Below are 60948 nucleotides of genomic sequence, written 5' to 3'. Positions count from 1 at the left end.
GCGCTCTCCTTGTTCGGCCTGTGAGTTTAGGTGGACGGCCTTGTCTTGGTAGGTTTACAGTTGTGCCATACTCCTTCCAATTCTAAATGATCGCTTGAACAGTGCTCCGTGGGATGTTCAAGGCTTGGGAAATCTTTTTGTAGCCTAAGCCTGCTTTAAATTTCTCAATAACTTTATCCCTGACCTGTCTGGTGTGTTCTTTGGACTTCATGGTGTTGTTGCTCCCAATATTCTCTTAGACAACCTCTGAGGCCGTCACAGAGCAGCTGTATTTGTACTGACATTAGATTACACACAGGTGCACTCTATTTAGTCAATAGCACTCATCAGGCAATGTCTATGGACAACTGACTGCACTCAGACCAAAGGGGGCTGAATAATTACGCACACCCCACTTTGCAGTTATTTATTTGTAAAAAATGTTTGGAATCATGTCTGATTTTCATTCCACTTCTCACGTGTACACCACTCTGTATTGGTCTTTCACGTGGAATTCCAATAAAATTGATTCATGTTTGTGGCTGTAATGTAAGAAAATGTGGGAAAGTTCAAGGGGCCCGAATACTTTTGCAAGCCACTGTAAGTGTACACATTAGTTTTTGACTTCTAGTGAAAATTGTTTTCTATACAAATAACTCTCTCACTGAACTAACACAGCCAGTCCCTCAACGTGTTTGTACTCTCCTCTCATATTGGCTTCATATTAAATAATTTTTTGCTTTTTTAAAGAACTTATTTTAACATTGCACTCAACAACAAATAAATCCTCTCTAATAAAAACAGTAACTTCAAGGGCCAAATTGCATTTTATTTCTTCAACTCGATATACAAGAAGATGTGATGTGGGCCGCAAGTGGCTGCAAGTTTGAGACCCCTGCTATAGGTGAACAATAATGTTGGAACTAAATTTCAGTGTATCCATCAAAAAGATGGTTCAAGAAACTGAGAGATTCTTGAAAAGACAATTTAATGAAATATAATGAAATATATGTACTTGCTTTAAATCTAGTGAATACAGTGAAAGATAGATTTGGTCAAATGCCTGAAAAATGAGCACAGAGTCAAATGCTAGAGGCCTGTACTGTCTTATTCAACAGAGTGTGCCATGGTCTGTGCTACTGTCTCTCTTTCCCAGCCCACCCACTGTGTTCCCACCATGCTGAGTGAATAGACTCAGCCATTACTGTGCTTCTTCTGTGCTGTCTGCAGGGTAAAATGAGACAATACTCAAGATTGTCAACCAGGGGGCCTAAATCATTTACACAGCATGGAGCAAGTGTGCTGAAATGAGGCTGCTGATAACTCTGTCCTGCAGGAGCAGCAGGTGGTACTGTAACTGGAAGAGAAAAGTGACAGATAAGCCCATTACGGTGACAAATAGTGTGTTTATGCTCAAGTAAAACTGTTTAAATTTGTGTCTTAAATGTTCCCCAGTTGCTGATCAAAAGGAGATATCAAACATCTTTGGATGGGGCTGCCAGGAGTTTTCATTTCAGTATAACCTGCTGTACTGTCCTAGAAAGGCAGCAACGAATAATAGAGAAACACAGATATTACATTTTAAAAGATTTGCACAAGCTTTAATGATTATTTAAATACTTTAAACACAATACAAAAAACCCATAAACTGTTCTTTTTGCAGCTTTAAAACTTGTTGAAGCTGGTTCTGGTCTTTGTACTCCCGTTCATAACTGGGGCTCAAATATGTGTTTTAACAGTGCACATCTTATCTATGTATTGTACTGTGCACAGGTCTTAAGCCACCCCTCATTTCTTTATATTTTGTTGGCAAAACTATAAAAAATTCAAACAGATGCAGCAGTCTGCTGATTTTTTTTTTCTAATGAGCTTGAAGGTCAATCTTTGACATAAACATCTTTATTTTTCAACACAGTTAGGCTGTGTTGAGCAAATTGTCTTGAAATGTCATTAAACAGTCTTCAAGAATAGTTCTCCAGTCTTTAAAAAGGACAAAAGCTGTTCCAAAGCTCTTCTTCAGATGTTGGCTGCCCTTTGTTCCATTCTCTATCAAGATGATCCCACACTGCTTCAGTAAAGTTGAGGTCCAGGCTCTGGTGAAGCCAATGTATGATACTATTCCATTCAGGCGTTAAAATTAGCTGGGATGATCTCAAATAGCATTCTGGCACCATCAATTAATGACTAGTTACATCTAATAAGCAGACTACTTTTAAATTAGTTTATTTTTTATTTTGGTGCAGTCTTTTTCAATATGAATAAATGACAACCCATTGCCTACTTACACCATCATCACAACCCCTTTTTCTTCTCATGCATTCATGTTACAGATATCACAATTCTCAGCATCTAGTTAGCATTAGAAGCAAACATATACAGAGTAGTGGTTCTTTAATCAGCAGGTAATTTCAAATGCAACATGACGTAACACGTTGTGCAGTTCATCGTAAAGCGTCTGTGGCACCTAAAGGTACAGTTGGTGAATTCCAGAAAGAAAGAAAGAAAATGCTAAAACAGGAAAATTAGAGGTTATGTGTTAAAAAAGTAAACATTTTACGTCAAAATGTACATATTGAATGATGTTTTCATCTTAAAAATCGTATTATAGTAGTTAATAACTCAAAGATTTCTTTCATCGGGCTTTGTGACTCAGCCTTACTATTTTTTTCATAACTAGATTTCGTGTTTCTTTTGTCAAAAATTGACTTCCATACATCTCACGAAGCAGTTACGTTTCCTTTAAACGCCCCACATTCAGGTGGACCGTAAACCTCACACGGGGCGGTGCTGCGTTCATTGCCCCCTCCCCCCCTCAAACCACGAGGCTCGAGTGTTGACAGGCGAATAACCGCCCATTGGCACCTAGCTTTCATCCGCCTGATCCACCTCACCGAAAGACAAAGCCCCCTCTCTCCGTCCCTAGTAAATGTGAACGCCAACCGGTAAAACCACCGTCTGAAGTAGCTCTTTAATACAACTACACCGTTGTAGTTGTATTGTACAAAGTTAACATTCTGGGCCGAAATCTGGCTTTCAAAGGACTAGGGCCGGACGGGAATTCCGCCCTCCTGGCAGTCCTCAGCACGGAGCTTGCCCCGCAGACCCCGCCTTCTCTTAATTTGTCAACAAAGGGGTTTGACAAGCTCGCCGAAGCCCTGCCCCATGTTGCCATAAAAGGATGATTTGGCCATACACGGCCAACAATCAGACCGTGGGTAACCTTTTCCGTTCCCCATCCCGTTCATATGGTGCGTTGACTTCCTCCGTCGCCGTTAAAGCGGAGCTATCATGGCGGAGCGCGTACAGCAGCCCCCAGCCAAGCGGCTCTGCTGTAGACCGGGCTACGGCTCAACATGTAGACAAGGCCAGCGGGCCGCGGGGGCGCCGTGCGGCAGCTCGGGAGCCACCCAGGGCGAATCGAGCAGAACCCAGAGTCCGGAGACCCTCCTGGACATCGCGGCGAGGAAAGTCGCTGAGAAGTGGCCGTTTCAGAGGGTAGAGGAGCGTTTCGAGCGGATCCCGGAGCCCGTCCAGAGACGGATCGTGTACTGGTCTTTCCCGAGGAGCGAGCGTGAGATCTGCATGTATTCGTCGTTCAACACTGGCGGGGAGGAGATCGGAAGTAGCGGGGAGAGCGGCGACGAGACGCGGCTGCCTTTCCGACGGGGCATCGCTCTGCTGGAGAGCGGCTGCGTGGACAACGTACTCCAAGTCGGTGAGTGATGTGGCGATACTGGGCTCTACGGACAAAAATGAAACAACCGGACAATTTCAGTCGAGAACAGAAAGAACAAGAGGAGAAATTTAATGTCGGTGCGCGAGAATGTGTCGATTAACACGAGGAGGTAAAGTGACAGGGTTTGACAACAAAGGGCGACAGACTCGCGGAGAGGCTACAATGGGGCTTTAAATCTGCTGGGTGCATGAATGGGAATGTGTGACTGAGGCATTTAAATCCTGTTTAGCTCGGGGCTAGTTTGAATGTGAAAAAAAAGCCTTAAAATACAGACTACGCTGAAAATAAAACAAAAGAGGATTTTCCCCCACATCACACCTCAGCAGCGTCAGAATGAACTGCGAAACTTTGTCATATTAATGACAAATAAAACGATTTTACTGTCCTCCGGCTGGCTTGGATCACTTAGTGACTGCGTTGACGTGACTCGGGGAAGAAGCATTTAGTTGCGTTAGAGCTTTATTTTTTCTGTATCACATATCATGAGAAAGGAGCCTGTTCAAATACCGTCTGACCTTTAAAATCTGTTTTAAAAGATTACATAAAACTATTGAGTAATAAGGGAAGTGTTCAGCTGGGTTGGGTCCCAACTGACACACATTACATTTGAATGAGTTGTTCTTTGTAGCACAATTGATATGCTGTTGAATAATAATGATAGTTGAGCATGCATTGTGGCTTTGACAGCCTGCATACAGTTTGATCAGCATTGTGTAGCAGTGAGAAGCTGATAAACACGACCTGCTGCACTGGAAAGGAGACAAGTATGCACTATTGATGTCTTATATTTAGATCTAGAGGAATGACGGGAAGGTTTTAGAGTTCTGTTTTTTTTAAAAGGCAAGAAAAAAAGTGTATATATATACATTTTTTTCTTTTTTATGAAAAGAAGCTGAGAATTACCGTACGTGATCTTGTTTATAACCCATTGAGAGCTAGTGAAACAGGAACAGACACCTGTGTGCTTGTGCTTGAGAACTTTAGTCCACCAGCAGCATGAATCAGTGCTTGATTTAGTGTCATTTTTCCCCTCTCTGAAGAGGTTCTTTGAGATTTTAATTACCCAGCACACATATCAAATGCCCAGCATTTCCATTGTGAGTTTGGCACTTTGTTCCTATTTACATGTTCATTTGTGTCTTTCAAGCGTCCTGTTGCCAGCAAAAGAAGAGCAAACAAAAGCATCTTTTCACTCCCTTGTTAAGTAGAAGAGGTTTGGAAAGAGAAAGTATACTGGCACGGAGATTCTTCTTAAATGGGCCATGATTCACACCAGTCTACAGCCAGTTTAGGTTGTGTCTTTGTGCATATCTGAAGATCTCACTTTAATGAAGACAGCCCTCCGTTTGGTCAGCGGGGAAGCTGTGACCGTGCTACAGTTTGTCACCTGTGAGTTCATGAATCTCTGAGGGCTGTAATCCCATTACTCCATGTGCTTAATTTGAATTGTAATGGAATCTGAGTGCTTGCATGATCCATCCCTCGCCTACCCCCCCCCCCCCCCCCCCCCCCCCCCTCCACCGTCAAATGCAGGCGGTTCATGTGGGCATTGTGTATTTGTGAATACGCACTCACAACACATTCCCCTGCCAAAACAAGAGGCCTATGTTCCCAGATATTGGGAAATGTTTCTGCAGGAATGAAACTGAATCTGGGCTCGATGTGCATTCTTACAAAGAGGAATAACAGTAGTCCGCACATCCCAAACGCTCACACACACACAGGGAGGCTTTCTTGGCTGATTGCACCCCAGCTTGGAATTTGCTGGAAAAATAGAGCCAAGAAGTGATAAATAAAAGATGTAATCTCCCCACATGTGGGCTGCACCGGAGGAGGAAGGTTTTCTTGCAGCAGACCTTGAGGAAATGAATTGGCACACATGCGCTGCGGAGCCTCACGCTCCACAACAGACCTGCACTGTTAATCTGAGCAAAGATCAACTTAGACATTTTTTTCTTGACAGTGTAGCTTCTCAGGTGTAGACCTGATGACTGCTTTATTACCTTTTTGTAGTCTATATCGTAGTTTGTGGTCATTTTATTGAACTGCTCCAGATGACCTGTTGAGCTACAACACAGTTATCTTCTGTTACAAATTGTAAATTACAGTTTAAATTATTATCTATGTGAAAGTTATCAGTGATGAAAAATGCCCCTAATTTGGCTTTTCAAAAACCAAGTAACAGATATTCTGATATGTTGGGGTTAGGTTTAGGGTCAATGTTTCAGGTTACTGTTTAGGATTAGATTTATGGTTACGGTTTAGGTTTGAGGGTTGAGTAGGTTTAGGTAGGGTTTGAAGGCTAGTTGTTAGAAGTAGGCTAGGAGGGTCAGGGTCTAATTCAGTTTGCGGTCAAAAGTCAGAAATGCATCCTGTGTGAAGAAACTACAATTTGTTCAAAGAGTCGTTATGGAACAAGAAAATAGACGCAGAAAGGGAACAGAAAGTAGAAGACATTAGAAGTAGTATTGTTGGGTAAACGTTGTGAATACCCGTTGTTCGACACAACCAGCCAAAATTGTGCCAATATGTAGTCTACACCCCGTCATTGGTCTGTTGTACTAGCTTTGATTTGATTGGTGAAATCCCTCATCGTTAGAGGCTGTAGGCACCTTTTCCAGGAACACAAAGCAGGTTCAGAGGGAGGGTGATGTTGCTAATGACCATCAATTCTCTTTTAATTGGTTTTGATGTAAAATTAATCAGACTCACGAGTTGATATAATAATTTTGTGATAGCTTCAATTGCATTGTCAGCACTGAATGTTGCCAAAGCAGCAAAACAACCGAGAACTGCCACAGCTGCTGTAATGCTGTTGTTGTTGTTGCGTTAGCCTTTGCTGATCAAGTTTATGATGCTAATAGCAATGCTTGAGAAGGTAACACTGCTTATTCTATTGCTACTTGTTGTCTTCTTCAAGTTTAACCAGTTAGCATTGTCACATCCAGTAGTTCTTCATGCTCGGAGGTACCCACTGCAAAGTGGAGCCCTGAAAATGCCCCCAATAGTAGTGTCTACATGCCAACATTGTAAAGCGAGCTTGCGGATATTGTATGCTAACGTTTTATAATTAGAACTAAACATAAAGGGCGACCGTGGCTCAGGGGGTTGGGAAGCGTATCTGTAACCGGAAGGTCGCCGGTTCGATCCCGGGGCTCTCTGTCCTGGTCGTTGTGTCCTTGGGCAAGACACTTTACCCTACTTGCCTACTGGTGTTGGCCAGAGGGGCCGATGGCGTGATATGGCAGCCTCGCTTCTGTCAGTCTGCCCCAGGGCAGCTGTGGCTACAACCGTAGCTTGCCTCCACCAGTGTGTGAATGTGAGAGTGAATGAATAGTGGCATTGTAAAGCGCTTTGGGTGCCTTGAAAAGCGCTATATAAATCCAATCCATTATTATTATAAAGAAATGCTGAAAGTATTTTTCATGGGTTTTGTAGTTAATAATTTGGTTTAAAAGTCCAAATTAATAGATTACCTTGTGATGGTATTAGATCAAGTTGAAGGCTCAGCAGATTTATTTATAGATCATCCTATAGGGGAAAAATATAATATGAGTACCCTGACAGAGGGATCAGGGGACCAAATCACTGGGGCTCTACCTGTGAACTGCTGATATCTGTAGAACCTCCTTCCTAGCATTTCTCAATAACACTTCCTTGATGTTGAAATGGAGACAAGATTTCAGTCTCGTGGTCAGTATTGAAGGGACTAATTGCTTATTTATGAAAGTGTATAAATAATAATGGCTGCTAAATAATAATAATGGCTGCTGCCTCCTGCACCCTGAGGTTTTTGCTGTAAACATGACGTAGAGCATTTTATTGACATCAGTTCACAGAGTGCAAGTCTGAGCTGAAGTATAGGCTGCAGTGCGTCTGCACTGAGCATGGTTATTTTAGGGAGTAGAAAAAATATCACAGCTGTGAACAGCATCACATTTACCTGGGCAGGGAGACACATCTATATGTATATGTGTATGTGAAATTCTACGTATGGCGGGAAAACGTGCTGTAATGTGTTTGGTACCTGCGTTTCCCAGTTATTAGCTTGCATTTAAGCTGCTTGAACTTTTCAGGTCAGGTTCATAACTTACACTGAACTTAGACTTTAGAAGCACTTCTCTCTTTCCCTCATCCTTTGTTGATTTACTTCTATCTGCTTCAACTACACTGGGTCAGAGGTCTTTGAAATATTGACGCTGTTGGTATTCAATACTTGTTGTTTATGGGAAAATGCAAATCCCTCCCCCCTCTTTCTTCTTCTTGCTTGTCTGCTCAGCCTGGAATGAAAGAAAATTGAGAGTTAGCTTTATAAATAAAGATGATTCTGATTAATGTTTAAGCTGCTCATGGTCAGAAAACAACAAATAAATGTCCTGCACAGTGCCATGCTGTTTTTTTTTTTCTTTTTTTCATTTAAAAAGTCAAACGATGCACATGAGAGAAAAAATGCAATACTTGCTATAAAATGTAACCACTACATACTGTGTGTTTGAGCTAGCTAATATCATTCTACAAGCAGATGTACACTTTCATAATGCAGAAGCTTGTAAATAATCTTTAGTTAACCACTTTTCCCTGCATAATAAATGACATGTTCCACTTATTACTGAGATACAAGAGTGTTGATGTTGAGAAGAACAGGATCTTAGTTAACTTATCTCATAACTGATTAATAATCTTTCAAGCAAAAAATGGCAAAAGTCGTTTAGGTTTTGGACTTTTGAAGATGTCACCCTGGCTTCTGGAAAACTGGCATTTTCCACCATTTCCTGACATTTTTGTCAACATTACTGTCATTTTGTACACTGAAGTGCAGAATTTGAGACTCAGCCCTCAAGTCTGTCACTGGCTTGTTGCTTCATAGTCATGAGGGTTGATAGGCAGTGATGACTGCCAGCATGTCCACCAGGCTTGTGTGAGCGCTTGTAGTTTTCCTCACATTTCATCATGTGATATTCAGGCAGCTCTGTTTCTGAGCTCAGATGTTGGGTAAGGTTTGAGTCTGCAGGCAGCATTAACACTCGACTATCACTGGTGCACTTCTGTAATCACTGGAGCCGGCTGAAGTCCAGCCCAAGATTTGCCTGTTCTAGTTCAGCGGTCTTCTGAGGAGGTGCAGCTTCCTGCTGATGGTCAGTGGTGATAGAAGTGCCCAGGTCCTTCAGATGAAGTACAGGCAGCTCACACTACCCCTCTAAGCCACAGTTCAAAGAAATAGTCCTTTTATATACTTGCCTCTTGTTTCTCCCCTTTCCCCCCCTCCTTTTTGTAATTTCAGTGCTTCTTCTTTTTGTGCTTTGTGCATTTGTAAGCAGGTGCAGAAATATTGCAGCCACTTCTGTATTCTGAACCCTTTTGAAAGTGAAATTACACAGCTATTATCAGTGGAGTGATGCATCAGGCGGTAGAGGTGGATACAGCTAGGTACAGATCCTGAACCTCTGTAGTCCAGTGGTTCCAAACCTATTCCTAACCTTTGTATTTTTAAGGTTAAAAATCCAGCGTGCTCTCATAAATGAAAGCACTGCTTTTTCTTCACATACACATACACACATATGCAGATGCTTACATGAAGCCTCGGGCCTTTCTCGTGTTCACTCATTACTGGATCTCATCTGCAATTTTATGAAGAATCAATGAATTGGGGCACACCTAGTGAATGATGCAAAGCCTTGTAAGTATGCCAAGGGACAACCACACTCAGCCTTTTAGCTTGTTGATCAGCATTAATAGTCTGTGCATAGGACCTCAATATGCTTCTTCTCTGCAAGATCAATTTTTATTGGAGCAACATTGGGCGCATGCTGTGAAAGCAGCCATTGGCAAAACTTGCCATTTTGAAAAATGGTTTTACAGCATAGTGAGCCTACCTGCGTGAGATTAAAAAACAAAGCGTCGAGCAGTGGGTGTTGATATCCTACAGCAGAGTTGGTTTCAGTGGGGTTGTTGTTGCTGGTTGAAGACTTGGAGTAGTGCCCAGGTATTTTTCAGGTCATTCCTGTTTCCACATGGATGGCAGAAGCTCAGCTGATGCAGAGTTTTGTTTGGCTTGTTCTTTTAGTACTGTATTTTTCCCATTTATCAGTAACTGCCAGTGAAGAGAAAGCACATCTTTTTTTTTTTTCCCTACGGAAGAGCTATATCTTTAAAAAAAAAAAAGAAAATAATCACAAATTTGTAGCTCAGCTGAGTGTTGGAAGTTTTAAGCTAACATTACTGAAACAGGAGGAAACAGTGCATTTCTTGGAGATGTACAGTTGGTGTTTCAGTAAGTTTTGGAATAGCTGGATGGGATTGAATTTGCTTTGGGTTTCTCTCATAAACTGTATATAAAGGATGGACTTGCTTCCAAGTCTGAAAAATGAAGCCAAGGAAATATCTTAAACTTGCATTTCAGCAGGAGGGAACTCCTCTGGTTCCAAAAGGAAAACACCCAGTTTTACTAAGGGAAAATAGCCATTTAGTCCCTTGATGTCAGTAAAAACTTAACTATTATTCAGAACAAGATGGTGGTGGTGAAAATACTCAGTGGGAGTCCCAGAAATTTGATTCTGTTTATATGGACGAGAGAACGACCGAAGAAGTTACTTGGATGAGAGACGAAAACCTTTCTCCCACTGAAAACACAGCATCCAGATGAACAGAATCAGCTTTCTGGGATTTCCTTCCCTGGATGATTGAGCATACATCAAGACACCCGGTGGAAGCTTTTTAGCTAATGGGTGACGTCATGGTGGAGACCATCTTTTATATACAGCCTATAGTTGCTAAGATTTTTGAACAACATTGCATCTTAACAAGCTGTAAGTACATGCTAAATTTTAGAGATTTTCGGGGGACTTTTCAAAACAGATATTGATATAAACAAAAAAACCTCACTCCATGTCCGTAGGTATGTAATATAAATATGTTGGTATGTAGGTAATTCTGCAAATGTCTTACTATGGCTAGTTTAGTGTTTCTGATCTGTATTCCTCTGCCGCATCCCTTCGTCATTAACCTTCAGCTTGTCAGAGAGGAGAGGCGGCAGAGAAGAGCAGCGGATGGAGGAGGGGAGTAACTAGTTTACCTCCGCCTGACTCGATTGGCTCAATAAATCCTGTTTTGTTCTCATTGTCATTCTTGTAGCCCAACATGTTCACCTGTCCATATCATGCCCCTGCTGCTGCTGCTAGTGTTTCATTAGGAATTCATCTGCTGATTATTGTAGTGATTTATCATTCGCTCCATAAAGTGTCAGTAAATAGTGAAAAATGCCCATCACAATTTTCCCCTAGGGTCCAAAGCGACATCTTCATATTCCTCCTTTTGTCTGACTACAGTTGTGAAATTCATAATTTATTTACGGTAGTCATAGTTATATTTTATTCCAATTTAGAGCGTCAGTGATTGATGTTTAGTCCCATTCATATTTATAATAATGTATTTTTAATAAATCAATTTATTTAGAGAAAAAAGGTTCAATTAACATTTATTTGGCCAAACTTCACAAATGTGTAGCTTTGTTATCTTTGTCTAGCAAACAAAGCTAAAGTGAGTCTGAAGGGTTTCCGATATTTTATTTTATTTGTTATTAAAAAATTGTCTTCTTAATAAACAAAATAATCAGTCGATTAAGAAAATGATTAGCTGGATTAGTCTTTTGTTATTTGCAGTTCTATCATGTGAGACAAAAAAATTCAGGACACTGTTAAGAAGTAGCTAATCTGTCTTTTCTTTTGTTTGCTTGGGAAATAGATTTCGTTATCAATTAGCTAATTGTTTGAGCTGTAGAACAGCCTCTGCCTTCCACAGTCTGTAGTGGTGTCTTTTCTTGGCATGTCTGGGGAGTGCTATTCAACCTCACACTGTCTCAGCAAGTCAAAGCCTGCCATTGCTACAGCTGTATGGGAACATGGGGCACCAGTGTGAAGTGGTCCCTGAAGACGATGGCCCTTTGGCTCACTGCATATCTGCAAACAGAGCACTTTAGTTAACAGGTGAAGTGCTTGGAGCATTTCAAACTCAGGATTTTCTGAGGTCATCACAGCAAAACAGTCTTTCCTGTTGTCATAAAGAGGACGCCAAGGGGCTCGTGATCACTGTTGCAGACCAAAGAGAAGCTTTTGTCTTTGTAGAGCAGGCGACTAACCTCTCACAGCCTCAGCGCTGATCAGAGACTGCTTATGAGCAATGGTTACCTTTTAATGGGAACTTAAAGCTATCATCAATCAGAGGCTGTTACCTTAGCTCACAACCAGAGCATGCTTAATGAAGACTGATGCTCCTTTCCTCTACCTATACAATATATCCTTTTGTAGCCTTGGAGTTATTTTGTGCACTTATCTGGACAAAGACATGTGCATTTGATTTGATTTGACTTGATTTTTTTTTAAGCAGTAAAAGATTCCCCAGCAATAATGTCCTGGTTCACATGGAGGTGAGGTAATGTAACTGACCCAGTATCTGTGTTGGCGTACGGAGGTGCTACAACTGTCAGAGAGACTGCTAATGCTTCATTTTTAATTCATAAGGTATAAACCTATTGGAGTTGTACTGAAAAGGGAAATGATGGGATCATTGTATATTTGTCAAATTAATTAGCAAATTCCTATGTAATTGCTGTAATTGTTCATTTAATCTCTCCAGGTGTTACACTACTTTATTTAAGCACAGCATCTTTAGTGCAGGATATCAAAATGACGTTTTATTTTGTAAATTATGGATGATTAGAGAGATGGCCTCGCAATAATAAAACTAATAATGATGAGAGTAATTACTACTGCAAATACTTTGACTTGAAATTAACAAAATTACTAGTATGACTGAGTATTTTTCTCTTTAGCAAACAGAATAGACTTAATAAAAGTAACACCCTAGTTCACTGGTGGTGGCACACATGTAGATCCCACTGGTGCAAAGCTAACATGTGTCATACCTGTCAGTGTTTAATAAACTCAGAGGAAAGACTCCTACAAAAAAAGGTGATTAGAAACACTTGATACACAAATGTTATGGAAGATTAGAGCAGGTCTCTTCTCATTAGTAGCCATTAAATGTCCACCCGGAATCTTGAAGCTCAGTTTCGGCATTGTTTCCAAAATTATATTCAAAATATGCCCTGTGTGCAATGTAAAAGCATGCAGATTAGCTGGATTATCATTGTGGTGACGGGGTGGATTCAAATTTAAGTATCGGTGTGCGTCTTTGCTGCGTTTGAACCTGCTCTGCTAGATAACGATTCTACCATCTGCTCTCATTATCTATATGTCTGTGCATGTTTGACTCTGGGAGAAAAGTTGTCAAAGTGTTTGCTTAGTCAAATTTGCAAAGTACCCAGACTGTGTGTGAAATAACGTAAAACCATTGACTGCTGTACCCATGACTATTTACTTCCTGTCTTTGCTCTGGATCTCCCGCCTACTTTCAGTTTATTATTCCGCCTCTTTGCATGCTCCACCTTGGCACTTTTGTCTGCATCTGTAATAACAAGCAAATGATCTTGTTCTCCTGGTCCAACTGTCATCTCGGGCTTTTCCCCAAGCTTCATCGCAGCTCCCAAGTTTCACTGACTCATATATACGAGAGCCATGGAGCTTTAAAAGTACGTCATGTTGAAACTTGGACAAGTAGAACCAGGTTTTAAGGCTCGTCCTGAAACTATTTGTCTGAGGACTTGAGCTTATTGTTGATCTAATGTGAAAATATTTCCTGATGAAAAAACATTGAACGAACAGTTTACTTTTCAACCATAAATACCAATCATTATGAAGATTGGCTGCCTATTGTTTGGATGGTGCAGTGTTTGCTGGACCAGACCAGCTATGTGAACTCTGTACTTTGTGCTGAAGGAAATTGTTATGTGTTGTATGCTGTTTTCTAAAACCAGCATACAACAAAAACAAAACCAGTAGAAGCTGAAATATCTCATATGTCAGTTTCAAACATACAGACTCTTACATATTCTTTACGCTCTCAGGTGTCTTTCATAGAGTCGTTTACTGGGAGCCATTTTTCTGTATTGCCTTTTTCAAATGTTCTTGTATTGTTACTTGAATTAGGGATGGGAGAACTAAATCATATTCTCAGATTCTTAATTAGGAAATGTATTTTCCTAAACTCTTTCTTGTTTTATACCATGTGGCTGTAGCTCAGGTGGCAGAGCAGGTCAGCCACTAATCAGAAGGTCGGTGGTTCGATCCCAGGCTGCCTCCTGGCTGCATGCCAAATATCCTTGGGCAAGATACTAACCCCATGTTTGCCTACTGGTGGTGGTCAGAGGGCCCGGTGGCGCCAGTGTCCGGCAGCCTCGCCTCTGTCAGTGCGCCCCAGGGCAGCTGTGGCTACAATGTAGCTGCCATCACCAGTGTGTGAATGGGTGGATGACTGAATGTAGTGTGAAGCACTTTGGGGTCCTTAGGGACTAGAAAAGCGCTACATTTTATACCATTTCTACTTCAATTTTTTTAAGTTAAAATCATTTAATACAGTATCTGGCATTTTTATATTCTTGTATGTTATGATAGTTTAATCAATTGACTTTTAAACTATTGGTTACAGTTAAATCAAAGACAACCCAATTATTTTCAGCTTGTATGACTTCATTCATTCATTTATATCTTTCACAGTAATACATTAAAATACATTTTATATAAAGAAATAACATTTTTCTCTTTTATGTTGTCTCGTCAAAGTAATATTCTACTGATGATCCTCAATTGCATTATAGAAGAAGTCAGTCAAAGCCATTTAAAAACACTGACTAAGAAGCTAAAAGGGAATTGATTTAAGATGCAGATTCTAAAACCAGCTTTAGGTGGTCTTTAGTATTTTTCACTTTCACTTTTTGTTTTTAATTTAGGAGAGAAACTCTTGAGTCTTTTTGTCCATCCATGCCCTAATATTACATAGTATATTTTTCTTTCTGTTAGACCATCAAATTGTAGAAAAGCAGTTTGTACTGCATGTTTTCTGTCAAACATGACAACTATAAAGGAGTGACTGGGTGTTCATACAACCGTTAAAGTGGTGCTCTACATGAGACTGCTCTTTTATGTGTAGAAACACCTGCGCGTGCGTTTAAGTGATAGCAATATGATGAAACTGTAATAATTTGAATGAACCTGTCTAGCAGTTGCTTTAATTGCTTATACAACTTCACCTCAGGGATGACACAAGTTCTCACAAGCCCTGCTAAGTCATCCAGTGTTTATTTCTGCACAAACTGGGTATGCCTGGCATGCGTCTACAAGTTGAGTCATTGTTTTCATCTGTTAAAGATGAGTAATGTCAGTACTTGCGATGGAAACGGGATGCACTTGAAAACCGCATCGACTGGGCTTTAATGCAGTTTAAAGCAGGGAGCGGCGGCAGAGCAGGGAGGGAGGGCTGATTAGATGAATGTGTGCAACTGCACGCTGGAGAAGTGTTCCAATTCCCTCTAAAGTAAAATCACAGAAGTATTATCAACAAAATGCACTCAGAGTCCTGAAGAAAAATTACATCATTAATTCTGATACAGTTATTGATATTTGAAGATGACCAAACTTCTTCTTTTATACTTCTTTGGTGCTACAAGATTTTCTTATTTACCTAAATTCACGCTCTTGTGTTTTCCCCTTACTTATCTATCTTTTCCTTTCTTTCTTCTTCCTTTCAACCCCGTCTGTTTTTTTTTTTTTTTGTTTTTTTTAATTGACCAGAAGGAAATGTATTAATTAGTGAGGTTTGGACACACTCTTTGATTGCACTCTAGAACTTTATTACTAGTTCTTTTAGATACAGTAGTTTGGTTTTTCCTCGGAGTGAACACTCATTGGTCCTTGAACCTACCCTAACTCTGTATTTTGGATAAAGGCAAAACAGAACTTTTTTTTTCAAAATTTATTTAGGGGGTAGGTTGAAATACTTTTGATGTGTTACAAAAATTACATACAGTATGATTGCTCAGGTTTACAGCTAGAGTTTGTGGCTGTGACTGATGACGTCTTATATCTCAGGGTTAAAAGTCTTGGGTTTTTTTATTTGTGTGTTTTTTGTTGTTGTTGTTGTTGTTGTTTTTTTTTAAGCAGCTGTTCCAAACCCCAACGATTGATTTTAGAACCTGGAAATGACAATTTTCTGCCGTTCTGTTCTTGCCAAATGACCTAAAAAATCAATTGATTGCCAAAACACTTGCCATTTGAGTCTGTTTCCGATTAACGGTTTAACTAACCATAGCCACTAACCAAAGATGTAGCAATGGAATAAAAGGAAATGACGTGGAGTAGAATTGCAAAAGAAAACATTCTCATGTAAAACACTTCATTGTGTTAAAGGAGAGTGAGTTAGTACTGGTTTAAGCAGTCAGTGAGCAGCAAGGCTGCTCCAGCTGGTGACTGAGATGCAGAAAGAGGAGGTGTTCAGACAGATAGCAGAGGAACGGCGAGACAACAGAAACCAAAATACCTGCAGAGTGATCAGTTGGACAGTAGCTCGTTGTGATTATAGTGTTGTTTATTTTACAGTCCATTCACACCTGCTCTTTAAGCACACACATATTCTCGCTCCAGAAATGTTGAGCAAGCCGTATTGTGTGTTTAACCCAAACAGAAATGAGGCTGAGGGTGTGTAACTCTGGTTTGATGCGCTGCCATGATAAGGTGTGACCCGCATCCTGTTTTGACAGTGAGGGGCCCCTCCTCTGCCGTGACGCTGTAGGAAAGCATTCTTTTCCTCCTGGAGGCATGCCGTTTGTGACGTTACACTATGACAGTTAAACAGTTGGTCTGAGACAAAGGCAAGAGCAGGGCATGTCGTCAGGCTAACAGTTCAACACACATGTTGCATTCGATCGGTTTTAGATTGAGTGTTGATTTATTTATATATGAACAAGTAGAGCATGAACCACTGCTTTAAGAGCACAGCCTGGTTTGCCATTCTGTCTTTTGACGGGCCTTTAAATTGCACAACAACAACAACACATACACCAGTGTGTACTTATATTAAAAACACAGATCAGAATCTCCAATAAGGAAAGAAATAAACGCTTGAAACATTGACGTCAACAGTATACATAGAGCGTATATATGATGCACAGCATGCTTACATACCAGTGTCTCAATGCAATGTTTTTTTTAGAAACTTCTACACTTCTAGTGTGTGTGTGTGTGTGTGTGTGTGTGTGTCAGTTCTTTTTTTTTTTTTTCCCACTGAGAATAGTTCAAGCAAACTCAGAGGACATCTGCATCAGCTGAACAGCATTTAAAGAACACAACTGTCATAATGATTCAGAAACTCTGAGTCATCATTTACTTGAACACACAGTATAAGGGAACTGTGCCCTTTTAGTTCTCTCTTTTTGATGTCTCCGGGTTTACTTTGGTAGAAATGTATGCAAACACAGTGTGTGAATAAGTGAGATATGAAAATACGCTTACTGGAAAGGGTTGGCGCAGCCACATTTGGTTTGGTTTAGTCACTTATATCGTTCATGTGATGCCGCTTCAGTGATGCTCTTTTGACTTGCAAGATGCAAATGTTAGTAAAACTCAAGAAGTCTTAGTTGCGTACATTCTAAAAGAAACACCTGACAAAGGCAAGATCTGTTTTAAATTTACTGCCATATATACACACAGCCTGTATTGCTGTCGTTAGGCTTTTTGTAACCTCAAGGATATCAACTGGTGTTAGTGCCGAGGTCAATGGTCACAGTGCTTCCTGAAAAGAAAACCTTGTTTGCTGGTGCTGCAGAATCTGGCAGACTAGATTTGCACATATACTTTAAGGTTTTTTTGTTGGGGTTTTTTGTGGACATGTTAGACTTTTGGTTTAGTTCACCCTTTAAAGCTTTGCACCACCCACATATTTCATTTTCACCGTAGCGAGTAGAAAGAGTCATTATTGGTGTAGTGGTGTATTTAAAGATGACAGTCGGCAATCTCCCCTGCTCCCCCAATGATGACTTTTAACACCTCAGCATATATCAATAAAGATGTGGTTTGATGGCCATTAGAATAGTTTTCGGGATTTTCTGAGGGTAGCTGCATGGGCAGAGACCACCCTCGCTAACTTGTGACGCAAACCACAACATTCTGTTCTATAAGTGCGCCTGAAGTGTGACACAAAGAGCTAATTTCCGAGCATTCCTTATAGAAGGATTATTTTTGTATGAGTCAGTTTCTTCTGTTCTAATGATGCTTTGAAATGCTTTTTTTGGCTTTATTTGAGTGGGAAATGTGAGGGATAATTCTGTATTTGTTTTAAATGTTTCAGCTGGTTATAGGGTGCACCTGGTGATAGTACTTTATTTATAAATAGAAGTAATGATAGTTTCAATATCATAGCGTACTAACAACAGCAGGGAAATTCCTGGATATAAAAAAACAATGTTTCCAGTGTTTTGGGTTTTAAAAAAAAAAAAAAAGTATTTTCTTTATTTGTGTTTGGGCAAAGGAAAGTGGAACGGAGCATATTATTATTATTTTTCCAAAACTGACAAACAACTGGCTGTTGACAAGTTGTTCAGCGTAAAACTAGAACACCTCATGAATTTTCTTAGCTCTCATGAAGTCCTTATAAGACCTTATAAGCAGCAACTTAGGCCTCAGTCTCAGTCACACAGGCGTGGACACCGTTTGGCGACTTGGCAGCATCAAACCGTCTAGGACAAATTTGTATTCCCCAACCACTTGGTGGGTGGTTGATGGAGGTTGCTGGCTATTGCCACGGGAAATTGGTTGCAAAGAGGTTTTGGTCGGAACTAAAATGATAGTTTAATTTTTGATATCAAAAGGTTATTTCTCTCCGGGCCGCGGTGGAACTTGAAAAGTCGCAGCAACCAGCACATTTCAAAAGGTGCAACTTTCAATTTGAAGGCTAATGTTCTTCATTTCCAGTTTGGATCACACTTTCACACTTGTCACAGTTTCACTACTGCTTGGTGAATAGTTTGTGACTGTTTGGAAACAAGTAGGTGTCTTCTATTTGGCTGTGGACTGTGGTAACCTGCTAGTGACCAGAACAGTCACAAGCAGGTCTTTGGTACAGCACCATATATCTCTTTGCGAACAATTTCATGCTCGTAACAGCCCCCGACCTCCAGCAACCACCAACAATCACTTCCCAGCTGGTCCCAGATTACACACATTTTACTGGTGAACTGTGGTTACCAGCAAGTTGATTTCACATCAACTTTCAGTGACTGGTGGTTACCAGATGGTCCCTGACAGGTCTCTAGGCTTGTGTAACTGAGGTTGAAGAACGCCATGAGTGCCGTTGAAGGTCGTGGGAAAAGAGCTATATTTTTCCCCCAAAATAAACCAATCACAACCAAATTTGAGTCCTCTATGTAACAACTTTCCTAACAACTGTGTAAGAAAAATAAGAATAATGTAAGTATTGTAACTTTTAGATATACTTCTGAGCCTCGTACTTTAACGGAGCACTAAAATTTCATGCTTCATCTTGCTATTCTTCTACCCCTCTCTACCCCTCTCCACAAGACACTTTTTCATTACTAAGGCATTGCTTACACATGTAGTGTATATGTATTGTCGTCTTTTCCCCCCCCTTTATTTTCCACTTTATTTTCTTTTGCAGTGACGGAGACAATAATCTCAGGAGATGGTGTGTACTGATACAGTTAAGGAAAATGGTGACATTAAAGAGAAATGAAAATGCAGAAACAGCTGGAGTTGCACCAGCACAGTCCCACCGGAGCAAAAAAAATATTCAACTTAACTCTAAGTTAACTTTATCCGCTCAGTCTGAGCTGCCTCCTCTTTCCACATTGACTTTTTTTCTTGGTTATTTTTGGTCATTGTCGTGGTGCATGTGGTCAAAGATACAATGTTAATATTTTAGAGGACTGAGCGTTCCTCGGTAACTGTACAGCAGGTCATCTGCTAATCGGAAGGCTGGTTGTTCGAGCCCTGGCTGCTGCTGTCTCCATACCAAATATCCTTGGGCAAGATACTAACCCCAAGTTGCTCTCCGATGCACCCGTCAGCGTATGAATGTGTGTGAATGTTAGACAGAAAGCACTTACATAGAAAAAGCATCGCAAAAAGTGCTTGTATGAACGGGTGAATGAGGCAAGTTGTGTAAAGCCCTTTGAGTGCAGCACATGTGTATGAATATGTTGCGGCCAGTTAATGTATTGGGGTGGCATCTGAATCTCTATATGTATATTTGATCTTCTGCCAGTTTTATGTCAGTTTAACTTGGCATTAAGACTGCAAAGACGGTGAAGCCAACCTAAAAGGAGGCTAATAATAATAGTGATAATAATAATATCCCTATTATGTTTAAAAGGAAAGTGTAACATTCTGTAATATAAGTAGCTTTTAGAGTTAGATGAAAAATGTGATCCTAGTTAATGAAACACACAAGGGGTAAATGGCTAGCCTTACTGGATGCTGTCATGCTACATTAAAAAATAATATAACAAATAGCCTAACATTTCATAGACATTATGTCTGTGAAGGTTCTCAGTCATCCAGGTCATCGTAGTCAAAGGAGCTTGCAAAGAAAAGCGTCTGGACTTCTTTAAGTTGCTTGAAGACGTTTCACCTCTCATCCGAGAAGCTTCTTCAGTTCTGAGACCTTTTTGTTAGACCTTAGACCTTTTTGTTTTTAACTTAACCTACAGTAGGAGCAGTGCTGTTTATTGCAACATTAGGTTTTACCTTCTTCTTTTTAAATTTAGCGTTGCTGAACAATACCAGCTATAAGATACCTGTATGTTACAGAAATGCATAAAATCCTTATCTTATAGCTAATTTTGTAGATGACTTAGGAAAGAGTTAACTTTGTCGGAAAGAAATAAGCCAGGAAATGTCCAAAACAGGAAATAATCCTGTACTTATGCCATGTTAAAAATCCAACTTTGTGTTAAACTGCATCCAGTTTCTGCTACCCATGCCCTGGTTTCTTCTTCATATTTAGCATACACACATAAAAGAAGTATTGATCTTCTTATCTAGCTCCCAGCTCTCAGTGTCCCAAAGTGTCAAACAAGTCCTCTCAGGTACACGGTTCACATAATATTCACTAATCACATCTTGGAAAACAAGATGTGATCAGCTACAATCAGATCAACATGTAAGCAAACACTAAAAGCTTGCATTTGATTTTATTTATGTCTTTATGGGATTCCTGAGCTCATTAGTGGCAGCAACGCTGCTCTGCAAGGATCTCTGTGGAGACCGTGCAGTATCTCAGGGGTGGGGACAAATGGATTTGGAGAGAAGAAGCTCTGGCTGCCTTGCTGATGGTCCTCAGAGGCTAAACAAATGACTTTTGCAGAGCACATCGGGAACAGACACCACTCAAACAAATGCTTTTAAATGGGGAAAGATGGGGAGGCAAAGATCCTCTTCTGTCCCTTTAGAAGCTTGTTTTCAAACCTCTCATGGCCATTATTTTTCATCTTAGCAGAGGCACACTTACTTTTAAAATGCTGGAGAAACTGTATGTTTGTCTGTCCATGATCCTCCATGGAGGAGCTAGTTTAATCAGGGAGTGAAACACTGGAGGTTGTTTTCTGAAGTATTTTCAACTCACAGCACCATGTGCCCTGTACTCTGTGTGACTTTAGACATTTATACTGTGTAAGAAGAGTCTCTAAAATAAACAAACACCAGAACTAATCGAATTGATTTAACACTGTTTAAGATTTAACTTGTAGCATTATCAGGAAAATCAGCTTCGAGTATCAAAAGTAGAGGTACTCATTACGAGTTGATTGGCTAGAAGTAGGCCTTGAAAAATCACTATTTGAAGGAAACCTAGGAACCTTTGGATTATTAACTATAACTACATGGTAATATTTTTAGTTTGTAACATCGATCAAAGGTCATTTTGTTTAAAATAAAGGATAAGGGTAGTGATGGTATCAGGATTAATGACTGCGGGTAAGTTGAGATGTTGTGTAATATATACAACAGTTTAATTCAGGGCCAACGCAAAATGGGTTGGCCCTGAATTAAACTTTTCTTTACAGAGAAGCAAGTTTCACTGAGAAGAAAGGGTGCTGTCAATTCACATGTGACAAAGTGGTAAAACAGGGTGGACCATTTATATGGATACACCGTAATAACATGGGAATGGTTGGTGATATTAAAGTCCTGTTTGTGGCACATTAGTATATGTGAGGGGGCAAACTCCTCAAGATGGGTGGTGACCATGGTGGCCATTTAGAAGTCGGCCATCTTGGATACAACTTTTGTTTTTTCAATAGGAAGAGGGCCATGTGACACATCAAACTTATCCGGTTGTTCAGTCTGACGTCACTAGCCATGTCTGGGTCTAAACTCCGCTGCAGGTCCATATATCAAACGATCACTATGGCATTACTGAGAGTTGAAAAACTGTCTAAAGTCTTTCATCTTTAATAAAATGATCAGCGTTCTGCTCTACCAGGTGTAACAATTGAGTTTAACATCCAGGCATCCATGAAAACGGAATTTATGACATTTAACGGAGTTAGAAGTTAGCAGGGAGTTAGCTCGCCAGCTTCTATCTAAATACAATATAGCATGTCCTGACTGCCGGGTTTTGGAAACAAATTAAAACGTACAGCTCTGTTATCACTTCCAGCATAAATGAAGACAGAAAACTAAACAGCAGTGACGTTTGTAGGGTTACTGAAGTTGGGCTAGCTGGTATATAATGATGTGCTACGTGACCGCTAGCGACACAGCTATGTTAGCATAATATAAACAAGCTAACTTTTTTTCCACTCGATAAAAGTTAACGTGAGTGTTCTCGGTGGTCAGAAACAAATGTAATCGCATGGCAGGATGCTGTAAAAGGACCAAACTTCAGCCAGGAGAACAACTGAGATAATCCATCCACAATACGAGGTTAGTCATTCATATACTGCTGCATGGGCTGGGCTGTAGTTACATCCTAAGGTTTTAAAAACTGACCTTAAATAAATGATTAGCGGTAATAAAGGGAGGTCAACAGTGATCACTGACTGTTTTAGGAGCTTTTTGAGATCAAATAGAAGAAAATACATAACATTAAACATGTTAACAACACAAAAGCCATATTAAACGCAGACTACTTTAGACCCGGAAGTAGGATTCGTCGCGTCATCACTGAACAACCGGATTGGTAATGTCACAAGAAAAACAATGGTGTGCTTGGTTTCAACATAACTTTATTCTTTCATGAGTTATTGACAAGTTTCTGACCACTTATAAAATGTGTTCAATGGTTTGCCCATTGTGTTGGATTGTCAATGCAACCCTCTTCTCCCACTCTTCACACACTGATAGATACAAATGAAAAATGCCAGCACAAATAGAAATGCCAGCACAGGCATCCAGTGTCCGTAGTTTCAGGTGCTGCACATCTCGTATCTTCACACCATAGACAATTGCCTTCAGATGACCCCAAAGATAAAAGTCTAAGGGGGTCAGATCGGGAGACCTTGGGGCCATTCAACTGGCCCACAGCGACCAATCCACTTTCCAGGAAACTGTTCATCTAGGAATGCTCGGACTTGGCACCCATAATGTGGTGGTGCACCATCTTGCTGGAAAAACTCAGGAAACGTGCCAGCTTCAGTGCACAAAGAGGGAAACACATAATCATGTCGCAATTTCAAATATCCAGTAACCTTGAGGTTTCCATTGATGAAGAATGGACCCACTATCGTTGTACCCCATATACCACACCAAACCATCACTTTTGTTGTTCTAACAGTCTTGGAGGGATCCATCCAATGTGGGTTAGTGTCAGACCAATAGCGGTGGTTTTGTTGGTTAACTTCACCATTCACATAAAAGTTTGCCTCATCACTGAACAAAATCTTCTGTGTGAACTGAGGGCCCTGTTCCAATTTTTGTTTTGCTCATTCTGCAAATTTTGTGCGCCGATCTGGGTCATCCTTGTTGAGATGCTGCAGTAGCTGGAGTTTTGTAAGGGTGCCATTTGTGAGTAGCTAATATCCGCCGAAGGGATGTTCGACTAATGCCACTCTCCAGTGACATGTGGCGAGTGCTACGCTGTGGGCTCATGCTACGCTGTGGGCTCTTGCTACGCTGTGGGCTCTTGCTGACTGAAGCGAGGACAGCCACTGATGTTTCTTCATTAGTGACAGTTTTCTTGCGTCCACATTTTGGCAAATCCAACACTGAACCAGTTTCACAAAACTTAGCAAGCAGTTTGCTAACTGTAGCATGGGAGATGGGTGGTCTCGTAGGGTGTCTTGCATTGAAATCTGCTGCAATGACCCGGTTACTGCGTTCACCAGATATCAACACAATTTCGATCTGCTCCTCACGTGTTAACCTCTTCGACATGTCAATGGCTGTGAACAAAGAGAAACTTGTAAATAACTCATGAAAGAATAAAGTTACGTTGAAACCAAGCACACCATTGTTTTTCTTGTGACATTACCAATAAGTTTGATGTGTCACATGGCCCTCTTCCTATTGAAAAAAAAAAAACAAAAGTTGTATCCAAGATGGCCGACTTCTAAATGGCCACCATGGTCACCACCCATCTTGAGGAGTTTGCCCCCTCACATATACTAATGTGCCACAAACAGGACTTTAATATCACCAACCATTCCCATGTTATTACGGAGTATCCATATAAATGGCCCACCCTGTACATATCGGCTGCAAAGTGGCTTGTAGAAGCATAACAAATACGGACAGGCTGAAACAGCTTAAGTAGCACGCTCTATTTAAGATAGTGAGTTTGCTAAGTAGAAGAGTATCAGCTGATGGGACCCGATATTGGATCTACTGATCTCAGGATTTTCGTGGATCTTTGCTAAGTCTGGTCTGAAGTAACACTGTGCTTGATTTATCAGATTTGAAAAGATTTTAATCTACAAAAAACAATATTCTGCAGTTATTCTAGATATCAATATGTATCTTTTTTTCAGTGTTTGGATCTTTTAAAGTCCAAACAATTAATTTAATAATAGAGAAATCATTTACACTCTAATCAAAATAATAATATAGTCTTTTGCAATTCAAGACTTGGAAAAATGCTTGACTGCTATGTGTGACACCTGCTCTCATAGTCCTCAAATTGCATTACATGAAGGCAGTAAGGAGTGCAGCATCTCTAAGTGCTTTGATAGTTATGTTCTTAATCGATTCATCTGCTGCCGCTGCTATTAGAGTGGTATGTCGCTGTTAAAAGGCTGGTCTCTCTATCCTTTCACTGCCAGATTAAGTAATTCCAACTGCAGTGGTTCTTTCAAAACCATAAGAGTTTTTTCCCCATCCTTGCTACAGGCCAGACAGGCCTCATTGGAGCCTGAATCGCAGCAGTTAAACTCAAATATCAGCCTCTTTTTATTGCATGGTGAAATGGGCTTCCATGGTGTTTGCTGGAGTTGTTGTTTTTGGGTTGTTTTCTAATTTTTATTTTTTCGGAGTGATGAGACCGTATGCAGTTTCTCATGCATGGTGAAGGTGGCCTCTTGTTTTTCTGAGAGTGCTGAGGAATTTCTGTCTGCTCAGTCAGAGGAGGACTCATTCAGCTGTGTAGTATTTCATCGCAGTTTGCTATTTCTAGAGTTCTGTTTCAAAAGCAGGACATTGGATACAAGGAAGGAGATCACTGTCTTTGGCTATAGTCTTGTTTTTACTTTTACTTACTTTTACTAATTACTTTTAGTCACTGTAGGGCTGTGAGAACTGGCACCAGGTATGACATTTATCGGCTAGCGTGTGAGGTTCACGGTGTGAGGAAGGAGCTTTTGGTGTTCACTTAAGAGGAACACAGATTGACCTAGTTAACTCAAATCCTCATTGACCTTATTTCAGGTTTGCCTCCATCAGCTCCTTTCAAGCCCCTTTTTCTAGCAGGTTAACTTATTGACAGTGGCTAACCCAGTCACAGGGGGTGGGGGCAGTGTACTCTTAGTGACACAGCCAGTCTTAGTGGGGAGGATTGTTTCAAGAAGGCCTCCTGGCATAAAGATTTTGCCAAATTAAAAACATGAATCATCAAGAATGAGATTTCCATACCGGATTGTCTAGGCCTGGGTTTACAACCTCTGCCTCCAGTTTTGTTGGCCAATGGGGTGCCAGTGGAAACTGTGCTCCTATTGGCCACAGACTAATGAAGAGGACAAGGGGGAAAGGCATGTTCAAAGACCGTTAAAGAGAAGGAAAAGGACTTCAAATGTAAGGGCTGTGGTGGTAAAGGGAAAGAGATGTTTGTTATGATGGAGAGAAGGATTTGGGAGTGCTAGGCGAGGCAAGGGTTGAAATGGGTATGTAGTATGAGTATGTATGAGTATTATAAGAGGGATAGCTCAGGTTTCAGGCATGTGTAGAGGAAGTTTACTGAAAAAATTTGACAAAGAATGTTGATTATGGAGTTCCCTTTAATGGTTGCCACCACCATCAAGCTGTTAAAAGAAAAGAAGAAGACCTTATTAACAGTGGCTCTTTCATGTACAGTAACATATTAAATACTAACTTTGCATTAAAATAAGAACTAGAATTAACATTAGATTGTATTTCTTTTCCCTTCAGTCCAGAAAATAGTTTTTTCACAATATTATGTCTCAGCATTGTTGACCTTTGGTCTTGTCACCTATAGTGTGATATTGTGGTGTATTTAACATATAATTCAATCTGAAACAAGTTCATCTTTAAATACATTTTTTTCAAGTTTCTCCTGAGATACTAAATTCACTAGAATGAGTCTAGGGGGATAAACCATAAACATATCGCTGACATCTACTGCTATTGACAGGTGGGAAGTGTATATTAAAAAATTAAAAAGGAAGATAAAAAATGCCTCTAATTTGAATTCTGCAATTAATGATTTTGTTGTCTACAACTGTTTTAACTTGAGTTATGTAGCTTGCCGATTAAGCCAATGTTCAAACTATGAGTAGTTTTAAATCTCCAGTTCTGTAGCAGTGGAGCATAAGGATTACGTTAACCAGTAAAAAGCCATCACCCACACCTGTTTATGATTCATATGGAAAACATGAAAAAGAAATGGTATTGTGATGGTATTGCACCATAGCGCTTGTTAATAAGTGCTGTAGTGCAAGTTCTTAAGTGTAAGAAAAAAGATCAGACTGGCTTTCACTCATAATGCAAGGAAATTGCATAATAACACAACATCCCATTCATTAGCCTTAACAGTTTTGTTATGTCTCGCAAGAAAAAAAAAGATGAAATCATGAATTTGTTTGAAAAATTTGTTGATCCAATCAACTGCTAGAAATAATTTATCACAAAAATCGATTAGGATTAGTGGCTATACCATAAAGCCCTGAAAGTGCAAGCTGATCTAAAACCAGTAATTAAAGACAGATGGTGATGAGTCCACTGTGACTATCGATTGGTTGTTTACTGTTCCTTCCTACAGCCCCAGAGGCACCTCGGTATCTATGGGTGAGGGATTAGGTTCCCCATTGTCACCAGAACCAACACACAATGCACACACTGATAAAGTCAAGATACCACCTTAGCTGAAATGCTTGGCCACACTGCGGTGACTTACCCCTTACAGCCACAATTTCAGTGTGCAACAAAGCTCACAGTTGCTGGCACAAACACCTTCTGAGGCTGAACTCTACATGGAGCTGAGCTACTGCTGTTTCACAGGCTAACATCCTATGCCTGTTTTCAACCACAGCCCCCTTCCTCCTCTATATAAGCCGTCTCTATAGGATTCAGTGAATCCTATAGAGACGGCTTAACTGGGAGTGAAGTGTTAAACCTCAATTTTGCAAGCGAGTGTATTCAGGGTATCTGCAGCTCTCTTTATATCTGAAGAAGCAATTTTCTTTTAAAAGCAAGTTTCTTTTTAAACAGCATGTACAATGGCCCTTAATGCACTGAGGCATATTCAGATGCACGAAAACAAATAAAGAAAGCATCTTCACTAATATGACAAGCACGTATGCAGTATGTACTTGCTAAAAGAGGTTGGCTTGGTATTGAAAACTAAACCAGCATTATGTGCGGAATGTACATTGCAGATAATGCTAATAGCCTCCCACTATTTTATTATTTGGTCCTGCTTTTGGTTCTTTCTGCACATAAATATTACAAAATAAAATGCAAATATAGTATTAAATATTATTTTTCCCTAATTGTTCTAAAACAATTAGATTAAGCTGTTTAATCTTTGCTGGATTTCAGACAGAAAGGTCTACCTCAACACTTTTATTAATTGGGTCATCCTTTTTTTTTTCTAATATAATGTCAAGCTCTTTTGATCGTCTTCCTGAAACAAAGCCCCAGAGGCCTCACTCACATAAGGCTAGATGCTGGTTAGTGACCCCCTAGAAACCAAATTTCACTAGAGAAATAAAATTTGTTCCTGATTGGTTGGCGAGTGGTTGCAGGAGATTCCTCGCTGTCGCTGGGTGAAATTAGTTGCACAGGGGGTGCTGGACCAGCAGATTGTGGTGTTTGCCTGTAGTTTTCATAGAAGATGCCTACATGTATGCAAACAGTCACTAACTAACCACTGAGTTATAGTGAAACTTGAAAAAGCGTGTCGCAAACCAGAATCGGAGAACTTCAAAGTAAACGTTTTGTCTTATTGTTGAAACCAACGCTTCCAAAGAAGCAGCTTTTACTTTAAGGATAAATACGCTCTCTTTCTGGTTAGTGTTTATTTCACTAACACTTAGCAAGTAGTTGGTGACCATTTGCAGATAAATTGACATCTTACGCACCGACCTTGGTGCAACTTAAAACTGTGAGGAAATGAATAGTGGTTGACTCTGTTTGTGACCTCTCTTGCAAAGAGTTGCAACCAGTTTCATCAACCAAGCAATCTCAAGAAGAACCAGTGGTGGATTCCAGGGTTGTTAGGTACTTGTACAGTAGAAGACCTCCATACCTTGAAATTACACCTCGACACTGGTGAACTGCAGTATCATTACTTAGAAAACAAACCGGTAGTATGCATTAGTTCCAGGGTTCCCAAAGTGCCCCAAAGACCAATAGCAGTCCTTGAGATTTCATTCATGGAGAGCTCTTATATTTAGCAGCGCAGAATTAGGGGTAAATGTAACAATCACTTCTCTAGTGGTCAAAGTGGAATAAAGTAGCACAACAGTAACAATTACCCATGTAACTATCACCCCCCTAAATGGAAGTATAGGTAACATAAATATAAAAAACGTCTTTGCATTTCTACTGCATCACATCTCCAGCTTTAGTTCTTAAAATGCTCCAGACTAGTTTCCTGATGTGTTGGGAGGGAAGGAGTTAAGTATGGTTGCTATGTGGTGTACAGAGCTGTATTATGCAAGCTGTGAAGAGCAGACAGAGAGAGCGAGGAAGTGCATTACAGAATGCTGAGCTCAGGGCTTTGGCTCGCCGCCAAGCAACTCCTGCATGTGCTCACTGACACACTCAGCTGAGGGCATACCGATTTTTCCAGCAGCACAGTGGTGGCCTCCTCCCTCCTCTCGAGTCACTCTCTTTCTGTTACGTCAGTGGTTCAGCTGTAGGCCAGGCATGACTGGGGCAGGGCGGCGTAACGGAGAGCACCACACATTTCATCTCGTGTGTGTGTGTTGTGTATGTGTGTGTCTGTATTAAAAAAAAAAAAGAAAAAAAGACAGGATGTGGACTGGTGGTTGTGTGGTTGACTGAGTGTCTGCTCAACTGGAAAAGCAGAAAGAACTGAAACACCTTAGTTTTTTTCTTTTCTATTTCTATACAAGTTTCACTCTCAGATATTGTCTTGTAGTCCTTCCGCCTCTTTTGTTTTTTCTCACAAAGCACCATCACATCTGCAGACAAACACCTACTCTTGTTCGCTTCTTTTACCGAGCAAGGGAACATCCGATTTTGATGTTGCAACTGCAGAAGTTGCATTCAGCACTAACATTAATAGCTATAAATATGTGACCACGTGCGTCATAGCGATATTGCTGCAAATACTCATAGCTGTGACACAGATTTAGTGCTGTCCATAAAAACACTCGCGCCTCTCTTGATCTCTCTTCTTTTTAGTTTGATCTCTGGTTTCAAAGAAGTTGAGCCACAGATTTTACATTTATGATGTTATTCGATATAGGAAGGCTTTGAAAACATTTTTGCGTTTATTTAACAGTAAACAAATTTGTACTATGAGATTTGGTGAGAAAAAGTGAACTTGCAGGGAGTAGAACACTCGTGCTCACTTACTGTACTCGGGTTTTGTTGGTGTGTCATTACTTGGCCTGAAAAGACCAGAAGCTGATAGCTAATGTTAGCTAAAGTTAGCTAGCATCTGGTCTTGCTCTTTTTCAACTCATGCAGCCTTTGCACACGCTAAATGATTGCTGACTGTACAGAAAGTGTATTGGAATCTCTTTAATATGCTTAAAGCAGACTTATAATGCTAGTTTCCAGTTCACTATTTTTATTCTTGGACTCTATTGCTGACTCACAGTTGAAATAATCTTGATCTCCTCCCTCGTGTATCCCATTAGTTCATCCTCTGTCTGGAAAAAAAGAAGCTGTTTTAGCTCCATTCCCTCTATCTTAAAGCCAACTTTGTTCTGACTGACTGACTGCTTTTGACAAACAGAAAGTTCATACGTGGGGCTTCAGTCCTCACAGCCAGAGATGTATGCCTGAGATGACCGGATATCATACAGATACAGTTAGAATAAGGAATATAAGTGTGTGTGTGTGTGTGTGTGTGTGTGTGTGTGTTAGTCTTGGTTGAATATCTTAACATCACTTTCTAAAGACATCTCATTTCTAAAGAGATATGATTTAAATCTCTTTCTGTCTGCTTTCAAACGATTACATAGACAGCATCTGACAGAAGGTTGGCTCTTTAATGCATTTCCCATTTTCTTTGGCTCAAGCGACCATCTAATAATGCTGTCTGTCATCTGTCACTGTCTGGCATGGAGGCTTATCAGCCTCCCTGTTGGCCACGTTACATGATTTTCAGTTTGAATGACAACATGAGGCAAGACGTACATCATGCTCCTGCGATTCGAGGTCTAAATAAGCCACTGTTCTGCCTGTGTATCGTAAAATGAGCTATGCATGTGCTCCCTGTAGTAAGATTAAAACAGTACAGACTAAATGAAATTGTTTATATCAGTTTAGCTCTGGCTGAGTTTATGAAACCATCTGTCATCAACTGATAACCCACTAACTCAGTCAGATTGCCCATTTATTCTAATTACAGAAGAATTTTACCCATAAAGTACTTGTTGCATTGTCATATTCTGCCAAAACATGTCCATCTGTTATGGCTCTCAAAACTCAACACATATTTAAACCTCACTCCCACGTGGTGTTGCTGTTCTTTTGAATCTGTATTTGTCACATTTGGCTTTTATTTATGTTTTTTCCCTGTCAAAACCCCTAAGCTGGGAAGAGTAAATTCAAGGTCACATTCACATTAAAATACGTTTTTTTAAATTCTTTTTTTCCCAAACACACAGAGGCCTGTACATTTTGGCCATGAGAGGGCCATAGGTTCACAATACAATAACAGTTCTCAGTGCCTGTGAACGATCCTGTCTTTGCTGAAGTGCTGGTGAGGATAAGGTAAACACTGAAGGTGTTGTGGAAAGGAAATGAAAAGGAAATGAGAAAATTTTGGTCTTTGCACTCAGTCGTGCCCTTTACCTTTTTTGTGTCCATTTTTTTCACCTGGGCAGCACTTTGTCGATCACGTGAAATTAAGGTAGAACCAAAGAACGAGAATAGGATCATTCTGAACAACATCCAAAGATAAAAATAGTTGTATGAAGGGATACATTTGTAGTGAATTATTACCATAATCTGGCAGCTCATTGTTTAACTGACTGTTTTGGAGTACTCTCACTAGCTCCTTAATCCCAAAAGTAGTTACATTATATTATATAGTGTAATATGTTACCAAACATATATATTATATGATATTATTGTATTGGATACAATTATAACAACAATAAGCTTCAATTCACTTTAAGTTTTATTTAAAAAGTCCTAGAACACATATTTGTCTTAAGGTACCTTATATTGTAAGGGCAACTGGCCTTTTCCTTAAAAAAAAAAAGAAAGAAAAAGAATATTTTGAGTGTAAACAGTTAAGGACCCAGCACAGATCCTCGGTAGCTCAGTAGATATTGCATGAGACTTTTAATCTCAAAATTGTGGGTTTGAGTTCTATGCTGGATGCAGGTTTGTTGGAAATTATAAATAAACAAAGTATATCTTATTTTAATTTTAAGCCGTGGTTTGTGATTATGTACATGGTGAAATTATGTACATGAAAATACATGGTGCGATTAATTTCTAATGGTCATTTCTGTCTCTTTGCAGGTTTTCACCTCAGTGGCACAGTAAGGGAACCCGCTACACCCTCTGAGCCAGAGCTAGTCTGCAATGTGAGCGTCAGCTTCGACCGCTGCAAAATCACAGCAGTGACATGCAGCTGCGGCAACAAGGACATTTTTTACTGTGCCCACGTTGTGGCACTCTCACTGTACCGAGTACGGAAGCCAGAGCAGGTCAAACTGCGCCTGCCCATCTCAGAGACTCTATTCCAAATGAACAGAGATCAACTGCAGAAGTTTGTTCAGTACCTTATCACAGTGCATCACACAGATGTGCTGCCGACAGCACAGAAGCTGGCAGATGAAATACTGTCACAGAACTCAGAGATCAACCAGGTCCACGGTGAGTGGAGCCACTGCTTTAAGGGTGGTTTGTGATTTTAGACAAAGACCAGGCTGTCCATAAACACAGAAACAGACACAAATAAATCCATGTACCTGGATTAGATTAGATTTTCTTCATCTTCCATCAGTGGATTTCCAGTTGTCATCTCCATATGTACTGTGTATGTAAGTGCACCTGTACTACAGCATACAAGAAGGAGACTTTCTTTGTGTGTATTTGTGATACATAGTGACACATAAGTCCCCATTTCATATATATTTGAGCAAACGTCTGCCTGAATACATTATCTTATGCTAAAAAGCATCTCTTGTATATGTAGCTTTAGTATCTTAAAATTAAACTGAAAATTACCTTCTTGAACAAATTATCTGCCTGAAAATGTACCTGTGTGTTTCTGAATTACTTTAGTATTAATGGTCTTATGTAGATTGTTGTACTGAGCAGAACAAATCTAAAGTAGTGCTGCAGCTAACTATGATTTTAATTTTGCTGCTGAAACTGTTGCCCGTACTGATGAATCATTTTACCCTTAAAATGTCAGAACATCGCGAAATTGTCCATTTTAACTTTCTGAATCCCAGGTTGACAAATTAAATCTTTTAAGTATTTTACAATACAGTATATGAATGTTTAAATTATGATTTAAATAACTGGTTATCAGAATATAAGGATGACTAAGTGTGTACTTATAGTGGAACATATTTAGCATAAACCTTATGGATTATATATTCCCTGGAGTTGGGTGTTAAGCGTTAGAAATGAAGGATGCACTCTTTGCTCATGTAGAATGCTTATTGTTGCAGATTTTGCATTATTTTCACTATTGATCAGCATTTAAGCTTGCACAGCACTAATGCTTTAATGCAAAAAGTAAACTAGTAGATATGCTGATGGTGCCATATTCATTTTGTGCTCTTCCCTGAAAAGACACTTGTTTGGAAATCAGCGCAAGTTGTTTAATCATTGTTTAAAATAATAAGACCATATGCATTAATGGACATACGAATATATAAGTACTTGTGCTTTTGATGCTTTCACATTACATACTGTTTTGCACTGCATCAAATCAGTTTTTTATGAGGACATCTAGTTGTTGTTAAGAGTTACTGACTTATTCATTTTCATTCACTGCAGGAGCTCCTGATCCGACAGCGGGGGCAAGTGTAGATGACGAGAACTGTTGGCATCTGGATGAGGAGCAAGTCCAGGAACAGGTCAAGCTCTTTCTCTCCCAGGGCGGGTACCATGGCTCAGGAAAGCAGCTCAACTTACTGTTCAGCAAGGTACTGACCCACTAATCACATCATGTCTTATATGTACGGTGATTTTGTTGATTTTATGTATATTTATTCTGATACTCTACAAGCTATTTGCACTGATAGTCAAAACACCTTCCAAATTTAATACCTTAAGGGGTACCAGAATGATCCATGCTTGGTCTTTTATCATTTACATTAAAAGTGTTTTATTTCTTTGGTGAAATTAAAATAATCCAGAACTGTCACCTTGATTTTGATCCTATTATCTGATTAAATAAAAGTGATATATACCGTTTACTCACAGTGACGTTGTCTCTGCAGGTGAGAGAGATGCTGAAGATGAGGGACTCCAATGGAGCTCGCATGTTAACACTGATCACAGAGCAGTTCATGGGTGACCCTAGATTGGCGCTGTGGAGGCAACAGGGGACGGCCATGACTGACAAGTACAGGCAGCTGTGGGACGAACTAGGTACAGTGATAACAGGCACACAAACAGAATTTCAACCAATTTGTGGCAGCTTTAGTATGTGAGCGGCTACAGTGCAGTTCAACCAGCTGTCTTTTTCTTATGATTCTCTTAACCCTTAGATGTCCTATTGTTTATTACCATTTATTACAGAAATACATTTTGAAATTCTGAGATTCAAAATCTTGCAAGATAAAGAATGTGAAATCCTTTGCATTCATCCACCGCTAGTTTTTATACGTTTATGTGAGCAATAAGCTTATTTACCTGATTTTTTTTTTCCTGTTCTCTAGCAGGGGGAAACTCCACTGTTTGCAAAAAGAACTCTTGCTATGTAGAAGTCTATAGAAAAATAACTCTTTGTCTCCCCTACTCTATGACCTCAGTAAACACTTTCCTGATAAGTTTATTATCTCAATCGGTAGTTTTACGTTTTATTGAATACAGTGTCATATGAATTTTGTAAATTATGCTCCCGGATAAAACAAGTGACATCCTGTTTAAAAAACCAAACAAACAAAAATACAAAAAACAAATCGAATCAAGACTGATGTGATGGTCCATTTGAGGCCTCATAACAGGAGTTTGCTAATAGGTGACATCAGGATTCGCCCATCTTTTATATACAGTCTATGGCTGATTCTAATCGCTTGTCCCAGATGGTGACTGTTCCTTTTGCAGAAACAGACCAAAAACGAAACAAAACCAGCCAGACTCCAAGTGTAAAGCTGACCTATTTGCTTGTGATCAAAGATAACTCAGATTTCCCTTAAAAACAAACTCAAAATCCTGTTTTCATGAACATTTAAGTCCTTTTTATAAAAATTCTAATATTAAATCTTAAATCGTAAATATTAATGTTTTACTTATTTCCCCATCTTCTGTTTCCTTTCCTTCCCCTGTGTGTTGCTGTTGAAGATTCTTTCTCTGCATTTCGTCACTCACGTGTGACGTCGCCCTGCTGTTTTCCCTCCTCCGTGTTGTCCTTGGTGCACCCCTAACAAAGAGACAGAGGATAAAGCCTGTCTCCTCCTTCCCCTTCCCCCTCATTGTGAGCCTCCCTCCCTCCCTCCCTCCTGTATTCACTTCATCCCTCCCCTCACCACTTGTCTTCTCTTTTTTTTGGACATCTTCTTTTTTTTTTTTTTTTTCAATTTCGTTTTGCCCTAACATAGTCATTATTCCCTTCATCCTTCTTCAGCCTCTTTGAGTGTGTGTGTGTGTGTGTGTGTGTGTGTGTGTGTGTGTGTGTGTGTTATTTTTTTTTCACTACTGTCTTCATGGTTTTAGCCAACAGTGCAATTAATCTCCCAATTGTTTATGGAGCTGCAACAATTAATTGAGTAATACAGCATCAGGAATTGAATTGGCATAATCACTTACTGATTTTAGTCTTTTTCCTTTTGTGGTCATTTTGTCACACAAAACAGAACATCATATATTAGCAGCACATGCTTGGACTGTTCAGAACAAATTGGCACTTTCTCGAATTTGGTTACAACAACAATATGAATATTTCCTGCTGTCTTATCAATTCAGGTTTCAGCTTTGATTGCTTAGTCGATAACATAAAAATATATCCATCTGTTTGGTTGGATATGTAAAATGCTGGTCCAAAACTGTCTTTCAACTGTGTTTTGTTTGTTTGTTTGTTTGTTTGTTTGTTTGTTTGTTTAAAAAAGCTTTTTTTGGTTCCAGCTTTTGAGCTTTTATTGATCTAATATGACAGCAAACTGATTCTTGACTTGACATTACAAGCCTATAGACTGTATATCGAAGATGGACAGAGCCTAATCATCTGCAGGATTCACCTTTATTCTTTTGGCTGTTGGTGTTAGTTTTTCCAGAGCTAGAAATAACCATATTTAGAGAAGCCTATGATGTACTTAGTTATTAACTAATGCTGACAAGCATGTGCTAGCAAGCTGAACTGATAAACTAAAACATATGCAAACGCATCCACACAGGCATGGATAGCTGCTGATTAGCGCTTAGCGGTCGAAGCATAGACTTCTTTGATGGTCTCAATCACACAGCAAGCTATATTACTTGACAGATAATTTCATTAAAATGCTATAATCTGCTATAATCTGCTATAATCTGCTATAATTTACATGAAAAGGTGACTTCAGCTCGTGCAGGTGAGGCTAATAGCTACACTTGCCAGTGTCGGCTTATCCATCAGTCAAAGTAGTCACCTCAAATTTTAAGCTTTATCAGTATCAAAAAGGGTGAGTTATTAAAACAAAAACAGCTCTCTGATGTTTTGTAACGGGAAATTAGCTGTACTGAAATTTGAAACTGAAATTGGCTGTCAGAGTTTAACAGGGGAGGTAAATGGTCTGCTTTTGCAGAAAGCCTCAAGTGGCCATTAGCGGAACTGCAGATCCTTTCTTGTATTTCTTTTTTTTTGGCACTTCCATGTTTGCTTCATTTTTCAGCCCTTAAGGTTGCCGGTTCAACTGAGCACAAAACAATCTCATGATTTATAAACCAGCATAATCAACAGTTTAATCAATAATGAAAGTATTGGCTAGCAGCAGCCCTCAATTATTTAACAAGTTAACTTGAAGCTACAAAACTTTATGGGTTATTAAATTCCTTTTTTTTTTTTTTCATTCTGTTCTCTTGCTGCAAGTCTCAGAAGAGGAGAGCAAAGTTTGTAAGTGTAATATATCTGGATATGTGTGTGCAGGGGCCCTGTGGATGTGCATCGTGCTGAACCCCCACTGCAAACCTGAGCAGAAGGCTTTCTGGCTACGTCAGCTTCGCAGGTGGAACAGCGTGGATGTCTGCCCCTTGGAGGACGGTAACCATAGTAGCGAACTGACCAATCTGACCAACGTTCTGCCCCAGGGCCCTGCTGGTAACCCAGGTGAGATGACACCAGGCAGAAATATGTCTTCCTATTGTTTTATTCCCAGACGCTCTCCTGCATCACATCATTTCTTTGTCCAATCTCCAGCAGCACTGCCCCCCCCCCCCCCCCCCCCCCCAAAAAAAAAAAAAAAAAAAAAATCAAGTCTCCTTTCAATCTCGGCGGCCGTGAGGCTTTTTACCTTTTTACTAATAGAATGATCCTAATAACACATTTGAGGTCCTGAAGCTTTTTCTGGCTCTATTCTCTCCTCAGCTTTAGCTAAATCGGAGAAAATCCAGCGAAATTAATGTTTCTTTCAGGCAATAATAAAAATGTTTCAAATGAGCTGAAGGGACCTTTTATTACTGCTGAGATTTTTGCCTGTAACACGCTGCACTTGTTATGTTACTGACCTTTTTTCAGTTCAACTTATTCAACTTATTCATTATACATCTTGTCACTCTCTTATTCTCTGTCTTTTTCATATACACTCCCGATCAATAAATTGAATGCTCAAAAAAAAGTTTTCTCTCACTACCATGTCTTTTTGTTGCATGATGAAGCTCTACTTGGAACCTTGTTAAGATCCAACCATGCAAAATATGATTTTTTTTTTGCCATTTTTCAAGCAATCTTAAACTTTTGTATTCAGCTTTTGTAGCACTTTGGGAAATCTAAGACTGGAAATATAACTGTGTCACAAAAATGAAACCATCCATCAGGACTTTTGTACTAGGCTGTAAACATGCCTTTTAACTCCTGGTCATTTTAACCCCTGATCATTCCTAAATTTATCAAATCAAAAAAAAAGTTTGCGCTTGACCTCAGAGTCAGCCTCAGGTGGCCATAGGAGGAACCCGAAGGGAACCAGTATCATGTAGGCTTCAAATATATTTCTCAGATGGAAATTTAATTAATAAATTGCTTTGCCTTTATCATCAAACTATGTTGATTAAATGATCTAATTAGGCACACAAAATAAACCACCACACTCCACTACCTCGCAGCTTGACGTTTAAAAACATCTGACGTCTCTCACAGACTCGCTGTCTCGGCCTCACCGGACGGTCTTCACACGAGCCATCGAGGCCTGCGACCTGCACTGGCAGGACCCCCACCTGCAAAACATCATCACGGAGGACCACTACACCAACTACTGCTACCATGAGAACCTCGACTCGTCCCTCTTCGACACCCGAGGGTGGCCTTTGTGGCATGGTGAGAGAGAAGAGTTGTGGTTAGAGATAACAAGAAATAAATGTAGAAAAAAAAGCAGAAGGAATACAAATGAAATAACTTCTCCTTCCCACAGAGCACGTCCCTACAGCGTGTGCCCGAGTGGATGCCCTGAGATCACACGGATACCCCAAAGAAGCGCTCAGGCTGGCCATCGCCATCGTCAACACACTGCGGCGGCAGCAGCAGAAACAGCTGGAGCTCTTTCGCTCCCACAAAAAAGGTCAGTGTACCCTCTTTTAATGTGCTCTTTAGTTTTGCTTTCCTACTTTTAATCAGTGCCCTCCAAAGTCTGTTTTCATTTTACTGCTGTATTATCTGTATACACAACGTCTGTTCACCCGCGAAGAAGAACACATCCTCGCTTGCTCTTATTTAGGTTTCCCTCTTACAGGAACTTGGCCAATCAAGCACGTATGCAACAAATGCAAAAACATTATTTTGCATTGAACTAAAGTGCAAATGTTCACGCATCTTTACAAACAGCCATCTGTTCGATTGCTCTTGTTTTTTTTGTTTGTTTGTTAAGGTTATTGGTGTTATCTGCTTGTATATTCAAATTTGGGCTTGAACATTCATGGGAAACATTTATTTGGGGCTCAATTACTCTGTTGGTGGAGCCCTGTGGCTCACTTAAAGTTCTCTATGAAAAACCGGTCTAACATAAATAGGGGCTTTTTATTAACTGTAAATCATGCAAAATTATGCCAACAGAGCTGTAGAATAAAAATACAGACCTAGAAATTTGCATGTGTGGATTAAGTGGAACTGCATCTTGGAGACCTTTTCCACAGGTTATTTGTTTTTTGTGCTTTATGGAGTAGATTAAAGTGTCTCTGCGTATCTGTATCTATATATTCCTATCTATGTATTCCTTCAATGACACTGACATCATAGCTCTGTGGGGGTCACAACATCTGTTGCTGGAGACCCTTTTTAGATATGCATACAAGCTGTATTTAGTTTTCTGTGACACTTTCTATCAGTTTAACACCAGAATGTCAACAGTTCATCAACAGTCATTTACGACCATGAAAGATTATTTCATATGCAGGAATTTATATCCGACTCTGTTCTGGTGACAGGAAATATTTAAAAAAGACAATATAGAAACAACAGGAAATATTAAAAAAAGACAATATAGAAACAACAGGAAAAGAGGATGTGTGGTGGATTTGGGTTGCAAAGGGGCTTGCAGAAATGTGTGCAGGCTTAAGTCAGTTAAATAGTACACCCTATATGAGATACATGGATGTTTTAGGCTTATTCAGCATCATGACATGGTCTTCCTAGCCTGCCTAAACTAATGTTATAAACTAATACTTAGTGTCTTTGTGTTACTGCAGAGCTGCTAAACAGAGGAATTACAGCAGTCACCAACCTGGAAGGATGGGTGGGCCACCCTCTGGACCCCATCGGCACTCTTTTCAGCACCCTCATGGAGATGGGGAGGGGCAGCGAGGAGGGAATTCTGCTTGATTTCTCAGGTGCGTGCAGATCGCTCACATCCTCTGGTGCCAAAAGTCTTTCTGAAGACGGGTGCCTTTGTTTGCTCTAATTCTTTTGTGAGATATTTTCATGTCCTTTTTTGGGTTGATAATATTTATGGAAGATGTGTGTTTGCTGAAATTACCTAGAGAACCCTACAAGGCACACATTTTTAAGAGGTAATAGGGCAAAAGTATGGTGAGTCACTGATGAGCTTTAACATTTTATTGGATTTTGTAGTGTTACCATAGGATGCAAAGTCAAAGAAATGTAGTGGTAGTAGAAAGTACAATATTGTTCTCTGAATGCAATGATATAGAAATATACTGTAGCTGAAAATGAAAATACTCAAGTGATTATGTATGTATGGTTGCTTTCCTTTGCTGCAGATGTTACACACACACACACACACACACACACACACACACACACACACACACACACACACACACACACACACACACACACACACACACTCTCATACTCATTTTCCAGAGTGTGCCTCCAACATTTACACTGCAGTGATTGTATCTTCTCTGTCAGAGCTGCAGGCCCTCAGGTCACAATCAGCACAGTTGACACAGACATGCTGATTGGCCTTCAGTCATCCTCCAATAACAGCTCATGAATAAGAAATGCAGCAGGAAAAACACTCCAATTAAAATGCATTAATTATGCAGGGAGCTCAGCGAGACGAATTTCAGCGTACTGTAGCCAGAACAGACGTCACATTAGCACTCGGTTTTGCTTGTAAAGAACAGTTTCTTCAGGAACTGCTCAGGGCCCTTCATTTTTATGTTCTAGATTTAATTTTAAAAACATAACCCTGATTTTAATCACCATCAATCTACAATGAATTCTTAATGAAAACTGAAATCCCCTTATTAAAAGAAGTTTTCAGAGACTTAATTCAGTACTTTGTAGAGGTACCCTTAGCTGCAGTTATGTAATTGTGTCATGTTGGAAAAGCCTCCACAGGCTTTTCCTGTCGAGGGTGGAGGTCTCCAAGATGCAGCACCTAGATTTGGGCAGTTCATCCCATTTTGTTTTCTACCTCTTGTCAGGCTTGGCAGGATGGCATGGCAAGCATCTGAACTGCTGTATTCAGAGTTTTCCACAGGTAGTCTGTGGGGTGTTGGCTGAGACACTCAACTTCAGCCCTAAAGATTTGTCCTGAGACCATTCCATTATTATCTTTGCCAGTTTAAATTCTTGTTACGCTAAAAGCTGAACTGTAGTCCCAGTCTTTGGTCTCTGGGGGGGGGGGGGGGTTTCTTTAAGAAATTCTGTTTGGCTGCATTTATTCTCTTAGTCCTAACTGATCTCCCTTACCCTTTCCCCTTCTTAGAAGCACCACCACAGCAGGGAGCTACTGCCACCATCCTTCACTTAGCTGTCTTTTTTCCTCGTGTTCTCTCAGCCCTTTATATACAATTTCTTAAGCTCTTAGCAGTCATAAATATTTTGCTCAGACTGACTCATCCAGCTGTTTTACTGTAAAGGTCTAACTAGTGCAGTGCTGTTGAGTTGGTTTGCATGTTTTTTTTCTCTGCAGAGGGCTTCTCTTTTTAGATGTATGACGAACTCTATGAAAAGATTAGATGGTATCAAAGCACCAACTATAAAGAGAAATTGTTTGATACCAAAGTGTTGTGTATCATACATACACTGCTCATACACACTTCAGCTGTGGTGGTTTGCATTGAGACTCTTGGACCTTTACTTCGTAAGGTTTATTGAGTGTAGATTGATGGGTAAAAATATGAGTTGTCAATATGAGTTCAAGAAGTGAAGGAACTTTTTGTAGTGAATATAAGGCTTTTTTTTTTTGGTGGGAAGGTTTTCCTTTTTTTTTTTTTTTTTTTTTTTTTTTTTTTTTTTTTTTGGCCTGTCCCGTTTGGCTCTTTTGCCATCAGAATTGTTGTCTAAAGGCAAAGAAAGATGCCCAACGGATTTACTTTACCAAACTGACCATCCCAGCCTTGCCGTAATGGTCCATTTGATTCACCTTTTATTGTTTATTTTATTTTCACTTACTGAATACGGGACAGACTTGACTGGGGGAAAGAAGGGGAGAAAGAAAGAGGGAAAGAGAAACAGCTGAGAAGGTGGGAAGGTTTTCAATTAAGCCTGTGCTATTTATAACTGTGCGTGTGTGTGTGCGCGCGCTCATTAGGGACTGTTAATTCTCCTGGGATGAACTGTAAGGTCTGCCAAGACATCATTAAACCATTAAAACACATGATTACCATCAGGAGGGTACACAGTGAGGAAAATGGAACACGAGAATGAACAAACAGATCAGTAGATTTATCAATACTCAGCTCAATCTGCACCCCAAAGGGGACATTGTCCTTGCTAAGTCATCTCTCACCCTGTCCTCCTCCCAACTCTCTCTCTTACCCTCAGGCTCGCTGGGTTCAGGCAGATGGACGGAGCATCCGGTTTTCCCAGCGCAGCGTTTCTTGGAAGAAGGAGAGTCTTTCCTGTCGTTGGCCGTGGAGACAGCTCTCATTGGACTGGGGCAGCAGAGAGTGATGCCAGACGGCCTTTACGCTCAGGAGAAAGTGTGTCGCAATGAAGAGCAACTATTGGGCAAGCTTCAAGAAATTGATTTAAATGACATGCTGGTGAAGATCTTCCGGAAGCAAGCTGTCTTACTGCTAGAGGGTGAGTAGGACCCAACTTTAACAACATTAAGCTGCTTTTTCGAACAGTGAGCTTAAAGAACAGACTCTGTGTGTACAAGGTTGTTAACTCTGTGTACTTTGCAGGTTCTGTGCTGTACATGTACGTTTACGCTTCGTTTGGAGTCCCGTATTTACAATTGTGGACTTGTTTGCATTGTCAGTCTGTTGTCGCTGTGTATTTGTCTGTGTGTATGTTATGGCTTTAGTTTTCCTGCCAATATGTCTTTTGCACACCATGGTTGTGTTTATTGGGTAAAATTATTCGCTGTCCTGATAGTATGAAAAAAATGTCAACACAAAATAATCTTGTGATATTCTACTCTATTCTATTGTCAGCAAAAGCGTACTAAAAGCTGACATTTCCTGTGCTAGAAAGCTCTGCTGTTCTCCAAAAGCATATTAAAAGCACATCCATGAGTCAACACTGTTGTATTGTGCGGCATGATCTTTCTTTGCTATGGACACACATTGTAGTCTGTTTTAGTTTACTTCTCACGTACAGCAGAACAAACTTAACTCACTGTTGTTTTTAGTCTTTTCATGCGAATTGTTTTCAGATTCCAGGTTAAGATGTTAAAAAGATCAATTTTTTTAATGGAAAACTGAACTTTCACTAAAAACCATAATCTGCCAGAAGTACCAAATGTATATTCGTTTACAGTTAAAAATAGTTTATTTATTTTAGTGTAGAAAAACCTGTTCCAGGTGATCTGAGAATTTAAAAATGAAACTACATAATTGTGATTTTCTTTTTCTTTTTTAAAAAGAGACTTGAATACGAAGTAAAAACCAGTGAGCTTGGAGTGTATATTCCACAAAGAACAGGGCAGTTATCCACTAACAGCTGCAAGGCTTAAAAAAGTGAAGGAAATAATCATTTTAATATATATTATCAAAGTCTGTAAATCTTTATTTCTTTTAACACATTTTAGCTCTTTTATTTATAAAGTATAAAGAAATAAAGCATGAGAAAATTGAGAATGAGCCCAGCATTTCAATTAAATCCAATAACTTCTTTAATTTAACTGAATTATTGTCTTAGAGAAAACCAATATTGAATTTAATAGAAGCGATTATACTAAATAAGCCCTTTTTGTGCCACCACACCAGCACTTGAAAGCTTTTCCTAGAAGCTGTTTCATTTTCTTTAGAACTACATGCATATTGACATGTTTCAGGATGTCCTCTTGCACAGTTTAAAAGCAAAACGTTTCTGCTTTCTGTTTCACCAACACAGTGATCAACCCTCTGATACAGAGCTGACTCACACACTTCGACTTTGCTTTGTGGGTTTAATCAGCACTATCAAACTTGTTAACCTCAGGCTGGGAAACAATCTGGTACATAGGGTTACCACCCAGTCATATATGAAGCTCTTCTCTGCACTCATCTGTATTCACGTCGACTCTGTACAGACTGAACTGATCCATGTCTTTCTTGTTTCTTCCAGCTGGTCCTTACAGTGGTCTGGGGGAAATACTCTACAGAGAGAGTGTCCCCATGCACACTTTTGCCAAGTTTCTGTTCACCTCCCTGCTACCTCACGATGCTGAACTGGCATATAGAATTGCACTGAGGGCTATGAGGTGAGTTACATGCTGTCTATATTTAAACTACATTTAAATATAGACATGAGAAAACATAAAAACAAAACCAACAACATTCTGAAAACAGGATGTTTCACTTTCCAGTTGCTTGTTTTTGAATGGATAGACAAGGTGACAGTTCAAGGTAATTTCCTTTATCGCCTGTCTTTTATTTTTCCCCACCTCCAAACTATATTGTCTTAGGACCTAATTCTAAATATCCTGTATGGAAAAATACTCATGTGTGATTTCAATGGCAGTACAACAACCATTGAAAACATGATTTTTTTTAAAAAGGACAGAATACTAGTATCCACCACTGATATAGTACCTTTTGTACTTGTATAACATCAGTGATAAAGGTACTTATTGTAAGTTCCTGAAGCTGTTAACAGAATGTGAACAAACCACCAAAGTGACCTAAAAGAAATTTAAATTAAAAAAAAAAAAATCTGTGTATTGTATTGAAGCTGTATCAACTGAAGCTGAACTAGGGCGTGTTGTGTTATAAGGGCTGTCTTGTGTACAAAATGGTATTTTTGTACCACAGGCTGATGCAGTAAGTCAACGTCACCTTTATTTAACTGAGGAAGTCATAGAAATTACAATACATGATTCATATTTCTATATTAAGCCTACGTTAGTAGCCACCATGTATACTTGTGCAGCATGTGCCTGCACATAAGAAAGTGTACATCCGGTTGAAGTGTAACTTTAGAAAGGTTTGTGGTTATTACCTACAGAATTACTGCAGAAACTTGAATCATACATTATTTAAAATGACAGGCCAACAAAAGGCAAAATCTCTTGAGGAAATGAAGCTAGCAAAAACTAAACAAAAAATATTTTATCTAGAACTCATAGTAAAAAATAGACGTCTAGATTAGGCAAGACGAAATGGCTGAGAAACTAAAAAAAACCATGCAAATAGTGGCGCTAAGCTAACATTTTCAGGCGATCATTTTCATTCAGACTTCCTTCATGTTGGAAGGAAGGAAGTTGGGGGGTTAATGATGACAGTCCATCATCCAAATCATCCTCTAGACGTTCACTACAGAGGATCAGTTTTAGTCTGCATGCCTGAAAGAGAGAAGGAAAATGTGCATTTACATAAAGACCGATTAAGGCTGGAATTTTAACACCACCTCCTAATATAACCTGCCTCTCTGCCCGCTTTAAGTCTCCACTGGTTCATGATTTAGAGATGGAAAAAGAAGAGAGGCAGACTGAGGAGTTATCTGGGACACTGTTTAATGATAAAACCTCCTTTTGCTGGAATATTCACTGAATAATTCAAGAATGCTGAGGAGGAGTTTTAGAAAAATGTGTGAATAATAAATACACACTGTTGGTTTGCTTCTAGACCACCACGGGAACCTTTATTTCGTCTTGTTTAAATTAAACTTCTCTGATTTTTATATTATGTAAATCGATCAGACTTTTTTTTCCCCCCCCAGACCTAAAAACAAAAGATGATTATAAAAGTACATCAGCTATTTCCGGTAGAACATCTCTGTGGTTTGGCTGAAAAGGAAAAGTTATTTTTAAATCCATCCTTTCCTCAGTGCTCATAGCCTGAGGCAAAGATCCACCTGAGCTCAGGTGTGCGGACACCCACTGAAAAACTATTGATTGATCCTGTAAGGGAAACATTACACTCTGATAACTTGTTTACCTCCATGAAGTGTTCTTCTGAGAGGTCACATCTCTTCCTGTCTAATAAAGAACGAATATAATTTTTTTCCATCTGCTCTCAGGTTGCCGGTCCTGGAGTCCACAAACCCCTCTAGTGACTTGTCTCGGCCTCACCACATAGTGTCGGTGGTGCCCAACCGATACCCTCGCTGGTTCACTCTAAGCCACATAGAGACTCAACAGTGTGAACTGGCCTCCACGATGCTCACTGCTGCTAAAGGTACACAAACGTACATTGACTCAAGATTGGAAAAGTGCATTTTGAGGTGTTTTGTGATCAAACAGAATTATATATATACAGAAAACAGATCACATGGCAAGATAGAAATACCTGATATTCATGATAACCATCAGATTTAAAAATGAAACATCAATACTGTCAGTAATGCACATATGAAAAATATTATCTTTTATTTCACAGTGCTGCAATATAGGGGAAATTACTACTACTATTTATTGTAGAGTTCAGGTAGATGGCTCCATCAAACACACCCCTACACCACCCCAGCATCCACCTGTAGGCTTTGGGGTGATGTTTATTCATCATGCAACACACAAATACAGGTTAAACAGCAAAAGGAAAGACTTTATTGACTGTCAAAAAAATCCCAAAGTGACCCAAAACCAATAAGTAAAACAAAAGGGGCCACTTGACGCATATGGAATGAGGGAGAAGAAATGTCTGATTTTGAGAAAGTGTGCGCGCAAAGGGAGGGTATGGTAATCAGATAGGTGAAAACACTGAAACATAGAAAAGCACTGAGGGCAGGGCCAATAATCAGAACAGGGGAAAAAGAACACAAGCAAAAGTAAAACAGCAACAAAAGACCAACCAGCCTTCAAAGTAAAACAGGAAGTAACCAAAACCAAACCAAACATCTAAACACAAAGGCAGGAAACAATAAAGACTAAAGAAGATGATTGTGTAGAAGACAGAAGGAATGGGAAGAAAAAGATGAAACGTTTAAAATCTAAAAACTGATACCATGGAAACGATGGCAACCTTTTTTTCCCCACAATAAACTGTGAAGTGAAAATCTGATACCGTGACAGCCCTAATATCGCTCTGATGGTAATATCCTTTATGCTGCTTATCACCAATTTAAGTACTTCCCCACAGTATGTGGGAATTATTTTCAATGATAAAATGAATTAAATTAGAACAGCCTCAACCAGGATAAACAGGAAATTGGATTGAAGGCACAGTGAGCTGAGGAGATGCTGCATCTTCTCAGGCTGATGGTGTCAACTTAGACTTCTCAAAAAAAACTGAACAGCCTCCTGACAGAGCAATCTCGCCTTTAGTTTAGAGGTATTTAATGTTTTCTGACGTGTGCGACCACATACAAGACTAAAGTAAAATTTGCTACCTATGGCAAGCGAGAGAAACTATTTTGGAAAAAAACCTGCAGGTACCCAGGACATGTAAGAGCTAGAGTACCCTCAAAATAATGTAGTTCCTGATTACATCTGAAGGGAAAGTGTTTTTAGCCTTTTCAACACACCACATGGAAAGAAGGTGCAAAAAGTCTGTCACCTTAAATAGTTGTTAGAAGGATAATTGTGTCAAACTGAGCTGCGTGCAAACAGTACACAATTCAGGTTACACTTTCTGCTGTGTTCACCCATTTACATTAATTAAGATTTTACTTTAAATATCTTTTGGAAATGTGTGATCAAAGCACATGAAAAACAGAAACATAGTGTTGAACAGGCAATAAATGTTCAAATACTGCAAGTCTTGCTTGAAGGCATTTATTCAGTAAAGAACTTTGCACACCGGAGCAGCTGCTGTGTGAAGTGGGAATGTTGAAATGTTTGTTCAGGAACGTTACCAGAAATATATAAAGTTATAATGATGTGGCACTGGATGAGCTTGGCAGAAGAAGGTAATTGAAAACTACCCAGGTATTATTAGAGGGCCTGCCTGGTGACATTCTGTATTTTCTCCATTTGCTTTGTTTGATGTGTTACCAGGTGATGCTCGCAAGCTAGAAACTGTGTTAGAGTCGATCCAGAAGAACATCCACTCCTCCTCCCACATCTTTAAACTGGCCCAGGATGCCTTCAAAATTGCCACTCTCATGGACAGCCTGCCTGACCTCACGCTGCTCAAGGTTTCCCTGGAGCTGGGCCTTCAGGTAAAGAAACACACACACACACACACACACACACACACACACACACACACACACACACACACACACACACACATAATGCTTTCCCTAGCCCCTAACCCTAACCATTAAAAATGAATGCCTAACCCTAACCCTTACCCTAAACCTAACCATAACCTAATTGTAACCCTGACACTAAAACCACATTTTGAGCCTCAAAAATGCCTTCAAATTTGTGAGGACCGGGTTGTGTGTCCTCACAAGTGACTGTTGGTTCTCACAAGTATAGTAAAATGCAGATTTCGGTCCTCACAAAGATAGCTAGACAGGAACACATACACACACACACACTGTACAGACTTTAATTTTGTGTTTCGTAAAGGTGATGAGGATGACCCTGTCTACACTGAACTGGCGTCGGAGAGAGATGGTGCGCTGGCTTGTCACCTGTGCTACTGAAGTCGGTGAGTTTTTCATACCAGAGGAAATCGTGACACACACCCTCTTTACAGTGCTAATTGTGTCAGAGGTGTCAATGGTGTCTTTTTATATAAATTGTGTTTCTGCATATTATAACCTGCATATTAATATCATCTAATGGTGAAATTTTGGGATAAAACCTCTTATATGTGCCATGCACAGGTTTAAGAGTGAGAGCATTGCAGCAGTCCCATATGGAAAAGAAATAGTAAAAACTTACAAAAGACTTGCATAAAATGTGGCCTACTTCATATAGTGAATCATATAAGGCTTATATGATTTACTCATGAAAGTGGCCACTTTCTCATTACTTTCATATATTGTTTTAGTAAGTATCCAAAACATACAAGTTTCATTTGTATAATTTTTCAAGGGATCTTATATCCGTTTTCACTCTTGTATGCTTTTCATACAAGTTTCACACAAGACAGATACAAACTTTATAAGATTTATATATATCTATGTTTGTTCCCCTGCCATCTATGAGACAGAATCAGCGCAAATCTTGGTCATGCAATAACATTTAATCGGTTACGCAACTTAAAAAGTAACAGGTTAGGTTGTATCTGAATACTTTAACATACAATAACACAGTCTACACTGTCTAATAATTAAACTAAAATTATGTTTGGAAGGAACAGCCAATTAGAAGAGAGTTGGCTTCAGGGAGGATTGGCCTTAAAGCGTGGACTTAAAACAGGAGTCCAAGACATGAAGTTGGAGAAGAGTGTCATTTATGTTATGCTGTTATCATGAGTAACCAGCAATAAACGGACTGCTTCTTTAAGCACACTGTTTATTTCAGTTCTTACACTGCTGCTGTGCTTGTGGTTAAATTTTGTATAAAGTACAATGCAGTTCAGTTTGTCTTTCTATTGCACCACAGAGTCTACTCATACATGTGTAGAAAAAGCTCGACAGGCCTGCTGTGCCCTGTTGTGGGAAGGGAATAGCAAACAGTTAGCTACAAATAGATTGTAAAGATGTTTGTGCCTGTGAATGCTTAGAGATTTAGGGACTTTTGCGAAACAGCAGGTCAGACTTCATAAGTGGGTTTTGGAAAGCTCTCTGCAAGGGAGATGGAATGACTGGAAGGTCAGTAATTATGGGAGATTGTGGGCTGTTGGCTGATTAAGTGGGCCTTATGTTTGGCCTTGAATACTGAAACCCAGTGGCTGATTTCCCTGAAGTGGACAGGAAGCTAAGTCCAGGGGGAGGGAGCTCTACAGAGGAAAACCCTCCTTCCAGATGATCTCTTGTGAATGCAGGGGAGTGACAAGGGGACCCTGTTTCTGTGAGCGGACTTTGAATGGATTCATTGAGAAAATGCCAGCCTGGTGTGGAGTGGGGGCCAAATCATATAATGTCAGAGGAATTAGCAACAAACTGTCCAATTACAATGTAATAAGCTGTTTTAATTAATGATTTTCATTTACAAGGCCAGATCAGAACTGTATTGCATGTTTTGTTAAATAAAATATGTACGGTGGTTTTGAAAGGTTCAAAATATAATAGTCATTTTAGATTGCCTTTTTATTTCTGCTTGGATTCGTTCAAGGTTTTTGCATGGAAGGATAATGATGTTTCAGTTTTCAGCATCACTAGATCTCCTGTCTTATGATTTACACTTCACACGCTTTCGGTACTAGACTTTCATCGGGAAATGTGGTAAATGTAGAGCATACTTAGTGACATTTGCGATTGAAAGCTTCACTTTAAAAACCTCTTAACTGTCAAGCTAAGATTTCTTTTTCTGTCTTTCTAGGCGTGTTTGCTCTGGACAGCATCATGCAGAACTGGTTCACCCTCTTTACCCCCACTGAAGCAACCAGTGTTGTGGCTAGCACTGTCATGTCCAACAGCACTATTGTCCGCCTGCATCTGGACTGCCATCAGCAGGAGAACCTGGCCAACTCTGCCCGCACCTTAGCCCTGCAGTGTGCCATGAAGGACCCCCAAAACTGTGCCCTCTCAGCTTTGACACTCTGTGAAAAGGACCACAATGCCTTTGAAACAGCCTATAAGATTGTACTGGATGCAGCTGCCACTGGAATGAACTACACACAGCTGTTTACAATAGCACGCTACATGGAGCACCGCGGTTATCCAGCAAGGGCCTACAAACTAGCAACGTTAGCCATGACTCACCTGAACCTAAGCTACAACCAAGACACACACCCGGCCATTAATGATGTGCTCTGGGCATGTGCTCTCAGCCACTCCCTGGGTAAAAACGAACTGGCAGCCGTCATCCCTCTAGTGGTGAAGAGTGTGAAGTGTGCCACTGTCTTGTCGGACATTTTACGCCGGTGCACTCTAACAACACCAGGTGGCATGGTGGCACTACACAGTCGCAGAAACTCTGGAAAGCTGATGTCTCTGGACAAAACTCCACTCAGGCAGCTACTGGACGCCACAATCGGGGCCTACATCAACACAACGCACTCTCGGCTGACGCACATCAGCCCACGCCACTACAGCGAGTTCATCGAGTTCCTCAGCAAAGCCAGAGAAACATTTCTCATGGCACACGACGGACACATCCAGTTCACACAGTTCATAGACAACCTAAAACAGATATACAAGGGCAAGAAGAAGCTCATGATGCTTGTTCGAGAGAGATTTGGTTAAAAGACGATCATATGACCAAATTGTATTTTTGTTGTTGTTGTTTTGTTTGTTGTCTCCTTTTTTTAAATCCTTTCTAACTTGAAGTGAAAATCCACCTAAAACAACTTACATGTGAATCTTATTTCTGTGCTTTAGGACTGCTGGGTCTGATGGATAACACAATTTCCTCAAGGCAAATATTTAAGACTGTGACGTTAAAACGTTACCGAGCATGATCACACACAGATTCTAGTGTTGGGTAGCCAACACTAGAATCTGGCCCAAAAGGTTTTAGAGTAAAGTTTAAAATTTGGAGGGGAAAAAAAGACTGTAAACCATATCCGCAACACCCGGGGCCAAGACTAAAACAGAGTGTACACACTTTTTTGTTTGGGAGATTTGAGGCTTTTCATACCGGTTCTGTCCTTATCCAGCTTATTTCACCATAAATAGATATACAAATGCACTGAGTCTTTTGTCACATAAATAATTCTGAATGTAGAGTTAGTTGCTACTGGTGGATAGCTAATGGCTATACTGTGACCATGTTCGTTCCAAGATAGTTGCTCTTATAACGCATACAATTGTGATGTCGGCCAAGACAGTACTGTAAATACAGACGTTCCCATTGGGGCTTTAATCAGACATGTAACTTGTAAATCATCTTCACCCCAGTAGCAGTAGCTACAACCATAGTCATAACTGCAGCAAGAGTAATGCCCAAAAACTTTATCTGCTAGTGATTATATTTAGCCTTCGAGAACCAGAGGAAGGAATCTACCTTTAATGGCCACTCATCACCACATTCTGGAGTCAGTGTGGCATCATCATAGTAGAGACACAGAAAAGCAACAATTTTTCTTATTTGACAGTATTCTTTTGAAAATGTTTTTAATTATTTAAATAGTTGCCAACTATTATTTTCTGTTGATCCACGGATAGATTAAGTAATTGGATCTCTAATTAAATGTATTACTTTGAACTGCAATATAATCACAAAGTTATAGGTACCGCTCCACCAATTTGTGATATTGTAGCGCCAAACCATAATTCTTATTAAATGTTTAAAAGATAAGCAGGAATTACATTTTAGAGTTCCTGTTCAGTCTGTTCAGGGAGTTCTTCCTTCCCACTGACAACAAGTGTATGATAATGGTAGAGTTATTTCTCGAACGTTGTATGGTCTTTTCCTTAACCTCCGAATACACGAACTCTTCCACGACATGCATTTTTCATTTCTCTTTGATATTTGTGCATATTGGGGCCCGATGAATGTAAAAACAAAGAATTACCAGATTTTTTTTTTTTTTTACCTTTTTTTTTAAAAAGAAAAATAAGAGCCACATATGAGGATATTCGTTTAAAATTTTGATAGAACAGTAGTAGTATAATGTCCTCGTAAGTGGATGTCAGGCCCATGTAGAGCAAAATTGAATATTTTGGTCTAAATAACCCAAAATGTGATGTCCACATATGTGGACGCCAGGTCCTAGGAGGTTAAAGCACTTTCAAATGATTCTGGTTTATGATGGCATAAAAAACCAAGTATGCAGCTCAAATGAAATGTAAATCTGTTGCTTTTTGGTGTCTTAACAGTATAGACACTGAAAATCTTGGACTGTTCACCAATACCAAACATTTTTATTTATTTATTTTTTGCTGCTTTCTGATGTTTAGAAGTTACCCCGCTGACCACTGTTATCATTATGCAGCAGATTTTTTTTGTTTTTAAATGTAGCTCACAGAATTTTTTGTGTCAACACACCAACAAACTTGGCAGTTATCTTTCAAAGGCAGCAAATAATAAGACCACTTACTAACAAGCGTAAATGTATAAAGTGTAATGATTTTGCGATGTTGTATGGGGGAAGAAACACTTGCCTTCATTTCTAAGAAAACTCCACAGGGTACCTTTAATAGACCAGACTTTTTAAACATCACTTTATCTGTGGGAGTGTTGTACACACTGTTTATACATCTGGCCCCTGGTATTGATGTGTCAAAAAAACCCCAAAAACTATGTATTTAGTTTGCAAAACTGTCACTTTGTTTGAAGATTTTGTTTTCCATTACATACAAACGTGAGAGGGTTTTACGCTGTGTATTTCCTGTATTGTCCAGTGGCAAAATGTCTGCCTTGCACTGCTCCTGCTTTCCTCGGCTAATGCTCACAGCCTCAAAGAGAAGACAAATGGCTTTAAACCAAATGGACCATTTGAAGTGACGAGTACCTCTTTTAAAGGATCCAGCTTTACTCTTCCCCCCAGGCCTCCTCACCCATCTGCTCAAGAAAGGCTCTAAATCCACCGTCAAAATTCATTTCGCTGCCATTTCCAGGCTGGTTGTTTTGGCTTTGCAGTGTTGTCGCAAACGTTCAGTATGCTTATTTGACGGACACATTTGCCACGATAGCACGACGACAAACCATCGCAGTTCTTATCCTCGTGGAAACTATGTATATTCTCAGGGATTTCTCAAAAAACACAAAACAAAACAAAACAAAAAAAACAGAAACAAACAAACAAACAAAAAAAAAGGCAGAAAAAAGAACAAAAGCATTTTATTGTCCTGTGTATATATGAAAGTATATGTCTGAATATTGAAAAAATGTATATGTTAACTAATTTATGACAGAATATTCTATGTAAGACACAATACTTGAAGCTGCAGTAATTTTGGAAACAAGCGAAAAACAAAACATATCAGAGGGACTTCTAAACGTTGGCCTGGCATTGCATTACGGGCCCTGTTTGGGCTCTGCAGACATGAAATGAACTGCAGAAAGTGGCCGGCAGGAAGTGGACGTGCAGAGTGGGTATTATCCAGAGCACAGAAGTGTACTGAGGGGTTTTACAAGTCATTGAAGGAGGCAGAGCGGCAGCAACATACAGCTGCCAACTGCTGCTGTTCTCTCATTGTGGTCAAGTCTGCCTCATTCCACCTTCTGCAGTGATTTGCTCACAAAATGAAGCTTTTTTTTTTCTTTTTTTTTTGAAGTCCATGCCTTTTCTCACTTCTTGACTTTGTGCAGGACAGAAAGTTGCTCTGTACAACAGGTCTTGACTGTTCCACTTCATTTTTAAAAAATTTATTTAATTGTAATGTTATTGTCTCTTCCTCTTTAACTTCATGTCTCTAGAATTCCTCACACAAGAACAGCCTTCTTTCTTGCCTTGTCTTAATGCTTTAAAATAACCAAATGGGAGTTCTAACTACCAAACTCTTTTCATACGCAAACTGACCATGATGATGGCCTTTTAGTGTCTTTGATTTGTAGCTGAACTGGCTCTGTATTCTGTGCTTGAAAAGCTCATCTCATCTTCTTCAGTGTCGTCTCTTAGAGGTCTACTAGTAGCTCTTTTGTTTAGAAATGAATGATGTGCCCTTTTATTTATTATATTAGGTAAATGATTGTACAACCATGTCAACATGCTCATGAAGTTAAAACTAAGATTTGATACACTGATCGATTTATTTATGTAACTAAATCACTGTTTTATAAAGTTGTTAATGAATCAACACTTTGCTTTAATTAAATTAGATTTTTGAGAGGAAAATGTCTTTGTGTTTATTATTGCTTTTAAGGTACATATTGCAATTTTTTTTTAAATGTATTTAAAATAAATTGATTTTTATTTAAAATGGCTTATAATCAGCCACTATCACTATCTTCAGAATGTAAAGAAACACTCCTGTTTATTTCCAAAAGATCTATGTATTGTGTTAAAGAGATACCAACTTAAGTTGAGCTGGGCTGTACTTTGGTGTAATACCAATTTGTAACATAAGATGCCGTAGTATGTTAGTAGTGTCATTTTGACTTTATCAGGAAAGTAGATTGGAAACCCTTTTTAGTTTGTAGCTATCCTAAGACATGGGATTGCTAAAAAATAATATTGCAACTTTTAAACTGGTGCTGCTGAAAGCTTTAGTTAAATTCTGCATAAGGTGATTGCTAAAACAGAAAACCGTAAAATACAGGAACGGCAGAACTGTCAGCTATCATTTTAATAATCCTCTCTCAATTTTTTGAACGCTAAATTATACAACACCAATTCATAACAACAGTTTCCTCGAGGCACTTTAATATAGGGCAAAAACCAACAAGAAGATCTCCAGCAGAACCAGGCCCATGGAGGGGCAGCCATCTGCTGCGACGAACCAAATCAGAAAGTTATGTGGTAATGTGGACTGATGACCGTGTGTACAGCAGCATTTTAATCATTATATTAAACGCTGTAGGTGGCAGCCACTGATCTTACTGTATAAATGTAACAGGGCTCGGTAGTGGTTCTAAAAGTTTGAACTGCTTCGAGCTTTATTTGTGACAAGCACATTAGCTTACCAAAAATGCTAGCTAGCTAGCTGGTACTGCTGGGATGCTATATATTCACAAGCAAACATAAGCCTAAAAAAAAGCTGGCGCTTCATGCAGTGATGCTAGTGTAATTCATGTTAGCGCTAACTTGTAGTTAGTACAGCTTTTTCTCCAGGGACCAAAAATTCACAGAACTGCTATATGATGAAGCTAATCCAACAATGAATCCCGAAGCTAATAGGAAAAGGAAATTGAATTGAAACGAAGGAGCTCATCATTAAATGTCAGAAAATAATCTGCATTCTTAATTTGACTTTAGTCAAAGGTCAAAGGCCTATAGATTTCTCCGTAAAAATCACAGTTTTTATTTGTGAATCTAAAATTGTTTTTTTTAAATAACATTTTTGTTGCGAGTTGCTCTTTTCTCTCTGTAAATCTCTTTACAAGTAAAGTATTAAATAATTAATTTTTCATTTAGTGAGATTCATTACTTCCTCTTTTTATTGTCCATTAAGTTGTTAATTAGTAATACATAACTACAAGACATAAAAAAAAATGATAATGATAGAAAAAATATTTTCCTACTTTTGACTGACTTCCACAAGATTTTGTTTTACCAATTGCATTAAATGGTTTGTTTATTTGATTAGTTTAACTCAGCCAGGAGTTATCAATTCACCTGCCAAGCCAACCTGCTAACATAGTTTCTGGGGGCAATGGGCAATTTTTTGAGGCTTGTGGTGGAGCCAGTAGATACCAAGACTTCCTGTTCCATCTGCCAATACCATGTTGAATTAAAATAAATGTAATACATTTGAGCTCTCAGATGCAGACTTTGTGAAAAGCGGTACTACGCAGTCATTTAAGCATCACTGAAAAACTATTTTACAAAGTGGTGAAAGAAAACCCTTTTATTATTAATTATATATATAAGATCCCTTAATCTTATTTATGTAATAATAAAAAAGTTTTAATAATTAAGCATTTTAAAGTAAAAGCACTAATTATATAGAATAAAATTAATTACATTATTTTGTCTGAATTCATAAAAATATTATATATCACTAAATTTATACAGTAAAGACTACAAAGTAATGACCCAGCTTTTTTTTAAAAAAAAAAAAAGTTATGATTCATAAAGTAAAATATTTAGATTCAAAATACAGTGGAGCTGAAGTAGGAAGTGGCATAACATAGTATAAGTACATTGAAGCCTGTACTTGAGTAACCAAAGTTAATTAGGTTCTACCATTGGGCCCAGTCATGCTCTCAGCTAAGGATAGGTGTTGGGCATTGACAGTTAAACCCCTGGCAGTTTAAAAACTGTTTTACTATGTCTGTCTGGTAAGAAAATCACACATGAGTAGAATGGAGGTCATTTTTTAGGGTAGATTCAAGATTCCTTATTTGTCACATGCATACAATACAACACACTGTGAAATGTGTCCTGAACTGCTCATTGACTGTGCAAAACATTATGAACAAGAAGTAAATTTAAATTAAAAATGGGAAATTTTAAATTAAAACCTGAAAATGTACATGTGCAAATGGAATGTTAAAGTGCTTTATGTCATATTAGCACAGCAATGTATTGACAGAGCAGTGCAAGTAGAATAAACAAAATGACCAAAGTAATTTAACAGTAGTGAAGCAGTAGTACTCTTCCTGTTCATTCCTGGTCCTCCTCACACATCCTGTGGGGATGATGCCCCTCTATGGCCTTGTCCAGATCTCCTCTTGTAATAACTCCCTCATCGTACCTATCTCTGCCACCAATAGTGACAAGAACACTAGCAGTGGCAAAAATAGAGAAAAATAAGTCAGGGGGGAGAACAGAGAACAATGGGCTGTGGCCATCACCTGCAAAAATCTTCCTTTTTGGGCGCTTAGTTTGTTGTTGTCTCTCCAGTGCACCTATTGTCACTTTCCTTTGGATCATAACAGGTGAAATGGCTCATAGCTTCATAGCTAGACAGACTGATAAGCCTTGAGTTGACCAGATTTTTTGTTATACCCTGATGGTAAAGTGTTAGTTTGCATCATATTAAAGCTTACCAAGCCATCTCGGGTATGTCTCCCAAGAATCTTTCTTTATACAAGTGTTATTTATCTTCTGAATGTGCAAAAAAAAAAAAACCCTCAAAGAAACATGGAAGCACTTCCCTCCATTATTTACATCTATTTTGGCCTCTGACCCAAGGCTGTAGTAAAGCATCTTTTAACATAATCACAGTTTTTAAAGAATTTTAAAGAATTAAATAATATAGAATGAGGCTTCAGCATGATCAGAGTAAAAATACACATTTAGATAATGCGTATTATTAGATTAAAAAATCTTCATAGCTTTTTATTGAGATTGATTGAGATATTTAAAAAAAGAAAAAATAGAACTGAGAAAAGTCAGAGAAGAAAAATAGATTGACATGTGTGAGAAGATGACTTCAGGAGTTTTTATTTATCTTTGTGTGAAGAGAGACTCACAGAAGATAATGGATTACTTGGATTGCAGTTTGTTTTTAATCGTTGATCTTAAGCTCCCTGGGCAGCAACGCTCCTCCAATCTGCTCATTTCAGACTTCAGTTAATTTAATGATTATGTGGTGAAAGTTTCTCAACAAACTTCAACTTATTCTGGTCCGGTGTAGTTTTGGACTGGAATTCATTCTCATTTGTTATTTAAAGAAAACGAGAATGTTTTCTGAATTACTTTGAATATATTAACTTGATCATTTTTTAATAAATCCTCATTTAGTAGTCTGATGATACCTACTCACCAACACTGCAGTAATATCAAGCCCCTCATAAACAAAGAAACAAACGTGTGTTTACTTGTTTACTCAAACGAGTAAACAACCTCCAAGTGAATGATCACCAGAAGGAACTCATTGTTTCTCTTGAAACTAGTTTAACGTCATGCAATGCTCATTTTGTTATTTTAGCCTTTCCTGATTCCACTTCCTCCGTCTTTTCAGCAGCAAGCATGGGCATGAAGCATCGGGAAGATTAAAAAAAAACCCAAAAAACCCAACCCCCATCCCCATTATAATCTTGATAGTCAGCAGGTGTTAAAGTGGGTGGAGGAACAATCAGATCTGGTGTAGCATAAATGGTAAATGGACAGATTCTTATATAGCGCTTTTCTACTCTCCTGGAGTACTCAAAGCGCTGTGTACAACATGCCACATTCACACCCATTCTCCCAAGCACTGACTCTAAACTGAGTGCTTTTCTAACAACATTCACACTCCGATGGATGCATCAGAGAGCAACTTGGGATTAGTATCTTGCCCAAGGATACTTGGCATGCAGACTGGAGGAGCCAGGGATCGAACCACCAAACTTCCGATCAGATCAGTAGGTGATCTGCTCTACCTCCTGAGCTACAGCCACCCCCAAGACTTATTTTTAAAATAATCATTTAAAAATAAGTCACATGCTGTGATCAGATGATTGCCCACTACTGCTCTTTGTGGATATCCACAGAAGATTATACATGAGCCATTGAGTTCTTTCTAACTCCTTAAAATCTTTATTTCTGAACTAGAAAGGAAGGTGGTATTAAAAAAAAGGAAGCTAAACGGCATAATTGGTATCATTGTCACTATAACTTGCTGACTGCTACACCATTAGCCAAGAATAAATTTATTACTTTGTCCTAAATCAGACAACTCCTGCATAAAAAAAGAAAGAAAGAAAAAAGACAATTGCAAACATCACAAAAAAGGAGCATGAAATGTGTAAAAAAAACAAACAAACAAACAAACAAACAAACATAACAGTTATCAGATTTACTGAAACAGGGATGAGTGAATGCCTTTAGCAGTTATGCTAACAGAACGGGGCCCTGAGTATATTACTACAAACTCAGAGTACAGCACATACTTAAAATGTCACCTTTATACTTGGCTAGTTTTCAAACCAGGTGGTGATGCCATAATGTAAGACGGATGCTGTAGTAGCAGGTAGATTGTCACACGAACACTTTCCGTCTCTGTCAAAGAAGTGTAACATCAAATGGACCCCTAATGATACTTTTCATTTGCCTCAGGAGTCAGATGTCAGAGATGTGAGTGGCGTCACTCCCAAGTTGAGCGTGTTCCAGTGGTAACCTCAGAAAAGCAAGGCAAAGCAAGGAAAACTGTAGTCAGGTAGAGCCATTCATGCAATACAGCACACAGCTTGTTTTTTTGCACCTAAAAACACCACCACTTATCTAAAAATGACTTGACCTCTTCTTGAATTTAGTTTGGTTGTTTGTTTTTTCTTTTGAAGCTCACAGAGAGAAAAACTCAGTACCAGGCTATTAGTACAGACTACCAGTTTTTTCAGTGAGATCCTGTTGGTGGTTTTTGTTATTATTTATGGTTCCTTGTTGTAAATTCTGAATCTCTTTGTTGTGTATTAAATGTTTTTTCCCTTTCCTGTTAGTTCCTCATGGGGCTTTCCCTATTTTTCCTTCCTTTATTATTTTCCCCTCCTTTATAGTGTGTGACTGAGGTCACCTGTACACCATTAAACTTCAGTTTCGTGTGTGATTACTCCGTATCTCTATTCTGTTGGCGTTTGTCCTGTGTTTGCTGGTTTCACCTGGTTTAATTTCACTGTTTGGACTTCTGTTATTAGCCTCATTGTACTTTGGGCTGTTTGAAAAATTACTTTTTTATCTTCTTTAACTGTCCTCAGTCTCCTGTGACATCATCACTTACATCTCCAAAATCTCACAGCCATCAGTCACACAGTCACAGACTGTCCATCAGTCACACATCAATGCATAGCCACATATATTTATGAGGTATCTCTGTGTATTTAGCCCTATATGCTTTTATTGCTACTTGAGGCAATTTGTTTTCGGCCACTCAGCACAAGAAAATTGTTCCTGTGTCAATCAGAACATATCCTATAACCAGCCAACAGCATATTTCTGTAACACCATCTGTGTGACTGGCACCACAGATAAACCTTATCACACGTAATCACACATATCCCGTGTGAACCAGCCTGTTATTTCACTCCTGCTGCAACACTGGTGAAGCTATTGACTCTGTATTATCCATCTGTGATGGGGACAGAAAAAAAAGTTCTCATGATATCACAGCTTGGAATTTAAAAACATTGAATCATCAGTGAGACCTTTTTTTCTTTTTTTTGTTTTGCTTTTGTAAATGGCTTTATAGATGCGGTATCTTCATTATTCATGATTATTTTCAAGTGGTATCACAAGCTAAGTTAATGCCAAATTCTATACACAACAAATAACAACTGAAAACATTTTAAGGTTTTCTTTTCAGCAGTTGGGATCAAAAGACTAAAAGCCACGGTCTGAAATCTCTATGAAATCGAGTTTTGCAAAAAATTTTTGCGGGTCAGCTGACCTATGCTGCTCTTGATTTTGTGTTTTACTACTCTTCCTGCATTTACCCATCTACATTCTGCAACATATAAGCCCATATTACAGTCATTATAGCTGCTTTCCAACCAGTCAACCAGTATAAAGGTGGAATTTAGTAAGTGTTACCAAAGAACCGCCCAAATCTGAATTCAAACTGAAATCTCCTCCCAGAAGTCCTATTGTATAGCAGCCATAATGAATATCTTACCTTAAAGCTATCTGAAATAACTTTAATTATGGCTAATGGGACATAACAACTGCATGTACACCATGCTCAGTGAAATCTGATATTTAAAAAATCCACTAAAAGTCCCCTATAAGCTCACAAAAAGGACGATATACCTCTAATACCATTGTGGCAACTGCAAAACTGTCCCGTAAATTTCAGCTTAGAATTCTTTCTGTCGCATGTCTCTCCGATAAGCAGTGAAAACT

The 60948-nt window shown here is 39.3% G+C and overlaps 1 protein-coding gene across 1 annotated transcript; it reads left to right on the top strand.

Annotated features, from left to right (window-relative positions):
- Nucleotides 1-2274: 2274 nt before the first annotated feature.
- LOC308392661 (zinc finger SWIM domain-containing protein 6-like) lies at nt 2275-54385 on the top strand. The gene is made up of 14 exons (XM_080875815.1): nt 2275-3694; nt 31957-32313; nt 33451-33599; nt 33897-34047; nt 36740-36919; nt 37946-38122; nt 38217-38363; nt 39487-39627; nt 42038-42298; nt 43769-43904; nt 45662-45819; nt 47577-47740; nt 48099-48180; nt 49962-54385. The coding sequence occupies exons 1-14, from the start codon at nt 3268-3270 to the stop codon at nt 50825-50827; spliced, it is 3396 nt and encodes a 1131-aa protein (XP_080731941.1). The 5' UTR covers nt 2275-3267; the 3' UTR covers nt 50828-54385.
- Nucleotides 54386-60948: the final 6563 nt, after the last annotated feature.

This window comes from Rhamphochromis sp. 'chilingali', assembly GCF_963969265.1.
Source record: "Rhamphochromis sp. 'chilingali' genome assembly, chromosome: 2".
Classification (NCBI taxonomy): Eukaryota; Metazoa; Chordata; class Actinopteri; order Cichliformes; family Cichlidae; genus Rhamphochromis; species Rhamphochromis sp. 'chilingali'.
Note: the sequence above shows the minus strand (reverse complement) of the source record. Positions and strands in the feature narration are given on the sequence as shown.

Bases quoted from the DNA above. Each gene is read 5' to 3' on its own strand.
- LOC308392661 (XM_080875815.1), top strand. From the start codon at position 3,268: ATGGCGGAGCGCGTACAGCAGCCCCCAGCCAAGCGGCTCTGCTGTAGA. The intron at 3,695-31,956 runs GTGAGTGATGTG...GTCTCTTTGCAG, and splicing joins GGACAACGTACTCCAAGTCG to GTTTTCACCTCAGTGGCACA. The intron at 43,905-45,661 runs GTGAGTTACATG...ATCTGCTCTCAG, and splicing joins ATTGCACTGAGGGCTATGAG to GTTGCCGGTCCTGGAGTCCA.